Source organism: Schistocerca piceifrons, chromosome 3 (genome assembly GCF_021461385.2).
Source record: "Schistocerca piceifrons isolate TAMUIC-IGC-003096 chromosome 3, iqSchPice1.1, whole genome shotgun sequence".
Lineage (NCBI taxonomy): Eukaryota > Metazoa > Arthropoda > Insecta > Orthoptera > Acrididae > Schistocerca > Schistocerca piceifrons.
The window spans coordinates 676,075,090-676,147,178 of NC_060140.1; positions in this window are offsets into that span (position 1 = coordinate 676,075,090).

Genomic DNA, 72,089 nt, shown 5'->3' on the forward strand with positions numbered 1-72,089 from the left:
AAGAAAAAGAAAATATGTGAATACTGGAAAAATATCATTATAGAATAGAAGATACAGAGTATAAAAATCTCAAACAGTTCAATAATCTGTAGAACAAAGTGATATTATTTTTAATGATGATAAAATTGTCTCAATCACAAAATAAAACAATATAGGGAACTTAATTTCATTAGATTTTTAAAACAAAAATTATATACTATTGAATTCAATAAATGTATTTTTAGGTTAATGATAATAAATGATTCATATTAAAAATGGAAAATATATTTTACCACATTGCCATTATTTAATTAAAGAATTAACATCCTGAGTAATTCATTCGAAGTTGGATCAGTTTTAAAATACATATTTTTAAAATATGTTCCCAAACTAATTTTCTGCGAAATATTCAATTTTTGCATAATATTTATGTTTTTCATAATAACCGTCTGTGAACTCTTTATCAGCATAATTTAAACATTTTCTATCTTTTTTCCAAGAACAATGTTGACTTAATTTAAAACGATTTGTAAGTTCTTTTTTACAAATTATGAGAGTTTGTTTTATTATTCCAACTAAGGATTATTTTTTTTAAACATAATAAATCATTTTAACTATTGTTTGGTTTCTGTTTTATGCAGCCAAATCATCCTGTTTTTGATAGGATAAATCTTTTTGTTCTGTTTATCTCAATATTAATTTTAGCTTTCCATTTATATAAAAACCTTTCACATTAAAAATCCTTCTAATAAATGACATCATATTTAGATCTTAAAAACATCAACTTAAATATAATGCTGAAGAAATTATACTCATATTCGATGAATAGAAAAATCATTGGTTTCATGTAAATCAAGTTCTTGTTCTTAGGAAAGCATTTACTGATGATACTAGACTAAAAAAATTTTAACAGATATGGAAACATCAACACAACCAAGAAGTCTGTCTAAAAGATATCATCATCATAACAAATTCATCTGTGAACATGCAATTTATTCATCAACAATGAGATCAATGATGGCTTTTGTTGAAAATTTCCAGGATTGAGCTTATGAAGAAATTTTACCATCAACTGGTGGATGTGGTGAAGATGAAATTAGAAACAATTTAATGAATCCTTACAGAAACCAAATACAAAAGAAAAATTGTTGTATAGAACAACTTAAGAAAACAAATAAAAGTAAGACATCATTAAAACTGAGGAGAAACGAATAGACAATTTAAGAGATACAGTTAATTTTCCTGCAGAGAAACAATGTAATAAATTCTTCATTACTTCATTTCGTCCTCAAACAACTAAGGAAAATATATAACCAAAATTTGTATTTTTAAAATTATAGTAATGAATGTAAATATATGTAGTATGTTATTAGAACTCAAAGATTGATTAACAAAACCAATTAAACATCATTGTAAACAGATATTCTTATAGTACAGGAATTTTAAGTCTGATTAGTTTGTATCAAAGAATGGAGGAAATTTTTAATGTTGCTAATAATGAGAATAATTTTTATATTTTGAATGATTACACACTAGAACCATTTATTAAAGTTGTAATTCCCTTTCCTCAGCAAAAGACAAAAATCTAACTCCTTTTTTCATATTTAAATTCTAAATAACATTCATATGGATTTTTATTTACGTGTAATAAATGCAACTCTTAAAGCTATCTGATTCAAATGACACGGATTTAAAATTCTCAATAAATACCGATTGTAAATCTTTCTTATTATGCTTTTTTCGAATACAAAATAAACTCTACCATCTGTAATAAACAAATTAGCAGAATGAACATTATATTCAATACTGAACATGTTAAATTTTAGTTAATAAATGTTATTTATAGGAAAGAATTTCTATTAGATAATTTGATTTTATTTATTCAATTATTGTGTCAATTATCGAATTCTTACCATATAATATAGAGTTTATTATATTTGTTCCAAAAGACTCTTTCAGCAAGACATGCATTGGGATACTTCGTTTTGAACAATTTTTGTACATCAAAATTTTCTTTCACTTCTCCATTAACGATACAGGTTACTTTTCTGGCTCAATATTATGAAAAAATCAGCACAGACTTCTGTCAGTCACTTTTTATAATTTATTTGTTTTGCAGATTTTTTTGTTGGTGCCACGTAATCAGCACGCTTTTTAAACAAATCAGAAGTACTTTGAATATTTTTGAACCTGCTTAGGGTTATTAAAAATTTTAGAAACTGATCCAATTTTTTTTCCCTAAATGCTTCCTCAAATTACGGCACCATTTAATCCAATGTTGTAAATTTGGTGGCGAACAAATTTTTTCGAGATATGCATGACATAATGGCTGAGGTATTGGACCTATTTAATTCTACCTACTATGTATATTACAAAGTTAAAAAATATCACATGTTACATTTCAATTTTTGTAATGTTTTCCTAGTAAAACTGTTATTTTTCTGTAATTTAGTTGATTCTGCACTAAAGCTTAGGTCTGCTACATAAGTATGGACTATTGCAAGTTACAGAAAAAAGTTAGAGCAATGCTTTATAAACTTTAGTATTTATTTGTACCTGAATTCTGAAAAATACAACTTGCTGGAAATGGTGAATGAAGATATGAGTTCAATTAAACTGTACCTCAGAACATTCCTGGATCATAGTATTTATCCTGCAGCATTGCTTCATCTTCCAGCTTCCTCTTGGCATTCCTTTTAGCACTTCGTGCATCTTTGGCAACTTGAAGAGTGAATCTTTCAGCTTCATGCACCTATTGTCCGTGACATGCAAGCAACTTATCTTCCATATTAGTGCAACGTTTTATGTCTAAATTTCTCATAACTTCCAACCTTCCTATCACTCCGTCATTGAAACAACTACTGCATCTAGTTCATAAACTTTCAATATATTCAGACTTACGAAAATGTTTTTGGGTAATCTTTCCCATATGCAATGGTTGAAACTTTCACATGTATTCTGAGTGCCCCCATACAGACATTTACTAATCAAAACAGGGTCACTCAGATTTCTAAAACTTGGTTTCATTTCATTTCTAACATTCTCAGGAAGAGAACACTTAAGATAGTATATTTGACCACATCGTAAACACGCTCGTTTAGGGCAAAGTCCGTGAACAAGGTGGTCATCTGTGCACAGCATGAAACTAGGTGGTCCATACAGCTTTCCACATTACTGTAACATTATTCGAAGGTGCAATTCGTCTAATAACCAGTCCATATCAACACTGAAGAAGGTCCAAGTCAGTTTCTGTCAATCTGCCTAAAACCAGACAGATTTTCCATCAGATAGCCACTTTCCTTTCATTTCTCCTCGTAGCTTCTTCAATCTAGCACCCATCCTCTTTTGTACATGTCAATAACACTCCAGTTTTGTTACCATGGTATCACCATAAACATTGAACTCATTAATTTTATTGAAAACTTTAGACTCCCCATCGTCTAGGCACTTCATATATAATGCTATAAATGGGCACTGACCTCTGAAATATATTTAAAGTTCCATTGCATTCCACTTCTCCACTGCAACCATAATAATTCTTAGAACACTAATGTTCAGTATGTCCTTCAGTATTACCATAGCAGGTGCAGCAGTACATAGATAAGCACATCAACAATTATCCATCATCCAGAGAAGTAGCACTTACAACACCATTCGAGGAACGATGTCCTCTATGTTGCTATGTCCATTCAAGTGCAACTGCAATGTCAATGGTTCCACTAATATTTACACCCTGTTCTACAGCACATTTCATAGGTACTTTAGACACAACCATCAAGGCACCTAAAAATATTTTAATGCACTTGCTGAACCCATTGGGAGGAGGAGGAGGAAGAGCCATCAAACTACAAAACTTTTGAGCAGCCTGTACTGCATACACTAACTTCAAATTCACTTCATGCGAGTTATACACAATGTTTGAAGTCATTTTTGAGGTAGATTTATTGCAGGATCTACACAGAATAACTAATTTTCACGCTAAACCCTTCCTGCTAGTTCATTGTTCAGTTATTTGCTGACAGCCCACACAATCACATTGTTTACATTCCGCCACTTCTTTTATCAAAGACGATTAGATGCCACATCAAGAACAATAAATCCACTACAAACAGTGTCATTGTTAACACAAAAATTTGAATCACCAGGATGTTTGCAATGTGGGAGTTTCTTCCCTGAAGAACTGATACATAGGTTACTTTCTACAGTTTGGCTTGCTTTCTTTGTGAACTGTTTACCACAGAATTTCCTTCTATTGAATTTCTTGAAGCGTGGCATAATTCATATTTATTGCACATTATAGGACATGTACTTCCACAAATATATGTCGCACTTAGGAAAAAGATACAGTAACATGTGAACAAAGTTCTTCAGCGAAACAAATGTAAATGCAAACAAAGATAATTATTTACACATAGTAAAAACCGGCACTGTTACCAACATATGTCATGCATCATATGTCTGGAACCAAAAAGTTGACAGTTCTTTTCGAAATTATACTGGTTTCTGTAACAGAAATAAAGGGGAGTATACTTGCAATAAACGACTGTATCTTTACAATATTATATATATGTGGTTTTTCGTTTATAACTCTATAATGTATATATCAATGTAACCAAGAGAAACCATATGATTTAATAAAGTCATAAAAAAATCGATTTTTCATCCATTTATATACCCTGTATCTTTACATAAAAATAGTAGGATTAGAAAAAATAACATCTTGAATGTCATGTATTTTTGGTGACAAATTAGCTGTATATGAGCTCTCAAATATTCCTTTAAAGTTAGGTATTCTTATTTGGTGACCTATTTTATATTTACTGTTAGTATCTGGCAAAATTGCTAGATAAACAGTTTTCAGTAACACATTTTTCATTTTCTTCACTCACATCTTTTGGTTTCATTTTTAACTTTCTACGTTTTGTGTTATTCTATTCATCAATTAGACTTTTAACCATATCATCCTATTTATAATTGTCCTTAAGAGAAAATTTTTAGACGTTTTTTCTTTCAGTGTTCTATTAACACCAGAACAGTGGAGTTTTTGACATTTTTAAAATGGCAGAAAGGGGTTATTTTGACCACACATAAAATATTTTCGTATTTGACTTTAAAAAGTACTTTTTAGTGTTTGTTAATCCGTATTTTATTTCTAGTACTCAAAACAATTATTTACAATTAGAAATAATGATTACTAATTTACTTAGAAAACAGATTAGCATACAAATTCATTATTGCTACTGCTAACAAGTTCCTTAATAATAGATTTTTGTTAACTGTTCATAGAACCTTCTAAACACATTTAATATATTTGGCCACTTTTACTCTCACATGTGTTCTACAAACAGCTCTGTATTTTTTTCACTCAAGTCATCTGAAGCTGCTAGTTGCACTTCGGACAGGTTATTTCTGTTTTATGCGCAAATTTCCTGAACACAGCTTTGTAGCACTTTATACAGTTTTAACTGGTCTACTTCTCTTTGCAAAGCCTGATTTGTTACTTCCTCCGCTTTCTAGCTGATTTCAGTCCCATATGCTCTTCCTTTGTCTGATGTTCTTGCTCTTTTTTTCCCTTGAGTTCAATTGTGAGTAGAAATGTGGACTTCTTCCTTTCCATTTACTTGTTTGTTACTTTGTTATAGATGGCCCATGCATTTATTGCTGTCATGTCCAGTATGTTGTTGAAGACATGTATTGGCCTACTCCTAAATGCTAGCTTTGTAGTATTTTTACAGGTCATTTAGTCAACCATGTCCAGGCCGTACTTTGTTGCATTGTAGAAAGTTATGGTTTCAGGTTTTTTTCTTTCTTTCCTTGCTTATTGCTACTTCAGCATGAAGTGAACTCAGAAAATTGACATATTTGTCCTTTCCTTGGCATACAGTGAAAGTGCAGTCTGCGTGGTGGATTGTATTTCTTCGTTCAGCTTCTTTATTTCACCAGGGATTTCATGGCGGATTTAGTTCAGTTTACCAAGTAAAGAAGTTTACTTTTCTTTCAGTTTTTAGCAAGTTGGACAGGTGTAAAGATGTTGTCTGTGGTCACAGTTCTTCCGTTACTAATGGCTCCATGAGATGCAGAATGGCTTACTGTCCAAGTGGTTGTTTCTCCCCATGCAAGTGCTATTTGCCAAGGTAAGGAAAAGCATTACATACATACTTTGTCGTTACATCAACAGGCAACCAGAATTTGAGACCATATTTGTCTGGTTTGTTGGACATAAACTGAATAACCCTCCATATTGATTTGCCTGGTAGCAGTTGCTTATCAATAGTTATATTTTCTCCCGGGTGGTAAGTACAAATACTGTTTCACTGAACTTTCCCCAAATTTAAGATAAAACAGCAAGTTTGTTGGCTGCCAGGTGTTTAGCCTCATTTATTTTTTCATCAAAACAGAGAAATCTGAGAAGCTCCTGAAATCTGTACCTGGCATAATGTCCTTGATAAAAGCAGGCCCCCAAGAGTGTGACCAGAGATCATCCAGACAAACCTCTTGTGCACAATACGCCCTGAACATACATGATGACTTTCAGTTTCTCCAGTTTCTCAAGTGACACATTCTGGTCTTTGCTTTTCATTCCTTTTTGAGCATTTGATTCTGTGTATTTCTTCATAAGATGTAGCATTGCTTTATCAAAAATAAGATGGAAGGCACTTATGACAGAACTGTCGACTCATTGGCAAGCATAACCGGTGGGACCTCCTCCCTACTGCAGATTATTCATGGCTGACCGATTCCAGAAGATGAATAATTTCCAATCTCCCACACAGTTCCATCCCTTGCAACCATCTTCATAGTTTCTTCTAACTGTATCTGCTGTGGTGAAAGAGGTGGTGATTGATGCATATCATCATCTGAATCCTGTTCCACTAATCACCCCTCATTCACAGTCTCTTCATCCTCACTTGTGTCAGGTACATAATCATCATCATCTTTATCAAAGAAGTCAAATTCCAGTTCAACTTCGGAATTCTCTAAGAAATATAATACTTCTTCATCAGAAACCCCACACTCATGATACATGTTCGAAAACGTGTTTCAAGGGCAAAGACTGTCCGAGTGACACAACGTAAGCTATGGTGGACTGGAATGTACCATTGCAAGGTACAACAATGAGGAGCACCTGCTCTGCATTACTGCTCACTGTTGCCACTGTATTACTGGATCCTTTACTTACATTCAGAAGAGAAATAACAGTGGGGTCAAATTGACCCCTGCCACTATTCTAGGTATAATGAATTAAATGGTAAAGAACATTAAAATATTTGGTAAACACTAAAGTATCTTCAGAAAGAAGAGAAAATATTATAAAAAGGCATTTAATTTCATTAACAAAGGAAATAAATGGGGAATGACAATGAATGAAAAATGTATGACAAGGATAACTTTGACACCTTCCCCCAATCTAGTGTTTAATATTTCTACAATGGTGGCCTTCAATCCAGAGAGAATTGAATAGTGATTAATACTGCATATATTCTCAAGTTTTTGAAAATTTTATTATAGAATTCGTTAATGTATCTCTCTGCAACATATTTTTAATATTTTTGAATATATTTTAAATGCTTTAATTACGTTCTTATCTCTTTTATCTTTAACTGGAAAGATCCAATAAAATTTTGAAAACATGTCAATAATGATTAGTAAATAATTATATTTCTTATCTATATTTGAAACTGTTTTGGAATTATCTGAACCCATTTCGAAAATCTGATTGCCATAAACTGACAATACCTAGAGAAATTAACGTCCTCCATTCGAAATTTCATATTGAATAATTAGGTCATTATCTACAAAACATTTTGTCAACTTACACTGTTTACTTTTGCCAGTTAAAGAGGCTCTTTCAATTCTTCGTCTTTCATTTTTAGTTGTTACTCTATAAAGTTTATTACTTTCAATAAATTTTCTTTAATTTAAATAGTATATGCGATAGTCATAAGGGATGGAGTAATTCTCCATTTTATAGATTCAAAATTAAATAATTATTTTACTATTCTATCATCATACCTTGAATGTAACAACAGTCCATTAAATAAAATTAGTTTTGTGTCTACTGACAGAGCTCAATTAACAGTTATGTTTCAAGTAACCCATTTCTTTGTTATCAACAAATAATGACGATTATTTATTTTGTTTAAGTTATAATTCCTTATTATGATATCGAAATCATTAATGACAATTTTTACCTCCCTTTTCACGAGTAAAAACGATTTTTTTATTCTTAAAATCATACTCATACCATCAAATTTTAGTTCAGCACACTTTTTGAAGAAAAATTCATTTATTTGTCCACCACCTAATTTATTTTGAAGATTAGTTTGTTGGATTATGAACAGAGTTAAGTATGTATTTTAGAATTAATCTAAAAATGATATTTCGGTCTAATTTTTGGTATAGAAATTAGTTGGTCCACGTTTACAAAGTTGACTGACCTTTTCATTAAAATGAGTTGAAGTTATAATATTACTGCAGTGTGTTAGAATACTGCAGTATTCAGGTTTAGTAACAGGACTGGAAAGCTTTCCAAATAAGTCAGTTTCAGGTTCCACTAACCAGTTGTCTAACTGAATTTCTCACTTCTATTAATCTTCTACCCTTCAAGGAACTGCAAATCTTAGTGGCTTTAAAAAGCTTACCTAAATTTTCAGGAAACTTTGTAATCATATTTTCTATTTTTGTACCTATTCTTACTAATACTTGATTCTAATAAATTTAATTGTGTACCAACATTTGAATCTCATTGTTCAGTAAGATGGGATTTAATGAATTTAATCATTTATGAACATTTTATTTTACTTGTTTATTAATACTTGACTCCAATTATTTTAATTCTTTATGAACATTTGATTCCACTCTCCAAATCACCGATTTAGATCGGTAGTGTTCAGTGTTTATCCTTCATATCTTATTTTATTCTCAAATATTTATTTAAAATTTAAAATTTGATTAAAGGTGTAGTCATTTGGTAATAGTTTAAACACAAATAAAAACAAATGATGGCAAATAAATTCATTAAAATTTAATATTCTTATAACATTATGATATAAGTCACTTTAATACAAATGATTTACTGATTATATTGGTGTATTTCCGCCAAATAAATCAAGAATGAATTTCGTAGTTTCCGATTGATAATAAAAAATCCACTGTTTACCAAAATTGTTCGAAACATCTAAGTTAAATATTACACACTCATATTCTCTAGGATGAAAAGGAAATTAATCAAACAAAAATATACTGTGAAAGTGTTTAATTTTTAATCCCTTTACAAGATTAACCACAGCTGGACTATGTCTTTGAAGTATAATTTTTTTTCAGTCCTATTCGTTTCCGTTTCTAAATTATGTCTTCTTCATTCTAATTCTTTACCAATTTTCTGTTTATCCTGAACAAATCAAAGAATAGGAAATAAACCACCCGTTAATGAACTGATATCTCTTAAAGTGGATAATGAAATTGGTAAAAAATCCTCATTAATCTATTTTTAATCTTGAACCATGCTTCTTTTTCATTACATATTTGACAGATTTTTCATAATAGGAGTAGCTAATGTTATAGTTATATTTCCAACAGTTCTTTTTATCTCTCTTTTTTTATAATCATTTAAAAATTATAAATATATTAATTGTTCGCCAAGTTTATGTAATTTATCTGGTTCAGATTTGCCACTTGGAAGCAAAGTATAACCAATGGTAAAGTTTTTTCCTTCAAATAGATTTAAAGCATTTACACAGAATTTTATATTCCCTATCCATTGTTATGAAATACAATAACCATTCCTAATTTCGTATACCATTCATTGTTTCTGTAACTCATGTTCAAGCTAATGTTTCACCAAATGGAGAATATTTAGAAGATATTTTTTCTTTTGCAGTTAATTAAAGTTCCTTATCGGCTTCATGAGACTTTTGCAAAACTTAATTGTCTCTATTAGCAACATTGTGTTTTTTGCAAGTTTTGTCAAATGGACAAATTCCTTTATTACCTGTAGATATTCTTTTTTCTTATTTTATTCTAACACCAAAATAATTATAACAAAGATGATATTTTTCAAAAGTAACTTATTTATTAAAAGATTAACTGATCCTTTTTGATATTTTTCTGGTTCTCAAAATGTATGAAGAAGATTACTGAAAAATCTTATAAATTTATTTTAGATCACTAATAATGAAATTATTAATTTATTTTTAACATTTTTGTTATTCCAACTCATTCACTATAATATGTTTTATCTCCAGCTAAGTCTTCTTCATGAATTATTCCTAATGTTTGAATTAAGAGACTAACATTGTTCATCCAAACATGTTCCTCTTGGTTTCCCTGTACACTCTCTCAATTAATCCTCCTATAATATTTTGTGGTTCATTATCATATGAATCAGCTGGATTTTTCTACAAGAAATCGAAAATATCTGTCAAAAATTACTTTTATCAAATAATTATATTTCCGTTATTTGATTTTATTTCGTTTGGATTATTTTCGTTGTATCCTACATTTTATTTCAATAAAAATGTTGTATAATTTATTAAATGATACTGATTACATTCTTTACTCCATTCTTCCAGAGAAATTTGTTTTCTTATTAACAGAGTCATTACATCATTGGTTCCTTTATATTATATTCCATCTGTTATTAATTTATCTGAATCTAAATTTTATTGGTAAATTCCTACTCAACATGTCTTCAAAATTTTTATCCTCACTGTGATCGATATGGTACAGCATTTTATCATGCAAATTTATTTTTTCTCTCTTTAATCTCTTTTCTGTAATTCCTTAACAAATCTTGTAATACAGTTTTAAACATGGCTACTTCTCAGCATTTCTATAGTTGTTTGAACCAGGTATCACACTCCTAACCAGTTATAAATAGCCATCAGATATATTGACACAGGTTTCAACACCCTCTAGGTTTCAACACCTTAGATGTGTCAAAACCGATGTCACTGTACCAAACAGTTACATGCAACCAGTTGGCTGTGTGATCCTTATGTTGGAATCTTGTATTACAGATTCATTTAATGTATAGTGTCATTATGGTCATCCTATTGTGTCATTAGTGGTATGTTATTAAATTCTTTATAATTCATTTGTATGGTAAAGACACACTTGTTATCCAACTTATCGTTTTTCTTCAGTTTTTCCTTTAACACATTATCAACTAATCCCTCAATTCCATGTTTAACTTGTTTAGTCTCTTCAATAATGTGTTAATTTGGTTCTTTATGTTTTTATATTGCATTCTTCACTGTTTTTACTAATTTTTAAATTCTTCCTGTAATTGTTCAATTGCCCTTATGTGTCATTCTGCATTTTTAGCAACCACTGGATCATACAACTACGTTGAACTTAGTCCTTTTGTATGATCATATTTCACTAACATTTGTTAAAGAATGAAATCAATAAATATTTGCATTTGCATTCTTGTTTAATGTACAACATTTATGTTTCCAAAAATTTCTTAATCCTATCTCTGTACTTACGGTTATTAATTTTTCTTGTTACATATATCACAGTGAAACCGAATTCAGCATTATTCCATTTACTATAAATTTCTTTAGAATTATCTAATTAAACTCATCTCCTGCAAACACATGATTAATCTGTAATAAGTTTCTGAAGTCCTGTCTAAAAATTTTTTAAAAATTGAGATTATCTCCACCTAAATGTTTTGCAGTTTTTTAATATGTTTTAACTAAATAAAAAATAATTATTTTCGTATGTCTTCCTCTAGTAAAATATTCTCTAAAGACATTATGAATTTCAATGACTAAATCAGCAAATAAAGAATTAGACTGAATTAGACTGACATTCATATAAGAGAAAAATTTTATCGTTATTTTCAATAAAAGTTGCAAACTTCTCATTACATTTATGTTCAACTTTTTCACACTTTTTCATAAATTGTTGATTTTTCGGTTCATCTAATCTTCCAGAATAGATGTACAAATGATTACTTTTATTCCAGTTCAACAATCCAAGAGCTAAAATATAAGTAGTGATCATTAACATCCGTTTTCTACAAGCATATGGACCAGTGATAATACATTGAATAGAATCCCCAGATTTTTACCATGTTAACCTTTTGGTCCTCAATCAGTCATTTATTTATATAGTTTATTATTGGTCATAAATATGTGGATTATTTCCTATAAAAGATACTTGTAAAAAGGATTTGGTTTTTATACATCTTCTTTAACTCTGAATACTATGTCAGAAAATAATAATTTATATATCTTCAGAGAAACGATAGATATTCCTGTCGATGAATTTAGTACGAAAATTTTCAAAAAATATATTCATACGGGAAAGCCTGATATACAAATTATAGAAGATAAAATCTTAAATTGAGCTATAATTAAGAGTGACATTAAATATTTCATTGATAGGAAAGATAGCATTAAAAGTGTGTTACAATGTATTAACCAAACTATGGTTCCCAATTTAAAAAAAGTGGGCCAAAATGTTCATAAAATTATTCCATTCTTATTAGTAAATATAAATTATAATGTGGCTGACAGAATGTATTTTAAACATACTAATCAATTTCTTGAGAAACTAATACTATTTGCTTCATTTAGATAAAATGCACTATTCACAGGACCAATAATTTTTGAACCACATTATGCTATAAATGATCCAGTTTAGTATACTTGATAAGAATTAAAAATTACTATAACCAATGGTAATGATAATTTCATTGACTTTAATGTTCAACTCTATCAGTTATTTTAAAAATGTCACAGTAAATTTTACCCCTTATAAATGAATAAGATTGAAAGATACGAATTTTACTATTTTCCTGTTAATTGGGAAATTAAAAGCAATTTAAAACCTCCTACCAAAGAAACTGGATTTAATATAAATACTAGAGACAGATGGGTACATCATAATAATTCACAATTTTATATCAATAATAGTATTATTGGAAATGATGGTATCGATGAACCTATATGTTATGGAAAATCTAGTAAAAATTAATCTATAATTCTGTAAAATAGTTACTCTAAGATATTATTACAAAACCTAAGGAAACAATAGTCAGTGTAGGATAAAATGTCCATTTATTTCTTAGTTGACTCTCATTTGGTTAACTTTAGAAGTAACTATGGAAAGTGATAGTCGTAGTAATTCAAAAATAAAAAGTAGGGAAAGTGAATTGTGTTATACACTAGAATTACTTTTTGGATTGTTTAATGATATTAAAGAGGTAATTTGAGCTGGAGATTTAACAGTAATTTTTACTTGGATTTCAAGTTAAGGAGAATCTATTATTTGGTAGTTCGACAAAGATCTATCTTGTGCTGAAATAAACACACTTCCGAAAGGAGGTAGAGTCGATGGAAATTCCTGTTCTAGTGGTTAATTATGAAGCACAATATTCACTTCAACTAGAATGAGAAAGACTACAATTTCCGGAAGTTCCATAAACCATAGAAACTGCAGGATTGAGTAGAAAGATAAATTCAGAACTAGATATCACTAATTATTACAATTCTGCAGAATCTGAAATACCTTACTTTATTTTTGTTGTTTTCCAAATGAACCGAAAAACAACCAGCTGATTGGTTCACTCTTATTCCATCATGTTAAATTACATAATATCTGTCTAAGGAATGAAAGAAATTAAATTTGTCCTCAAAAATCATGGAATCTATATCCATCAAATAACTTTTTAAAAGCTTATGATGCTTTTCGGTTATAAATATGATGTGAAGAAAGAATGTTTTAACTAGACTAAAAATGATGAAGTATATACTATTTTAATGATATGCATATGTAATGCATATGTAATTATGGATGGTAAAAGGATTATAACTTATGATTGACTGGGAAATTTTAAGCCAAATAAATTTAAATTGTTTTAACTGAACAAATTTATTCGGTTAAAATATAAAATTTTAATCAATTGTTTTCAAAAACAGTAGTCTTTTATGTAGAAAAAATATTGACTATTTGCTTTTTTTGTGCAAAAGTGTTTACAGCATCAGAAAATTCATTGTATATATACAAACCCACTACATTATGTCTGGCTTTCAAAAGCCACATGCTATATTTTCGTATTCTCTCACTCACTGAGTGCAAACTATTTGTTCTACAGAATAGATGAGCAGGACGTTTTATTGAAAATTTAATGAAGGCAAGTTTTTCATTGACATACTGCTTTGTTGCAGGCCGCAGATTTCGAGTTATTGAAGGAAAACCATGTGAAAATTATCTTCAATGGCACCTCTACCCACCACACTCACCTGTAGCCCCTCAGCACTTCCAGTTCATTGTTCATGGCAATCCCTCATACCTCTGTATACAAAGTTACAACAACACAAACTATTCCTGATGTACGAAAATTTTTCAGTCTCTGTTGATTGGACTATTACACCACCAGCATACTTGACTATTTTGCTAACATTATTAACTGAAATATACACTTCATGGTAATCACAGGAAAACTAATTACTAAGATACTCTGATCCAAACTTAAACCTTAGAAGAACAGTTGTGTCATATTAGGAAAGACAGTTGAATCCTACACTGTAACTGTTTATTCTATGGTGTTAACACATACCAAACCGTTGTGTAAAATACACACAAACCTCAGCTTTTACATTTTTAAGTGCTTCAGTTAGCCGGTAGCGTGATAAAACTATCCAGTGAGAACAGTTAAGGTGAAATGAGGAAAAAGAATTCGTGCAGTCGTAAATTTTTGTACAGTGGTAGGTGGGAGTGGCATGAACAACATACTAGGAGTCCTAAATGGGGGAGGCTGAGTGTTTGCATGGGATGCTTCTGAAAGCCACTTTTCTAAGTTTCTCTTCAATAACTCGAAAACTACTCCTTCTAGCGAAAATTAATCCCAGCACAAAATTTTTATTACATTACATTACCTGAGAAAAGGTCCTGTCTATTGTTTACATACCACTAACACTTTTGTGTGTAGAGAGCGATGGAGTTAGGAAATCTCCTGCATGACATATGAAGACCAAGATTAACATTGCAGGTTTATAAAAGAAAGTCTCAGGGCAGTTGAATCACCCTGATTGATATATTTAGTGACTACCTCTCTTCAAAACTGTTTTATTTATAGTTCAGTTAGATGAATAATTTCATGTCAAGAATAATATGTTTTGCACATCCATATTATTATGTAACTTAGTAAACTATTTTCTTTATAGAATAATGACTATTAATAAAAGAAAAATACAGGGAAGTGAGCATAACTGAATAGTAACCAACATCACACAATGAAGCAATATTGGAATACAAATATTAATTGAGAAACATGAAATATACAAGTGCATCATGTTCTGTATTAGTCATTGTACTGTATTGTTGAATAAGGAAGTCTTGGTCTGTTACATAATTGTATGTGAGAGAATATTTGTGAAGTTTGGAAATGGGAGGTAGATACTGGCAAAAGTGATGCTGTGAGAGTAGGTCATTAGTCACACCTGCATTGTTCAGTCAATAGCAGCTTTGCTTGCAAAAGGCTAAGGTTTGGGTTTCAACTCCCAGATCAGGAAACAGGTTTAATCTGCCAGGGAATTTATAAACATTTGTCTAGAATAGATTGCTATTTAATACTATTACACAGCGTAAATCAGAATCTCCACTTCACCACACTTGCTACTTTTACTACTGGCTTTCAGTAACAGTGTTTTGCTCTGCTGCTTTTATCAATGACCCAAGTTATAATGTACTTATAATGTATAATGGTTCTTAATTGCTCTTTACAGACATACAAAAGAGTATATTCACTTATACATTGATATCTTTGGTAACATGCATACAAAATTCTGACACAACTAGGATAGACTACTCATATTACCAATTAACTCAGATTTATTAAAGACAACTCAATAATGTGGAAGGAAATATTACCCAGCTCAATTTTCTGTTATAAATATTTAATGTAGGTTCCATCTGCATTACTAGGTAACTATACCTACCACACATAATGCAGTTTGTCTACATCTACATCTACATTCATACTCCGCAAGCCACCCAACGGTGTGTGGCGGAGAGCACTTTACGTGCCACTGTCATTACATCCCTTTTCTGTTCCATCCGCGTATGGTTCGCAGGAAGAACGACTGTCTGAAAGCCTCCGTGCGCGCTCAAATCTCTCTAATTTTACATTCGTGATCTCCTCAGGAGGCATAAGTAAGGGGAAGCAATATATTCGATAATGAAATTTTCACTCTGCAGCGGAGTGTGCGCTAATATGAAACTTCCTGGCAGATTAAAACTGTGTGCCCGACCGAGACTCGAAGTCGGGACCTTTGCCTTTCGCGGGCAGGTGCTCTACCATCTGAGCTACCGAAGCACGACTCACGCCCGGTACTCACAGCTTTACTTCTGCCAGTATCTCGTCTCCTACCTTCCAAACTTTACAGAAGCTCTCCTGCGAAACTTGCAGAACTAGCACTCCTGAAAGAAAGGATATTGCGGAGACATTGCTGAGCCACAGCCTGGGGGATGTTTCCAGAATGAGATTTTCACTCTGCTGCAGAGTGAAAATCTCATTCTGGAAACATCCCCCAGGCTGTGGCTAAGCAGCCAACCAGTTTCACCATTTCCGAGATAGTCTTTGCAAGCCGGCAGACCATAACAACCTGCCTCTGTCGAAGTCAGGGGTGTTCAATAAGTAATGCAACACATTTACTCTTGGTCAGTTTCCGCCAAAAACTGCGAAATTTGTTGTGACACATCGTAGAATATTCCCACTTCAGACTAGTGTCATGAAGTTCTCGTAATAGCCTTCAAAATGGCATTTTTAATGGAAGTGTGGTCAAAGCAGAGAGCAGTCGCTGAGGTTTAATTTGGCGGAAAACCAGGGATTTGCATTTATTCATATGGGCATGCAAAATGTCTACAGAGACATGACAGTGAACAAAAGCATGATGAGTTACTGGGCGAGGCATGTGTCGCCATCACTACAAGATCGCATGTCCAATCTCCCGCGCATCGGCCAGCAGCACAGATATGACTGCTGCAATGCTCTAACATGTGGACAATCATTCGGGGTGACTGACGGATTACAATAAAACACCTCGCTACTCAACTCGACGTCTCTGTTGGTAGAGCTGACACACTCGACCACCAGCTGGGGTACTAAAAATTGTGTGCCTGATGGGGCTTTTATCAAACATCGTCACAGGGGATAAAACAAGGGTTCATCACTTCGAACTGGAAACAAAGCAGGAACCCACATAGTGGCGCTACACCATCTTTACTCCAAGTGAAACGTTCAACACCGCACCCTCAGCCGGTAAAGCCTGGGCGACGGTCTGTGGAACTTGAAAAGATTATTCGATGTCCTTCCTCATTGGGCAACGATCAAATCGATCAACTCTGAAGTGAATGAGATTTTAACTCTGCAGCGGAGTGTGCGTTGATACGAAACTTCCTTGCAGGTTAAAACTGTGTGCCGGACCGAGACTCGAACTCGGGACCTTTGCCTTTCGCAGGCAAGTGCTCTTGCCCGCGAACACATTGACACCGGTGTGTCAGACCCACCATACTTGCTCCGGACACTGCGAGAGTGCTGTACAAGCAATGATCACACGCATGGCACAGCGGACACACCAGGAACCGCGGTGTTGGCCGTCGAATGGCGCTAGCTGCGCAGCATTTGTGCACCGCCGCCGTCAGTGTCAGCCAGTTTGCCGTGGCATACGGAGCTCCATCGCAGTCTTTAACACTGGTAGCATGCCGCGACAGCGTGGACGTGAACCGTATGTGCAGTTGACGGACTTTGAGCGAGGGCGTATAGTGGGCATGCGGGAGGCCGGGTGGACGTACCGCCGAATTGCTCAACACGTGGGGCGTGAGGTCTCCACAGTACATCGATGTTGTCGCCAGTGGTCGGCGGAAGGTGCACGTGCCCGTCGACCTGGGACCGGACCGCAGCGACGCACAGATGCACGCCAAGACCGTAGGATCCTACGCAGTGCCGTAGGGGACCGCACCGCCACTTCCCAGCAAATTAGGGACAGTGTTGCTCCTGGGGTATCGGCGAGGACCATTCGCAACCGTCTCCATGAAGCTGGGCTACGGTCCCGCTCACCGTTAGGCCGTCTTCCGCTCAAGCCCCAACATCGTGCAGCCGGCCTCCAGTGGTGTCGCGACAGGCGTGAATGGAGGGACGAATGGAGACGTGTCGTTTTCAGCGATGAGAGTCGCTTCTGCCTTGGTGCCAATGATGGTCGTATGCGTGTTTGGCGCCGTGCAGGTGAGCGCCACAATCAGGACTGCATACGACCGAGGCACACAGGGCCAACACCCGGCATCATGGTGTGGGGAGCGATTTCCTACACTGGCCGTACACCACTGGTGATCGTCGAGGGGACACTGAATAGTGCACGGTACATCCAAACCGTCATCGAACCCATCGTTCTACCATTCCTAGACCGGCAAGGGAACTTGCTGTTCCAACAGGACAATGCACGTCCGCATGTATCCCGTGCCACCCAACGTGCTCTAGAAGATGTAAGTCAACTACCCTGGCCAGCAAGATCTCCGGATCTGTCCCCCATTGAGCATGTTTGGGACTGGATGAAGCGTCGTCTCACGCGGTCTGCACGTCCAGCACGAACGCTGGTCCAACTGAGGCGCCAGGTGGAAATGGCATGGCAAGCCGTTCCACAGGACTACATCCAGCATCTCTACGATCGTCTCCATGGGAGAATAGCAGCCTGCATTGCTGCGAAAGGTGGATATACACTGTACTAGTGCTGACATTGTGCATGCTCTGTTGCCTGTGTCTGTGTGCCTGTGGTTCTGTCAGTGTGATCATGTGATGTATCTGACCCCAGGAATGTGTCAATAAAGTTTCCCCTTCCTGGGACAATGAATTCACGGTGTTCTTATTTCAATTTCCAGGAGTGTAGAAAGAATTTTTATCCAATGTTGTTCACGCACAAATGCTCTTCAGAAATATGCGAAGGAATCTACTGCACATTGATCCTCGAGTAATGTCTCTGTCCGTGTGTAAAGTGGGTAGCAGATCGCTCTACGATGCATTTGGCACTGGACAATAACCTTAAGTACATTTGTTATTGTTTGCAAAATTTTTTGATTTAGAAGCAGCGATTGTATAAATATCGACACAACGTATTCAGTTTGCAGCCACAGGTACGATTACTCTGCCTCCAAAGCACAAAAATATTTTAAAATTGAGTCACAGTGATAATCTGTCGCCGGCCGGTGTGGCCTAGCGGTTCTAGGCGCTTTAGTTTGGAACCGCGCGACCGCTACGGTCGCAGGTTCGAATCCTGCCTCGGGCATGGATGTGTGTGATGTCCTTAGGTTAGTTAGGTTTAAGTAGTTCTAAGTTCTAGGGGACTGGTGACCTCAGATGTTAAGTCCCATAGTGCTCAGAACCATTTGAACCATTTGATAATCTGTCATGATTGGCGAAATTCTTTTCGCAGGTCCTTGATGGGCATAGTGCAATGCAGCGTGCTGGACTTTGGAAGCAACGCAGAGAACAATGCTATACAACCAAAGTGCGATTAGTGCCTTTGAGCATATCCGATATGCTGGCTCAGTCTCTCATCTTTCTGTGACATGCCTCGTGATGCACATTCCGTCTCCAGAGCAATGACTGGGCTGCAGGCCGTAAGTACCTACGAGCATGCATCGTCGGCCTGTTCTGGTACGTCATTCCACTTATATCCATTACGCTCGCCATTTTAAGGCGTTTTAATGACGTCTTAGGAATTTCTGAGGAAAACGAAGGGAAATAGCTGATATCAATTGTAAATGATCATCTACAAATGTTTGCAGATCGGAACTCATCTAGTTGTTTAGAAAGGACTACTGTCTGGTTTCTGTACTGATACTATGATCTATATTGCCTAATCAGGCCTTTTTAAAGCATGTTTAGTCTCTAGAAGAAGTACAGAACTCTGTGTTACAAAAATAGCGATATTTTTATACGCTTTTACTAGGTCGTTTTCTTTCCGTTAGTTCGGAACAAATTTGGCAACTGATTTTAAACTAACTTCCTGATGAGCTAGAAACCTAAAACATTCAACATAACACAGAGATGGATGACAATGCAATATTAACTCGCTTTCTTGTCTGGCGTGAGGTGAAGGGTACTTTGTGTTATGATGACGACGAACGAATCGTCGCCAGTGTGAATGACCACTGCTAAACGGAAACATACAGATCTCTTATTTGCATATACTACAGGTTTGTTAGTGAAGTCAAAAGGAGCTGGCTGCATGGTCAGGATCAACAACGGCTAAAATAATTAGAAGCCGTTGGTAAAAAATTGTACTTAACGGGTGGTACAGGAGTCTTCATAATCAGGAGGAATATAATTACAGAGAGTGAGCTGTAGAGGCATCTAATAGGCCATAATTTAACTAAACGGGTTGTTGGAGGTTGCTTCCTATCGGCTGAAGGCTATTCTACTTTCCCACTTGACGTTCCGAGCAAGAATGGCCGAGCGCACGCTAGAGACTTATTGCAAGCCGCGGAGAGGCGCTAGCGGCGCTAGTCTCGACTCGCGGGCCCGGCGATACTATTACGGACCGCGGTCGATAACTGCAACCCCTAACAAGTGTCGTATCGAACGCTGATACCACACTTTGTTTACCATTATCATTTCCCGATGATTTAAAGATTTGAAACTGTCAACAAAGCTCATAATTCGATGGCACTGCAGTATTAAACCACTTTCGTGTCTCGTGTGTAGCGGAGGGTACTTCGTGTACCACTGCTGTTTTCTCCATTTCTTTTTGACTTGTGAATGTTTGATGGTACGAAGGACTGATGGTAAGTCCCCATGTGAGCTCGACTCTATCCAGTTTTTACTTTCAAGGTCTTTTCGTAAGATAACCGTAGGAGAAAGTAATGTACTGGTTGACTCACTTGAAGAGAAACTGAAATTAACTTGAAATTTTCCACATATATTTGTTGTAATTTTATCAAAATATTTGAAGTCATTTCAAAACTTGACACTTAAAAGAAAAAATATAAATATTTAAGTAAAATAGTTTTTTAAGACCGACTACAAAGTACAAAAAGCTTCTCCTAGCCTCACACAAACACCTAATACCATACACAGGATTTTTACAGAAGGATATGATCCCCAGTTTACCGTATGATAAGCTATGTTACACGATCAAGATTTCAGCCTTAGGCCATTTTCAAGTGTTACAAATGTCAGAAATCATACACACATGCCTAAAGCTAAAATTTAGACCGTGTAATATAGCACCTCATACATTCAAAAAGCGGTTATAGCTTTTCGTATCATATGATTGTGTCTCCACACCAAGGAAAAACCACCACACAGAGTGTACCGAAAGTTTTGCTTGTGAATTTTTTATAGCTATGAGCATACTCTGTAGAATTTAAAGCGAATCATGGGGGCACATGCTGTACATAATTAATACATGGATATTTCACCTTCTTATTGCTATCTACAATTATTTCCACAGCTATTAAAAATTCACAAGCACCTATTTTCAAGACTACCTGCTTAGCGTTACGAATCTTCATGGGACTAGGAAAAATAGTTTTATTATTTTTACTCCGCTTCGAAAACATGTATTACTATAAAGATTTTTACTTAAATAATTGTACCGGTCAGATTCCACAAACGCCTCGAAACCGACATACACTCACCACCGACAAATATACCACAATGTTATTTCTAGGCTTTGTGCCATAGGATATGTTCGTTGTAGACCAGTACAAAGTCGCCATAAATGGAATAGGAACAGTATCGGTTTCAGTCTTCACGGCAAAAACTAATTGGCAAGATATAGTGATGAGCCAAAACACTACGATCACTGACCACCGCGACGTTGGATGCGGCCTGGTAGCATAGGGGGCACGTGTTATGTTGACAAAAGTGTGTAAGCGTAGCAGACAAAGACGGGGGATCACCCTGGCGAAGACATGGGCTGCAAATGGGGAAATCCTCTGAAGTGAGTGACTTCGACGAAGGGCTGATTATTATTGCGCAGAGCCTGTGAATGAATATCTCTAAAACAACGAAGGTAGTTGAATATTCACGTGTTAGTGTTGTGAGCATCTATGGCAATTGATATAAGGACAGTGAAATTACCATTAAGCGCTAAATGGTCGGACGTCCACCACTCTTTACAGAACCTGGGGTTAAGAGGTTTGTGTGCTGTATAAAGTCTGGCAAATATTCATGTACCGCTTGATAACAGTGGCAATGGTCGAGCATGACTCATACTGAGAAAGGGAGGGAACAGTACAGCTGTACCTAAATTATGGCTGACCACAGACTCAATTAATCTGATAGTTCGTAGAGACCCCTGAGTACATTTCCAAGAAGGCTCACAGTTTCAACTGGTTAGAAAGCACTGAAATGTGTGGCAGTTGTGCTGTTATTGGAGAGTATAACGGTTAATGGCGACAGGCTGCGCTTGGTCAATAAAAACGAGGATCACGTAACAATAAGAACATGGAATCTGAATACTGAAAATTCAGTTCCGGCCGGAGAGATTGTGTCTAGTGGCGGTACGTATCAGTATAACGTCGACGATGCGTTATCGTCGGCGTAGAGGTCGATGGTCCTCAGGTGAACTGAAGATGCATCTCTTAGATGAAGTCGTTTTTGCAGAATAGGAAGTCGTGGCGGGCTGCATCAAAATCAGAAGACAGTTGACAAAAAAGGGAAAACTGGCAGGTCCATGTGGCCGATGGCTTACTGTACCGTAGAAGATCATCCACGAAACTGAGAGCGAAAGCTAGAGGTGAGTGGGATTTGAAACCTTGGGCCCAACGAAAACGGTAAACTGTTCGGATAGTGAGTAGTTCTTTATGTTCAACCTGAGTTCTTTCACAGCTTGTGTGAAGTTCTATACCCCTTTTCTTGCAAGACACTAGGCCCTTCTAACTGTCTAAGCCTCCGCTCTTATGTACCCACGCACAACGCTTGCAACCCCCGTCTCCAGTTATTTCATTGGATGTATTCTAATCTCTATCTTCCTACACAGGTTTTACATTCTACATTTTCCCTTAGTACCACGGAAATTCTTCCGTGATGTCTTAACAGATTTCCTATCAAAATGGTTCAAATGGCTCTGAGCACTATGGGACTTAACATCTGTGGTCATCAGTCCCCTAGAACTTAGAACTACTTAAACCTAACTAACCTAAGGACATCACGCACATCCATGCCCGAGGCAGGATTCGAACCTGCGACCGTAGCGGTCACGCGGTTCCAGACTGAAGTGCCTAGAACCGTACGGCCACACCGGCCGGCGATTTCCTATCATCTTGACCCCTTTTCCTGTTGGTGATTTTCGTACATATCCTCACTGATTCCGTGGAGGAGGTCCTCGGTCCCTACCTTATCAGTCCACCGACTTTTCAACATTCTTCTGCAGCAAGACATCTCAAGTGCTTCGACTCTCTTCTGTTCTGGTTTTCACACAGCTCATGTTTCACTACCATACAACTTTGTGCTCCAATTGTACAATGTCAGAAATTTCTTCTTCAAACTAAGGCCTAAATCCGTTCCTAGTTGGCTTCTATTAACCGGGAACGCTCTTTCAGTCAGTGCTAGTCTGATTTTTATGTCCTCCTTGCTCCGTCCATAATGGGTTATTTCGCTGTCTAGGTAGCAGAATTCCTGAATTTCGTCTGCTTCGTGACCATCACTCCTGATGTTTAGTTTCCAGGTGCTATTTCTCCTGCTCCTCATTACTTTAGCCTTTCTTCGTAGTACTCTGAATCCATATCTTGTACTCATTTTACTGCAATTCTTATTCACTTTTACCGAGGATAACAAATGTCATCAGCGGATCTTATCAGTTGATGTCCTTTCACCCTGAATTTTAACTCCAGTCTTGAACATATCTTTTATTTACGTCATTGCTTCTTCACTATCTATACTGAATAGTAGGCGCGAAATCCTATATCCACATTATAAACTTTTTTAATGCGAGCACTTCTTTCTTGGTCCGCGACTCCTAGTGTTCGCTCTTTGTTCTTCTACACATTATGTATTACCCACCTTTTTCTGTACCTTACGACTATTCTTCTGAGAATTACGAACGTCTTGCGCCATTTTACACTATCGAATCCTTTTTACAGTCGAGAAATCCTATGAACGTGTTTTGATGTTTCTTCAGTCTTGCTTAAATTATCAGTCGCAACGTAGATACTGCCTCTTTGATTCCGTTATCTTCCCAAAGACCAAACTGATCGTCATCTGACAGATCCTCGATTTTGTTTTTCATTCTTCTTAACCGAATCTTGGCAGTAGTATGTTTGCATGAGCGGTTAAGCTGAGTGTACGACAATTCTCCCACTTGTCGGACGTTGCTACCTTCGGAATATTGTGGGTGGCATTTCTCCGACAGTCTGATGGTATATCACCGGTTTCATACGTTCTGCACGCCAATGAGACAGTCGTTTTGTTGTCACTTCCCACGAACGATTTTAGAAATTCCCGTGGAATGTTACCTTTCTGTTCTGTATTGTTTGATCATAACTCGTCAAAAGCTCTTTTAAACTTTGATTCCAACACTGGATACCCTATGCCTTTCCTATCGGCTTCTGTTTCTTCTTTCATCACGTCATCAGAAAAGTCTTCCTCCTCTTTTAGCCCTTAAATGTACTCTTTCCATCTACCCGCTCTTTCTTCTGAATTCAGCAGTAGAATACCCATTGCACTCTTAATGTTCCACCCTTAATTTTAATTTCACTAAAGGTAGCTTTTGCTCTTCTTCAGACTGAGCCAGACCTTCCGATTTCCATTTCTTTTATGATTTGTTCACATTTTTAAAGTAAGCTTCTTGCCTTAACTTTCCTGGACGTAATAGTTATTTTTTTCCTAAGGGACGTGTATACTGTATTCTTAAGTGTTTCTGAAAATTTTTGTAATTCCTTCTTTCGTCGATCAGGTGAAATAATTTTTCTATTCCCCATGGTTTTTTTTTTTTGCAGCTATCTTCCTTGTACCTATATTTTTGCCATTTTCGAGACGTCCATTCCTATTTAGCTGAAGTGCCTACTGAGCTATTCAATACCATAGTATCTATAGCCTCATTGAACGTCAAGCTCATCTCTTCATTAATTAGTACTTCCTCTTCTCACTTCTTTGTACACCTGTTCTTCCTGATTAGTCTCTCAAACTTTAGTACTAACAAATGGTTATCTCAGTCTGTATATGCTCCTTGGTACGCCTTACAATCCAAAATCTAATTTTGGTATCTCTGTCTGACCATGATGCAATCTAACTTGCATATTCTCATGTCTCCTGGCTTTGTTCAAGTTTACCTCATTCTCTTGAGATTCTTGCACGTAGAATTAGCTGTTACTAGCTGAAATTTAGTGCAGAACTCACTCTCTTCTCTCATTCCTACTACCAAGTATTTACTCTCCCCAAATTCTTTCTTCCTGTTCTTCATCTACAACCACATTCCCACACCCTATGACTATGTATGACTTTCATCTCCCCGTATGTGCTGACTGTCCCATTCAATATCGCCATGTTCTTTCTCCATGTCTTCATCAACAGCTTTCGACATGGACGTTTATACGTGAACTAGATTTGTCGATGTTGATTTGCTATCACCGCCGTTGACAACAACCATGTCACTGAACTGATGATTGGTTGGTTGATTCCTCGGAGGGGACCAAACAGCAAAGTCATCGGTCCCTTAGGCTTACAGGATGGCCGATCGCTGGTTTGAGCCGCCGTCCTCCAGAATGCTAATCAGTGCGCCACCCCGCTCAGGGAACTATTCACAGTAAGTAACTGTCTGTTCTAACTTCCTGCTCATAACGAATATTAGTCTCGTTACACCATTTTCTGCTGCTGTTGGTATTACCCTACACAAATCCTTGTCTTCGTTCCATTTCACTTCACTGTTACCCACTACAGCTCTTTTCAGATTATCTAACACCTCGACCATGTTCAGACTACTGGCTTCCAAGCCCTGACTCGTAAAACGTTACCCTTTCGTTGTTTCTTTAATGTTTTTCTCATGGTTGCCTCCCTTTTGGCTGTCCCCTCCCGTAGATCCAAAAGGGGATCTAGTCCGGTATCTTTTGGCAATGGAGAGATCATCGTGATTCTTTTTCAATTACAAGCCACGAGTCCTACCGATAAAAGTTACACTGAGGTGACGTAAGCCATGGGATACGTTCTAATATATTGTTGGACCACCTTCCACCCGCCATTGTGCAAAGTCTCGGAGTGGCATGGACTTAATAAGTCGTTGGAAGTCCCCTCCCTGCTGTCTCTATAGTTATCCATAATTACAAAAAAGTTGCCACCGCAAGATTTTGTGTACGAACTGATCTCTCGATTACGTCCTTTAAATGGTCGATGGGAGTCATATTGGGCGACCTGAGTGGCCAAATCATTTGCTCGAGTTATCCAGAATGTTCTTCACACCAATTGCGGACAAGTGTGGCCTAGTGATATGACTTTGTTGTTTGGTAACATGAAGCCATGAATGGCTGTAAACCGTCTCCAAGTAGCCAAATATAACCATTTCCAGTCACTCATGGGAACAGTTTGACCAGAGGACCCGGTCGATTACATTTAAACACAGCCCTCAGCTTTATGGTGTCACCCCCTTCTTGCACAACATTTTGTTAATGCTGCACTCTTCACGTAATATTGCTTGTCTATTAAAACTGAAAACCCTAGCAAAAGCCGCTGCTAGCTCGACCGTTAAGTGAAGACCGTCGGAAACTAGTACGTTGTTTGTAGTGAGAGGTAATGCCTGAAAATTCTGGGCCCACTTTTGATATTGTGGATTTCGGAATATTGAATTCCCTTGCTGAAATAGAATTTCCCATGCGTCTAGCTCCTACAACGATTCCGTGTTGAGAGTCAGTTAATTTCCGTCGTTGCGGCCATAACCACGTCTGAAGGTTTTCACATGGATCGCTTTAGTATAAATGACAGCTCCGCCACTGTACTTCCCTTTTTTAGCTTGTGTACGCGACACTACCGCCATCTGCATATGTGCATATCGCTATCCCACGACTTTTGTCACTTCCGTATATGCGTCTTTAATGCAATGGTTTTCGTTGCCTTCTCCAGTCTTATACCATTGCTCATTTCTGATTATTCAGCCGTCTAGTTGCAGTTTCCTACCGTGAAGCCTTTTCCACTCCAGTGTCGTCTTCCCAAGACGTAGACGATTTCTCAAGATTTTGGTTCAAAATTTAAGCAGAGGCGGAAGAGATGTCAAATTCAAATCCTAGACCCAGGAATTTTATATTGTCAGTCAAAAACGATGGGAGAAACCTGCATGTGTGATAGCTGGGGAAAAATATAATCGTTGTAACAGCATTGTAAGTGTGGGATAAATGGTTTTGTGTAAGTATTTATTCCATGTGCAGCTTTTGTTTGAGAACTTTTCTGACACTACTGTCTTTTAAAAACTTTGTGATTGTCCTTCACTCTTTTGAGCTCCTTTACAACGACAGAGGTGGCGGTTTACGAATGACGCTAACATGCTCTACGTTTAGACTGCTGTAAGATGTAAAATGGTTTGAGGCTTGAAACTACTCGTATTTACATATAAGGATGAGGCAGGAGAGAGAACCAGACATTATGAACGAAATTTGAAAGGAAAAACGTTCCTAGCAGCTATACTTACTATCTACTAAATTGATTATCTCATCTCTCAGAATGATCCAACGCTTACTCAAGTGTTTGGCATTCTAAGTTACTACAAAGTGTTCATTTTCATCTTGAGTAATGAAACACAAATTAAATACGAGTACCCTTCGTTACTTTCGCTACGTGCACCTTCCACAAAAATGAACGTTATATGCGCTCGGCATTGGCAAACATCAACGTTGTTCACTCAGAACCACAGTTCGGTACGAGGAAATGTGGTGTACAGAAAGTTATTCGTGTTTGTAAACAAGCTTGTGCTGTTGCGGAAGGGAAACGTTATGAGCGCAGCGGCGGGGTGGAACAGAGAGAAAAAGAGAGAGCGACACAGAGAGAGAGAGAGAGAGAGAGAGAGAGAGAGAGAGCGAGAGCGAGAGCGCACGCGCGCGAGAGAGAGATAGATACAAAGAGAGAGAGAGAGAGAGGCGCTGCCCGCGCCGCTGATGACGTCACGTCCCAGGTGACAGCCCAGCGGCTGCCTTCAAAGCGGCGCACGGGAGCGTGGCATCGCCGTCCCGCCTTCAGCCGCTGCCTGCGGGGGCAGCCACGGTAACGTCACGGCGGTGCCGTCCGCGGGACGAGTGCACAAAACTCATCGCAGTTCTTTCATGATCCCACAGAAATGCCACAAACGTACCGCTAATTGAATGGCTGACAATAAAGGGACGGTCAAACAAGCCTTGGAAGCTCGATGGCACAAGGCACTGTTTAGATGTGGATAATCATGCTCAGCTTTCTTGTTAAGGACATGAATTAATGTCGGTCATATGCACCTTATATGAATGAAATCTGCTCTATTAGAGGGAATGAGCAAAGCTCTAACAACGCTTTCGTAAAGGAACAAATCTTCATTTTGTTCCTCAGTCACGTCAATCTGGTTTTCTTGGTTCGTTTCAACAAAAAGCCAACGAGCTGGGAGCGGCGCGATGTGGTTCCCAGCTGGTAGGATTGTTACAACTTCAGCCGTTTGACGGTTACCATGGGACTTTGCCACCCCAACTCCCAGCGTGACGGCGTTTTGCGCACACTTGTTCACAGGGCACGATCGATCTGCGATAGGAGAGCCTTCCAGCAGAACTGCAGCACCTCGAGACAACATATACTCTATACTATATACTATAAAAAAACAAAAATACTCTGTCAGTCCTCCTACTTCTGAGACTGCGTTACTAAAGAGGCCATCGAAATCCGACTACAGGACGATCTAATTAATAAAGAGTGCAGCCTTCAAGTTAGTCAGTCTTGGAACCCTGCACTCAGCGTGGACAGAAAGATGCTGTCCCAGAGATCGAGGACCGCCCCCGACGGCGGCAGCAGGGAGACTGCAGACCCCAGTTCAGAACAAGGCGCATCTTCCCCCACCACTTCCAGTAGCTGCCACGCTGGCCGCACCAAAGACACCAGGAGAGGAACGGTGGAGGAGGTAACGGCTAGTCTATATAGGGCGCCGAGAGGAACGGCACAGCATTCGTCAGGAACCACCTGAAGATGGCAGCGTGTACATCTGCCGAAACATTGTGGAGAAATTACGACGCTACCCGGTCGGATACCCGAGAACTGTTCAAATTGGAAATACGCCGGGAAAACTTCAGATCGAATATTCACAATTAATTCTGCTACGATAGAGAGATGTGAGTTGTATGACGTGTGCACTTTGGACAGGATTTCAGCAATTTTATGTGATTTACATACTTGTGTAGCCTTCTGTGGCCAGAGTCAGTCGACACAGAAGTTTCCTGAGTATGGAACCCTGTCATAATATAAAGAACTGCTCTGTAGAAACCAACGTTTCGGTCTTCTTTGCAGTGAACTTCGTTTCTGTCTACTTTATTTGATTTGCTGGCAGTGGTACAGTGTTACTCTATCACGTGTTCATGCCATGGCGCAACTCAGTTGTCATAGCGACAAAGGAGGTGGTATACGCTACCAAGATCATAGGCATATTGCTGACACTTGACCCGTAGGGGAATGCGTGGGGATGGGGATCGAAAGGCTACGTAAAAATAATCGAAATTTCTTTAAATTTAATTTTCCATATGTATGTACACTCATTGGGGGCTGAAGACTTTCAGCATAAGAATTCACACTCAGTCTGCCAACTGCATTGTCAAAGAGGTCGGAGGAGCGGACAGAGGTTCAGGGCTCTTCCTTGCCCTTGGAGTGGGAAACTGCTCTTAAAGGTGGTAGAATCAGCAAATGATCAACGGCATGAGGATGCAGAAGACAATAGAAATCACTGCATTAAAGACACACAGCGTGAATCCACGGGATATGTGGCCTGAAATTGAAGAAGTGTCATGACGATCTTTCCATGGGCAAAAGATTACGGAATAGTCCTCCATTCGAACCTACAGGAGGGGTCTGCCAAGAGGGAGGTGACCATGAAAAGAAGATTGAAGAATCAACGAAAGGACAACGTTCTACGAGTCGGTGCGTGGAATGTCAGATGCTTGAATGTGGTAGGGAAGCTAGAAAATTTGAAAAGGGAAATGCAAAGACTCAATCCAGATAGAGTAGATTTCACTGAAGTGAAATGGAAAGACAACAAGATTTATTATCAGATGGGTAGCAGAAAATAGTATAACGGGAGTAGGATTCATTATGAATAGGAAAGTAGGGCAGAGAGTGTGTTACTGTGAACAGTTCAGTGATAGGGTTATTCTTATCAGAGTCGACAGCAAACCGACAGCAACATCGATAATTCAGGTATACTTGCCGACGTCGCAGGCTGTAGAGGAAGAGATAAAGTATATGAGGATAGTGAAAGGGTAACACAGTACTTACAAAAAGACGAAAATCTAATAGACATGGGAGACTGGGACGCAGTTGTTGGATTAGTAGTAGGAGAAAAGGTTACAGAAGAATATGGGCTTGTGACAAGGAATGAGAGAGGAGAAAGACTAATTGAGTTCTGTAATAAATTTCAGCTAGTAATAGCGAATACTCCGTTCATGAATCACAAGTGGAGGAGGTATACTTGGAAAAGGACAGATGATACGGGAAGATTTCAGGTAGATTGGTTGATGATCAGACAGAGATCCCGAAATCAGATACTGGATTGTTAGGCGTACCCAGGAGCAGATATAGACTCAGATCACAATGGAGCAGTGATGAAGATTAGACTGAAAATTAAGAGATTAGTCAGGAAGAATAAATACGCAAAGTATTGGGGCACGGAAGTGCTAAGGAATGACGAGATACGCTCGAAGTTCCCTAGGGCTGTAGATACAGCAATAAAGAATAGTCCAGCAGGCAGTACAGTTGTAGGGGAATGGGAAATTTCTAAAAGACCGTAACAGAAGCTGGAAAGAAAAAACATAGGTACAAAGAAGATAACTGCAAAATAGCAATGGGAAACAGGAGAAATACTTCAGCTGATTTACGAAAGAAGGTAGTATTGAAATACAAGTCTCTGAGGAATGAAATAAATAGGAAGTGCTTGGGAAGCTAAGACGAAATGGCTGCATGAAAACTGTTAAGATATCGAAAAACAAATGATTGTCGGAATGACTGACTCACCATATAAGAAAGTCAAAACAACCTTCGGTAAAATTAGAAGCAAGGGTGGTAACATTAACAGTGAAACCGTAATTCCATTGTTAAATGCAGAGGAGAGAGTGGATAGGTGGAAAGAGCACATTGAAGGTCACTAGGAGGGGGGAGATTTGTCTGATGTGATATAAGAAGAAACAGGAATCGATTCAGAAGAGATAGAGAATGCGGCAGTAGAATCGGGACTTAAGATCAAATAAGGTGGCAAAAAATGACTATTCATGTGTGAAATGGCTGTGGTGAGTAGCTGACTTTTGGAAAAATATCATCCACACAGTTCCAAGATCGCAAGAGCTGACAAGTTTGAGAATCATCGCACATTCAGTTTATGAGCTCATGCATCCAAGTTGCTGGCAAGAATAATATACAGATGAATGAAAATGAAAAATGAAGATGTGTTAGATGGCGATCTGTTTGGCTTTAGGAAAGGTAAAGGCACCAGGGAGGCAATTCTGACGTTGTGGTTGAAGCAAGATAAAAGAAAAATCAAGACACGTTCATAGGATTTGTCGACCTAGTAAAAGCGATCGACGATGTAAAATGGTGCAAGATGTTCGAAATTCTGAGAAGAACAGGTGTAAGCTATAGAGAGACACTGGTAATACACAAAATGTATAAAAACCAAGATGGAATAATAAGAGTAGACGACCAAGAACGAAATGCTCGGATTAAAAAGGTTATAAGACTCACATGTTCAATCTGTACATCGAAGAAACAATGATGGAAATAAAAGAAAGCTTCAGAAGTCGAATTAAAGTTCAAGGTCAAAGGATATAAATGAAATGATTTGCTGATGACATTACTATCCTGAGTGAAAGTGAAGAAGGATTACATGATCTGCTGAATGGAATGGAAAGTCTAATGAGTACAGATTAAGGACTGAGAGTAAATCGAAGAAAGACAAAGTAGTGAGAAGTAGCGGAAATGAGAGCAGCGAGAAACTTAACATCAAGATTGTTGGTAACTAAGTAGATGAAGTTAAGGAATTCTGCTACCTAGGCAGCAAAATAACCAGGACGGACGGAGCAAGGAGGACATCAGACTAGCAATGGCAAAAAGGGCATTCCCCGCCAACAAAAGTCTACTCGTATCAAACATAGGTCTTAATTTGAGGAATAAATTGCTGAGAATATACTTTTGAAGGCCAGCATTGTATGGCAGTGAATCATGGACTGAGGGAAAACCGGAAGAGAAGAGAATCGAAGCTTTTGAGATCTGGCGCTACAGACGAATGTTGAAAATTAGGTTGACTGATAAGGTAAGGAATGAGAAGGTTCTGCGCACTATCAGAGAGGAAATGAATAGGTGGAAAACACTGATGAGGAGAAGGGACAGGATAACAGGAAATCTATCAAGACATCAGGGACTGACTTCCGTGGCACTAGAGGGCAAAAACTGTAGAGGAAGTCAGAGAGTGGAATATATCCAACGCATAATCCGCATCAAACCAGTGAGAAGACTGACGTGTCAAAAAGAAGAAAAAAAGACTGCTTTAAGAGTACGGCGAAGATTACTTCGTTTACGAAGGCTATCACTTTTCCCCTTTGCTGTGTGAAGCGCGAACGGTACGCGGAGAGAAAAACTGTTAATAAGCCCCAGCGTGAGATTTCACATAGTATTTACGGGGGATATACATAGGAAGATGCATTACTGTGGTTGATTCTACTAGGAATGTATACCCTAGGAACGTTTCTGGAGAACGAAAATCTGCTCTACAAAACTCAACATGGTTTCTACAAACAGGAATCTTGAGAAAATCCACTCCCTCTTCCATCAGATCGTCAGCGCTGCAATACATCGGTGCTCAGCCAGAGCTGTATTCCTTGGCTTCGGCAACGCATTTGATACACACCCGCGCTGTCGTTTAGTGAAAACAAAAAATTAAATAAAGTAAAATAAAATACAACAAGGAAACGCAAGCTTACCGAGTATATTTATGTCTGGATTCAAGAATTCCTTGGATACCGAGCTCAATATGTGGGTCTTATCAGAACTAAGTTGACAGAGGCAAAGATCATTTCAGTAGTACACCAAGAAAGAGTGACAGGGACGTTTCTGTTCACAATATGTGTAAATGAACTAGCGGTCGTTGAAATTTCCATGAAGCTGTTGCCAGATAGAAGAAGGTAACAACGCCAGAAATCTGTAGCGAACTGCATGAAGGCCAGTAGAGGATTGATCAGTGGTGGAGGGACCGTTAGTTGATCTTGAACGTAAATAAATGTAAAATATTGTGCATACATAGGGTACAAATCCATTCTCTACAATGAAGGAGAGGCACTCAGAAGTCGAAATCAATTTGATTTTATTATTCTTGCGAAGGTATATTTCGGCTATTTTCACTATATTTCGACAGACTCGTGACAGTTCATGTCACAATACGTTCTTTCAGGTGTATAGGGAGAACACCGAAGCAGTTGATTCAACCAATACCTATGCACCTGTAAGAACCTATGGTGACATGAACTGCCGCGAGTCTGTTGGAATGTAACGAAAATGCATTGAGGATGACTATTTATATCCGAAATCTAGATTTGCAACAATAATAAAAGGTAATGGGATTGTGGCTGACTGCTATGTGCCTCTCCTTTATAATCTACGGTAGCGTGTACAACTGTTCCTGATGGAATCAAGTTGGTTAAATCTTTACAATTACATTATTGGTGACAAAACGCTGGAATCAGCGGCTACCGTAAAATATCTAGGAGGAACGACCTTTAGTGGTATGACCGCATAAAAGAAATAGTCGGAAAAGCATATGTCTGACGGTAAATATAATTTTTTCACGAAAAAAGTGATATACAGAACACTTGTTAGAGCGATTCTTATGTGTTGCTCTTCGGCCGGCGACTCTTACCAGCTTTGATTAATAGAAGATACAGAAAAGATCCAAACAAGAGGGATGCGTTTCGGTGTCACGGCATTGATAAGTCGGGGTGAACGTTATGGAGATTCTCGACGCATCAGCAGTCGCATTCTTTATCAGCGAGAGGTTTATTACTTACATTCCTAGAGAGTATCTTCCGCGAAGAGTCGGACCAGATATCAATTCCTCCCACGTACGTCTCGCGAAATGACGACAGCGACCTAATGGGAAGTCTACCGAGCAGGTGACGCAGTGGTTAGTGAAATCTGGTTTCGCAGGACAGAGCGCATCAGGTTCCGGAAAGAGGCCCAAATCAGTTCCTGCTAATTATACAAACATACTTTATTGCTAAAAACATTTACTCACACATGCCCTAAAAAGAATTCAGAAACATTACGGTCGTAGGCCAGAACACAAGTTATTAAAATTGCGTTAAGAAATACACACGACTGAAGGCCTTAGTTAGAAAATAGAAGAACTGAGAGCTTAAGGCCTGGATAACAAGAACTCCAGTAAGAAAATTTTAAAAGTTTTTAGACAAAGACCTTTCAAATTTTAATTTAAGTAGGCTGAAGGAATAATCTTAAAATATTTCACATAAAGTTTGGCTGAAGTCCACATACTGAACATTAAAACAAACTAAATTCGTACATGGCTGAAGGCCTCGCGCCGGCCGCGGTGGCCGTGCGGTTCTAGGCGCTCCAGTCCGGAGCCGCGCTGTTGATACGGTCGCAGGTTCGAATCCTGCCTCACGTATGGGTGTATGTGATGTCCTTAGGTTAGTTAGGTTTAAGTAGTTCTAAGTTCTAGGGGACTGATGACCACAGCAGTTGAGTCCCATAGTGCTCAGAGCCATTTGAACCATTTTTTGAACGCCTCGCAGAGTACTTTGAGACAAAAGAAAATTATAATTCCAATCAACAGAACAGTGGTGCTGTGAAGTGTTCCAAGGGTCGTCCTCGGGAGGAGACTAACAACAGGTTAGGTTGGACAGGCAGCCAAGCATAACACTAAATAATCGGGTGGCAGCATGACCTAGAGACGGCTGAAGAACCAACCAACAACCTAATCAATTCCCTTTCACCCAACCAACGGCATGACAACCGAAAATATCAGCGAGGTCGAAGATCGAAGCAGCACTATGTCTTGATAACTGGCATCTAAACACAGTCAAGGCACAATAACCATTCAAAGAAAAAGGAAAAAAGGAGAACAGCATCAAGCTGTCGAACTACACTCGATGCCGGACAGATGAACATGACGAGGAAAACACACTGCTGGAAAACTATTCAAACGACCATGGCAGGTGACCAGAACATTAACAACCACAAGGCAGAAGATACCACTGGTGCACTTCGCTAATAGGTTACAATCATTTCAATAGTCAAACACCATACAGGAAGCCGGCTGCAAAATTTGCCAACTCTAGCACACTATACATTGCTGCTTGCGGGAACGGCCCAGGAAGCAACAACCAGCAATGAACAAATGGATATCACAGCAGTTGACATTTCGTAACAGGTTAACTGATTACTCAACTCCAGTGTCCAAGTTCGGTGGTCGACGAACTTTACAGACCTCGCAGCTATTGCCTCATAACTCCGACCGCGCCTGCGCACCTCCAACGGCCCCTGCCTGACCACACGCCGCGTAGACTTCCTCGCTGCTCTGTCGCAACAGACCGGCTCCCCACACACACCACCACACGGAAAATATAGCGATGACACCAAAGACGGCACAGTGGTACTAGTATCAAAAACACTGCTGCTGACACTGACAGAGGCAATTGAACAACTTGTTCAGGTAGTAACTGAGGGAGCAACAAGGCGCGACTCGATGGTGAGAAAATGCTAAAAAGTAAAAACGGCATCAGCGCTAGCTGGCCATGGCTCATTTAGCACATGACGGTTCAATCTCACGTCCAGGTTTCCTGATTTAGGTTTTCTGCAATTTCCCTAAATCGCTTCAGGAAAATTCACGGTTGGTTCCTTTGAAAGGGCATGACTGTCTTCCTGCCCCATCCTTTACTAATCCGATGGGACCGTTGACCTCGCCGTTTGGTCCCCTTTCCCCACCAAAACCAACCAACCTACACGCCATTGGCGAGTGGAACTGGGAAATGGTGAGAAAGGGGACGAGAGAGAGAGCCAGAAACTGGTATCAGAAGTACCATCCTCTCTACGCCGTAGGATGTCGATGTAGATTTATGTCTTAGCGACTGCTTGTTTCCGATCGGTAACTATTTCCTTTTCTTTAGTATATTTCATTCCCCACGTCACTTATGGCCTGAGGGTGACTATGCATGTATTACCTTTCACATGAAAAGTGACCTAGACAGCTAGAACCGTTCCAAATAACCCTCTGGAAGCGTCATGTATCTCATGATGTCTACCATTTCCGAACAGTACAGTTCGTGCCATTTTTTGCAAAATAAGTGTCGCAGGTTGCCGAGACCCAGTGCTATTTTTTCCAGCAGCAGCAGATGTGGCTTTATACATTCACGAGATGGGTCGCGTTTAGCGCTAATGAGCCCAGCAGCCGGTGGAAAAATCTCGCCAGCCAACGACGTGCATGCCTAATGCCTCGCAATATCGCCAGCAACGCAGCCGGTTCTTTCAAGTGGAGCGCCATATTTCTGCTAGCGCCTCTTCCATCTCGTCGATTGCCAGGTGTACTATACACGGTACAGTTTGAATGCCACGTCCTAGGATCTGTACTTAGATTTTTGTTTAAATGATGCAAGGTGACAAAATGTACTTTATAATTGGCTATATCAGCACTGGTGCTTCATTCGGCATCATCCACGTACTAAATACCTATTTACGTTTGTACTCTGAAGCAATTCAGTGGTTTATTCTAAGGGTATAATCCATCTAATGAGACTTTGAAACTCAGTAGTGACTATGTTGAGGTTGTTCGATACTTGAGCGGCCTTTGACGGAATTAGAGTGACCAGTGCAGTTATTTCAAATGATGGCACTGACTGATGTACTAATGAATGAACGAAATGTTTATAAGTTGTTAGCACCTATGAGATTCAGTGTTATAGAACACTACAGTATAAAATTCTTCCGTGAATACTAATTCTCTATATTCATATCATTCATTTTATAACAATAATTTATTAGCTGTTGGATTATGCTCACAGGTCCTCATCTAGCAACAATTTCGTACGTTTATTTATGTATTTTGTATCTCTTAATGTCTGAAGGTAGCTACCAGTGACTTGAAACGCTTAACAAGAGAATTACAAAATCAATTGTACCTAACATTTGTTCGTAACAACAAACCCATGCAGAACAAATACTGATGTACGGCACATGACTAAATACTAACTGTATCGTAAGTAATGATTCTGTTGTACGAGTACCTTATCTAGGCTTGAAGCGTACGCAAAGAATTTACCGCTCTCAACACTTAACTGTCTATCACTGTCGCACACCGGGCAGACTGGACTTTTACTCGGTATGGCATTGTTTCAAATCTCTATCCAACTAATAGATTTAGTTGTGTCAGTGGTTTCCTTCAATCGTTTACAGACAATTTCGGGATGGTTCCTTTGAAAAGGACACGTCGTCTTTCCTCCCTCACCCTCCCCATCCAAGCCTGTGCTCCATCTCTACCCTCTCGTGTTTGGGACGGTAATATCATCCTTCCTTTCTTCCTTAGACTCACAGGTCGTAAACATGTGGTGCTCCTGCCACTGCCACCGGAAACTACACGTGAAACAACTTTTCAAATGTGACAACGAAATTTCCGTACTAAAGGAAATGTAATACTTCTTGGTGTAGCACTTTTCAACCTGGAAGTTCCAGATCAATGTTATGAAAGTAGAAGTGATCTGCTCATAAGAATTTTGTAGGCGAGTCGAAACATCACCTGATCAAATAATTTATTTCTGTAGCTGTGAAATGCATTTCATATCGCCCACGTGTACAATTTGTCTTTATGGCGAATCATTACTTATATTTGTATTTATGTAAGCCATCGCCGTCGGCTGTTCACTACTTTAGATTACTACAAATCCAAGTGTAGTAACGAGAATTTTTGTTTTTCTTAAAGAATCTTTATTCAGCAACACCAACTTCGCCCCCTAGAAAATAATTCCCCCTCCCCAAATGTAATACACTTTTGACAGCACTTTTTCCAATCTTGGAAGCACTTGTGGAATTCACTTTTCGTTGAAGTGCTCAGCTCTTCCTGCATTTCCGTTTCTATCTCATCAGTGGTGACAAAATGATAACCTTTCATGGTACTCTTCGGCCTCAAGAATAGAAAGAAATGGGGACCCTGAAACGTGTTATTTGTGTCCATTAATAAGACAGGAAGCGGCAGGGCTATAATTATCAACCATATACAGCTTGTGTCAAAGAAAGTTTATTACCTCGCACAGTTTAATACAATAAAACAGATAAATTTAACGACCTCAGTGGAGCACAATAAAAGTTGTTCTAAAATTCCTGTTACAATCTGTATAACGAATGCATAAAGCATAAGGAAACTTTCCGATGGTGTAAATACTTAATAAAATCAGAACTTGTCAAACTCTGCACCCGAAAGACCATCCTGTACAATAATTTCTATTTGCAATATAAATTCATACCAAGGTGTAACACTAACGCATAACGTCAGACACACAAGTAATAATAAAAGCGGCTTCTAAAAGTTCAGCGCTCGGCAATGAACTTCTGACTAAGGCATAATCCAGTTGATGCCGGTACAGGTAGGCACTAATTGAAACAACAAACAATTAATAAAAAACAGCGCCTCAGCATCTAAACATTCCCTGAGTACAAACGCACATGAAACCGTCCTTTATAAAAATTAAACTTTACAACCAGCACACAAGGTACAAATATAATAAGCAAATGGCTGATAAGGGAATACAGAATTAATGAGGCGGAGACTACAGAAATTTGATCGGGCACTAATTACAGAGTAAACCGCAGATTTACAGGTTTAAATTCATATTTTGAGCGAGAGGTGCATTCGCCAAAGTGGTGGAGGACCAAGCTTAACGACCTGACAGCGTAAAGAACAGAGAGACCAGCAACACTCAACTTAAAGACGAGATCGAGACAGAAGGCCAGCAACGTGGCGCCCGGTCTAACGAATCACAGTTCCACTGGCAACGGCCAAGTCGTCAAGCCCCGGTGCCACGCCCCACCGTATAGGACAAAACACAATGCGCTTAGCACAACTGAAACGTAAATCAACTACAACAGCACACTAGCAACTGCACATTCATAAGACATAAAAGAACAAAACATAACATTAAAACAGGAAAGCAAGCAAAAAAAAATTTTTTTTATCTCTATACTTAAGAATTCGTTGAAACACTACAATACACGTGTAGATAAGATCGTTCCTTGAAACGTGATAGTAACAGCTGCGTATTATTTTAAATGGGCAACAGCCCATCAGAGCTACATTTTCATGAAATATAATGTAGTTTTACGAGACAGCATAGTATTTCGATGCTCGTAAACTACGGTGCAAATTGTGGTACTTAGTCACCAAATATAGATCAGCACACAATTGCACCTGTTCAAACCAATCGCATTCCATATGCCCAGGCGAGCGGTTAATGCCAGGCGAAGCTCCGGCAAACTCTTCTCCTCAACATGCACTGTGTGGCGAGAAAAGCCACACACCACCCCTCGTGCCGGAGCCCAAACCTTCCTGCCGTCTCCGGCCGCAGCAGTCTAGTAATACCACGCGCAATGAGCATGCGCACCGAGTCAAGTTCCAACCTCCCGACCCCGTTGTAACCGCAACCGACAGACCACACAGTGAGGCCTGCTACCTCGACGCTGCCGAACCCGCGATGAAGAACTGACTCGCGGACGGCCAAAGCGAAATCGATGGCAAAGATGACAGTGCAAGACAGAGGTACCGGCGCCAGCCGCGCAACGTATCAGTAGTTATCTGGAGAATACAGTGGCTGATGCAAGATAACGGTTTTGTTTTTGACAAAAAATCACGAGCAAGCAACGAGATGTGAGTGGGAGCATTATCACGGGGTAATTTACACTAATGGTTTTGCCACAATTCTGATCGTTTTCTTCGATTTGCAAATGGCGTGTAACTTCCAGGCAGTATTCCTTACTGACTGTACGACCATAAGTCAAGAACTCATGATGTACTATCCCATTGTAATTGACGAAAACAGGAAAAGGGGGCCTTCTCGTGTGATCGAACAAGTCGACTTTTTTCGATCTTAGGTCTTCAGGCAGTTTCCATTGGGACGACTATGCCTTGGTTTCGACTTCATAACCGCGTACCCACATTTCGTCACCTGCTGTAACCTTCTTTAAAACTTCTTGATCGTTGTCGGCTTTATTCAACAATTCCCAAGCGACGCCTACGGGACGTCGTTTTCGGTCGAAATTCAACAGTTTTGAAACAAACTTCTCTGCTACCCATTTTATGCCTAAGAGTTTCGGTTAATTGCTTGGCATAGGCCAAAGGTTATGCCGATATCATCAGCAACCTCTCTGATGGTGATTCGGCGATTTTCCAGAAGCGTTTTCCTTATTTATTCCACATCGTCGTCAGTAAAGGTTTATACCACTCGTAAGCTCTTGTCTTATTCGTAATAGATTCGCCAAAAGCCACAGTCAAAATTTCCAATGTATTGCTGCATTTTATTGCCTTTCTCAAGCAAAACTTAAGTCAAATTTGCTGATCAACCTTTTTCGAAAGTAAAAATTCGCAGAGTACTCGAAAACACACATAACCTTTTCGATTGTCAACAATAAATTATACATTCAAAAAAATTGAAAATGCAAACGTTCATAAGGAACATGTGTACCAGCAAAACAAAAAAAAAAAATTAAAACCGGATGTATAAAGCACCGGAAATTTAAAAAATTCACGTTACTCTTTGATCAAACCTCGTATGCTAGAGCTGTGAGGAGCGCTAGTGAGTCGTGCTTGGGTAGCTCAGTCTGCGAAATGAAAAGATGCCGACTTTGAGTCTCGGTCCAGTACGCACTTTAATCTGCCAGAAAATCTATACGCTGATCAGCCAAAACATTAAGACCACCTACCTGACAGTACTGCCTTCGGCGCACAAAGCAGGGCGACGCGTATTGGCATGGAAACAATGAGGCCTTGGTAGGTCCCTGGAGGGAGTGTCACCACATCTGCATACACATGAAACCTAGTTCTCGTAAATTCGCAGAATGGTGGATACTAGCTCTGACACCACGTTCTATCACATCCCAGATGTGGTTCGATCGGGTTCAGAACTGGCGAGTTGAGGGGGCCAGCACATCAACTGGAACCCTGCACTGTGGTCCTCGAACTACTCCATCACACTTCTAGCCTCGTGAGATGGCGCATTATCTTGTTGAATAACGTCACTACCGTCGGGGAACATATCGTCATGAAGGCGTGTACGTGGTCGGCAACCAGGGTACGATTCTCCATGGCCGTCATGGTGCCTACCACGAGCTCCACTGGACCAATGGATGCCCAAGAGAATGTTCCACAGAGCATGAAATGGTTCAAATGGCTCTGAGCACTATGGGACTTAACAAATGAGGTCATCAGTCCCCCAGACCTTATAATTTCTTAAACTTAACTAACCTAAGGACATCACACACATCCATATCCGAGGCCGGATTCGAACCTGCGTCCGTAGCGGTCGCGCGGTTCCAGACTGAAGCGCCCAGAGCATAACGGAGGTTGTCTCCCTGCCGCAGTACAGGCGTCAAGGAGCTGTTCTCCTGGAAGACGACGAATTCGTATCCTCCATTTGAAAGACGCTTAAACCATGCAATAATGTGGCACTGCATCAACTTCCAGTGTCGAAGTTAACGAGCCCATTTCAGTCGTAGTTGCCGATGTAAATTGTGCTAACATTGGCTCATGCATGGGTCGTCGTCTGTGGAGGCCAATCGTAAGGAATGTTTGGTGCACTGTGTGTTCACACTTGTGCTCTGCCCGACATCAATGTCCGATGTTAGTTCCGCCAGAGGTCGCCGCCTGTCCTGTTTTACCAGTCTGCCCAGCCTACATTGTCTGACGTCTGTACCGAGAGATGGTGCCCAAAACCACGACGTCTGGAAGTGATTTCACCTCTGCCTCGCCAAGTGTTGAAGGCACTCTCCAGGTCACTCCTCGAACACCCGAGAAGTCGTGCAGTCTTCCCCATTCTACGCACCGACAACACGCCCATTACATGCAACGCGCATGCATCCGATTAGCAGTCATTCTTGGCAAGGAGTCGCTGCTATGGTGTGGACGGGTTTTTATCGATGGTAGGTCTGTTACGTCTGTGGTTATAATATTTTCGCTGATCAGTCTATCAGTGCACACTCCGCTACCGAGCGGAAATTTCAGTCTCGAGGCGTATGTATGGCAACTGAAGCTCATTCCCTTCAACCTCCGTCGTTGTGTACCTTAAAAATGCGATACATCTGCATTCAACCTGCCAATGGTTCCTTAATTTGTGAGTGATGTGTTGGGTACGTAAATTATACGCACTACTACCCCTATAATCTTATCGTCATTCTTATTATTTTCATTACTGTTTTATTCGATAAAAACTTTTCTTATGTATTCAGTAGATTTTACGCTTTGTTGTGTATTTAGTAATGTATTTCCATTTTTAAGATACACTGTGGGAAACATGTATTGAGGCACTAAGTGCGATGTAGTGTCAAGTCTGGTACTTCAATGTTACGCACTCCACCACCATCACTGCAAATACAGTTATCAGCAACTGCCAAATTTGTTTTTATTGTTTTCATGTTATTTCATGATATGTAGTTATGTCTATATTACAGCATTTCTTTTTAATCTTGCTTTGTACCGCTTTGAGTTGACCATCACGATGTACTGATTCATATGTAAACATCTGCTTTGTAGGGTCATCTATGTTTACGTCTCTCAGTTCTGTGCTGTAGAAGTACTGCGACACAAACCACGATATAATGGCCAACCCTATATTTTAGTTTCTTAGATTAATTGAAAATGTATTATATTGTTTATTTTTGTTAAAATCTGAAAAAATGGTTCTATAAGATATGGGTACAAAGTTATAACCCTAGGCCCAAAGTTCATTTAGGATAACAACTACTTTACGCTTATGTTCTATTATTCCCAAGATCACTGGCTATGTTCTCTTCCAACCAAATTTTCATAAATTTTTGCACGCCTGAGCAGCTATCATAAGGCTCTTGTTTCTTATGCTTACTAATAGCATCGTTATACTGCGTGGCTCTTATATTGGCTTCTTGTATATTTATCAAAATAGAAGAAATATACTTCTTGATTTTGTAATTACCGATACATATTATGTTTGACATATGTTCATCTATCGTATCCAATTGATGTTGTAGATATGTTGCATTGTTATTTATGTTTCCATCGTACTGTACTTGACATCGAACTTTGCCCGTGGAGACGCCACTTGGGCAAACTAGTGCCTACTATCGATAGTTCTGCCTCATGGCGATGTTACATTACTAGCACTACCGTTCTACCTCTGACAGTTAATTACTCAATATATACTTTCAGTACATCTGAACAACATGATGTATTTGATATGTATTCACTGATTCGTAACATATGTTTGTGGTTCTAAATACAGCATGTCACTGCTGTATTTTATTTATTTATTTGGGTTCATGACAGTGTATACTGAGTCGTAACATATGTTTGTGGTTCTAAATACAGCATGTCACTGCTGTATTTTATTTATTTATTTGGGTTCATGCCAGTGTATCCCATATTTTCAGTCTATCTTATGATTGGTAAATCCGAAACGTGTTATATTAAAGTCATTTGTTCACCCACTGATGATCTCATTCAGTAATCTATCCATCACTTGTGCAGCACTGTTTAACTTATGAATTATGGTAGCCTGCTTTCTTGATGACTTTTTGTTGCAGCTTGAGACTCATTAATTCCGGATACTGCTTTAAATCCCAGCACTTCACTAATGGTCTTCGATTCTTATTGTTCCCTTCTGGTTGTTGTTCACATTGTATGTTACCTGTTTTTCTCCGATGTATTGCTAACATTAAGCTTTGCTGGAGCTACCTTGTGAAAAGCGTATGTAGCCATCTAGATTCGGCGGAGACCAAAGATGTCGATAACAGCCTAATAAGACAGTTACGATGACGTGTTGATCATATCGTATTCCAAGATCTATTGGGTGGGCCAAAGGGTCATCTCACAAAAATGAAGATAACGCGTTCAGAAATAATTGTGCGTGAAACTGAGAAAAGGTTCATGCCCCACACGGGAAATGCTGCTGGAGATGATGGAGAGTCCGCTACATTCTGTATAGAATATTCAATGTAAACAGACCCATTTCTAGAAATAGTTTCTCGTAGGCTTCTACAACAACGAAACGTTGCATGTGAACGGACAAGGGAACACATAGTTCAGTACAATAAGATGGTTCACAGAATAGATGCGCTGTACTCTGGATTTACCTCACTGACGTCGAAACGTTACAGAATTGTGCAACTTATTTCGTACCTACGTGTGAAAGCTTTACAGGAGACCGTACCACTCATCTGTAATAATGAACAAGAGATTCTCAAGCACTGATCGTGTACCTCACGACTTATTAATTTCGTTCATGATTCCCAAGTGATAGTTGACAGCGAAGCTAAGGTTGTTTCTTCTGTTTTGGTAAGCGTTTCATACTATTTCGCACCAGTACTTATTAAAGAAGGTAATGCATACGGAATACACGAATAAATACGCAACTGAATACTTCCTAATAGAGGTCATAGCGTAACATTCAAATGGAAGGAACCCCATGAAGAAAATGAAGAGGTCAGAGTAGGTTGTATACATGGAAGAATCCCGGAGATACTAGAAGGTATCAGATTTAGGAACCAGGTTTTACATTGTAAGACATTTCCAGAGGCAGATGTGGACCCTGACCACAATCTATTGGTTATGAACTGTAGATTAAAACTGAAGAAACTGCAAAAAGGTGGGAATTTAAGAATATGGGACCTGGATAAACTGAAAGAACCAGAGGCTGTACAGAGTTTCAGGGAGAGCATAGGGGAACAATTGACAGGAATGGGGGAAAGAACTACAGTAGAAGAAGAATGGGTAGCTCTGCGGGGTGAAGTACTGAAGGCAGCAGAGGATCAAGTAGGTAAAAAGAAGAGGGCTAGTATAACTCCTTGGGTAACAGAAGAAATATTGAACTTAATTGACGAAAAGAGAAAATATAAAAATGCAGTAAATGAAGCAGGCAAAAAGGAATACAGACGTCTCAAAGATGAGATCGACAGGAAGTGCAAAATGGCTAAGCAGGGATGGCTGGAGGACAAATATAAGGATGTAGAGGCTTATCTCACTAGGGGGTAAGATAGATATTGCCTATAGGGAAATTAAAGAGATCTTTGTTGAAAAGAGAACCACTTGCATGAATATCAAGAGCTCAGATGGAAACCCAGTTCTAAGCAAAGAAGGGAAAGCAGAAAGGTGGAAGGAGTATATAGAGGGTCTACACAAGGGCGACGTACTTGAGGACAATTTTATGGAAATGGAAGAGGACGTAGATGAAGATGAAATGGGAGATACGATACTGCGTGAAGAGTTTGACAGAGCATTGAAAGACCTGAGTCGAAACAAGGCCCCGGGAGTAGACAACATTCCATTAGAACTACTGACGGCCTTGGGAGAGCCAGTCCTGACAAAACTCTGCCATCTGGTGAGCAAGATGTATGAGACAGGCGAAATACCCTCAGACTTCAAGAAGAATATAATAATTCCGATCCCAAAGAAAGCAGGTTCTGACAGATGTGAAAATTACCGAACAAGCAGTTTAATAAGTCACAGCTGCAATATACTAACGCGTATTCTCTACAGACGAATGGAAAAACTGGTAGAAGCTGACCTCGGGGAAGATCAGTTTGGATTCCGTAGAAATGTTGGAACACGTGAGGCAATACGGACCCTACAACTTATCTTAGAAACTAGATTAAGGAAAGGCAAACCTACGTTACTAGCATTTGTAGACTTAGAGAAAGCTTTTGACAATGTTGACTGGAATACTCTCTTTCAAATTCTGAAGGTGGCAGGGGTCAAATACAGGGAGCGAAAGGCTATTTACAATTTGTACAGACACCAGATGGCAGTTATACGAGTCGAGGGGCATGAAAGGGAAGCAGTGGTTGGGAAGGGAGTGAGACAGGGTTGTAGCCTCTCCCCAATGTTATTCAATCTATATATTGAGCAAGCAGTAAGGGAAACAAAAGAAAAATTCGGAGTATGTATTAAAATCGATGGAGAAGAAATAAAAACTTTGAGGTTCACCGATGACATTGTAATTCTATCAGAGACAGCAAATGACTTGGAAGAGCAGTTGAACGGAATGGACAGTGTCTTGAAAGGAGGATATAAGAAGAACATCAACAAAAGCAAAACGAGGATAATGGAATGTAGTCGAATTAAGTCGGGTGAAGCTGAGGGAATTAGATTAGGAAATGAGATACTTAAAGTAGTAAAGGAGTTTTACTATTTGGGGAGGAAAATAACTGATGATGGTCGAAGTAGAGAAGATATAAAATGTAGACTGGCAATGGCAAGGAAAGCGTTTCTGAAAAATAGAAATTTGTTAACATCGAGTATAGATGTAAGTGTCAGGAAGTCGTTTCTGATAGTATTTGTATGGAGTGTAGCCATGTATGGAAGTGAAACATGGACGATAAATAGTTTGGACAAGGAGAATAGAAGCTTTCGAAATGCGGTGCTACAGAAGAATGCTGAAGATCAAATGGGTAGATCACATAACTAATGATGAAGTATTGAATAGAATTGGAGAGAAGAGCAGTATGTGGCACAACTTGACAAAAAGAAGGGACCGGTTAGTAGGACATGTTCTGAGGCATCAAGGGATCACAAATTTAGCATTGGAGGGCAGCGTAGAGGGTAAAAATCGTAGAGGGAGACCAAGAGATGAATACATGAAGCAGATTCAGATGGATGTGGGTTGCAGTATGGACTGGGAGATGAAGAAGCTTGCACAGGATAGGGTAGCATGGAGAGCTACATCAAACCAGTCTCAGGACTGAAGACCACAACAACAACAACAGAGTATCTCAGGTAGACGCGATAGGAATGCCTCTATCCACGTACGTGTAGATAACAGGGAGAAACCCTCAGAGACAGTCAGAGATGAAACAGTCAGAAGAAGCTTTCTACAAAATGCAGAGAGATTTGAGAACGGAAAGACTGCGGCTAGCCCTCAACATAAATAAGTATGAAACCATTTGTGTAATCTAACGGTCCGATATCGTTTGACCAAGAGATTAGCAGTAAATCACTAGATTCAGTAAAAGCTGCCAAGTATCTAGGAGCAAAATTCAGAATAGATTTAAAGTGGAACGTACAAATCCATACTGCCGAGGGAAAGCTGGTTCCTGATTCATGTTTGTTGACAATAACCAAAGAATAATAAATAGCTCGACTACAAAACCCTCCTTAGACAAATTCATGATTAGCTTTGACGGTCAGGGGCTCTTACAAAGTTCGATTAATGGAGAAACTACATGCTTAATCACGTATTTCTTTAGTCAGTATGGATTTCCAAATAATTGTTCAATGAAGTAAGAGGTGGTACCTAAAAGCCATAGTACGTCACGGACCTTATTACAAAGGGTCCACCCTCCAAAACGCGACAAGTATCATACTACGTCCTCCAGCTCTCTTCCCAACTATTGATATCTACGGAAAATTCAAGAAAGTCGTGCTTATACGGAAGAGTATGGACAACGTACCTGCCAACGTACCATCAGAGAGCCAGTTGGGAAAAGTGGGAATTGAATGCTCGACACCAACACCTGGTGCGTAGTCTTGTCAATTCTCAATCGCTTCTACACTATGACGTTCACAAACCTCCACGCTAGGCGTAAATCTTTGACGGTACCGCACCACAGGTAAAGGTTCAGCAAGGATGCTGGAACATCACCTTATTAAGCTTGAATATACAAAACCTGCCACTTGAATACATAAAGCCCGCCAAATGTGAAAAATTTTGTAGTTATAGCTTAGAATGTGAATCGATAAAAACATACTTTTCGCATGTAAAGGCACACTATGTATTTACAATCAAATAGAAAAATAGAGACTATATATACCATGATAAGTTACAGACATTCCAAAGATACTACACTGGTGGGGACACTGTACAACACAATACAGCGGTAAATAACCTATTTCTCTCTATAGAAGAGTAGAAAGAGGAAACCTGCAGAAATAAATTAGCTGCCTTCCTCAAAAGTAGTCGTAGGTAATCTATGTCAGTTTAACGTACGTACAATCAAATTACTGGAAAACTAGTCATTTTACGATAGTAAAACACCGATACACAGTTTGTGTGTGTGTGTGTGTGTGTGTGTGTGTGTGTGTGTGTGTATGTGTGAGTGAGTGAGTGAGAGAGAGAGAGAGAGAGAAAGAAACGAAAAGTTTTCCCAAGCGAAAGAGAGAGAGAGAGAGAGAGAGAGAGAGAGAGACAAGCGTTCCCAGAGCAATCGTTGCCCTCTGTGGAAAAGCTCTTCCTTGGCTTCTTTGCAATTTCACTTCCGAGGTACTTTTACGGATGCTTCTCACAAATAGGCCCGACGGAAATGGCGACCATCGTCTCAAATCTCTATTTAGTGCTGAGGACTGAAGTAGAAATCTGACCTCGTGAACCAAATGCAATATTAAAAACGATATACGTTTTATTCAGATCTGACAATAATACTCACTTTCGTAGTTTTGGGCTGGTTGTCCCGAGCTCAAGAAATAAATCGACTTCAAACTAAGTATCATTATTGAAACAAATGAGCCCTCTGTCACAATTTTTTAGTCTCTAGTCCTGATGAAAAATATCCGGAAAGCACTTTTAACAAAAGCAGTAATGTTTTTTATAAAAGAATTTTATACAGAATGAAACTGTCTTGCTGGAAGATGGGCTGAATTACAATGTCATACCTAACTCGTCTGACAAAAAGGTGATTGAAAAAATGCTTGTAGATCTAAAATTTGGTCTTGATTGTAAAAAAATAGATAATGAATATCAAACTAGAATTGCTTATGATGTAGCTAACTTTCTTAGCAAATATGCAGCCTCTCTTCATAATGTTACGCATAACGATAGAAAATTGGTTAATTCCATTAATAACAAACTTAAATAAGAAGATGCTGTAATAACTCTGACGAAGACTGTTGTTAAGTTGTTGCTTATAATTCTGAATGTATTTCCATAACCTTGGATTTTTTTAGCGAAAATAACGTTTCGAAACTGTATGAGGATCCAACTCCTGAATTACAAAAAGAAGTCAGGTCAGCTATCAATAACGCAAAATTTCTAATCAAAACTTTTCTGAAGAAAATGCTTAGTAACGTAAAGCTTTCGCCCCCAAAACTTCGCTCTCAATTTAAAATTTATAAACCTTACCATCCGATACGCCCTATATGTAACAGTATGAACAGCGTGTACCATGATTTGGCCAAATTTCTACATGAAAGTCTGAAAACATCATTCGTTTTCGAGACCAATTACTCCGTTTCCATTAGTCACGCCTTAGTCCATAAAATAAAAGATTTAGAATACAGTTGAGACACCAAGTTGTTTTCATTAGACCGCAAATATCTTTATACTAATTTCCCTGTACAGGAAACGCTTACAATCATAGAAAAAAATTACGTAATTTCAAAAAAGGTTTGTCAGACGAACAGATCACTGACTTCATGAATCTCATCACAGTCGTAGTGAAATACAACTATTTTGAATTAAATGAACAATTGTACCAGCAAACTGGCGGTCTTGCTATGGGAAATCCCTTAGCTGGTATTCTTGCCGATATTTTCATCAATTCTCTAGAAGAAAAAGTTTTTTTTTACTGTTTTTCAGCTACATCACTAGGCATTCTCTCCTACCTCAGATACATTAATGATAATTTGGTCATCTACAAGGGACCTGCTGATAGCACTGACCATATTTATAACTTCATGAGAAAATATCTTTCACCATCGAACTTGAAAACGAGGCCCGCCAATTAAACTTTCTTGACTTGAAGCTTACAACAGAACAAAATAAAATCTCATTCATTATTTTTTGTAAAGAAACATACACCGATCAGATCGTTCCTGCGTCTTCTATGCATCTACAGTCTCATAAAAACGCCTTCTTTCACTCTGATATTCACCGGGCTACTTCCATTCCATTTTCGAAAGAAAAGTTCAACTACGAAATCAGTTTACTCAAAACGATAGCAGGTAATAACGAGTATAAACCTGGCATAGTAGATGACATCCTCAGAAAGAAAACTGTTAAAAGAGTTACTACCCTCGGCACCTCTATCATTGAATCTAACGCAAAAAAATATTTTTCTACTCCTTTTTTTGGGGCCCATCTCCTATCAGATCCAACGTCTTCTGCGTAATAAATACAACTGCAACATTGCCTTTTCTACCAACAATAACTTGAAACGAAACTTCATTCATAATTTAAAATCGATTCGTTCCCCTTTAGAAAGTTCTGGTGTCTATAAGATTTTCTGCGGTACCTGCTCTTCTTACTACATAGGACAAACAGGACGTGTCTTTACAACCAGGTATAAAGAACACCTTTTAAGAAAAAAATTGCACTAACCCCCAAAATTCGTCTTTTACCGACCATCTTCTGATTACAGGTCACGCGCCTAAAGCTATTTCCGATGTCATCATCTTGCACACCGAGAAGAAAGGGCGTAGATTAGATAATCTTCAAGGATTAGAGATTTTTAAACAGATTTCTCGAAATGATAACCTCATTCTCAATGAGCAGCTGCAGTTGCGCAACAAAGATTTCTTCAACGGTATAAAGCCGTTACTTGACATTTAATTTCTTGTCTCCTCTTACAGTTCACCGAAATGTTTTTTTTTCCATCTACGTCATCTCATAACTTTCCAATTATTAAAAGGTTTATTCGCTGTATTTCATGTTATATCGTTTTCTACAGGCTGTGTCATTCGGCCCTTTCTGTATTTTCTATAATGACGTTTTTATGCTTCAAACTTTACTTCTAAGATCTGATGTTGACGAAATGCTACTTTATCTGTCAGTGTTAAACAATATATGGCTTTTTACATTATGTACTGAACAATATTAATTATAATTTTCGTCTGTCTACATTTGAATGTTAAGCAGGCAAGTTGTACCTGTTGCTACTAGATGGCGCTCTCGTTGCAATGTCATGGCTAGCTGGGGTGGCCGAGCGCTTCTAGGCGCTACATTCTGGAACCGCGCGACCACTACGGTCGCAGGTTCGAATCCTGCCTCGGGCATGGATGTGTGTGATGTCCTTAGGTTAGTTAGGTTTAAGTAGTTCTACGTTCGAGGTGACTGATGACCTTCCATAGTTCAAATGGCTCTGAGCACTATGGGACTTAACATCTGAGGTCATCAGTCCCCTAGAACTTAGAACTACTTAAACCTAACTAACCTAAGGCCATCACATACATCCATGCCCGAGGCAGAATTCGAACCTGCGACCGTAGCGGTCACGCGGTTCCAGACTGAAGCGCCTAGAACTGCTTGGCCACCAGCGGCCGGTTAATTCCCATAGTGCTCAGAACCATTTGAACCATTTTGCAATGTCATGTTCACCTGCAGCACTTGTTAGCGCGGGCGCGTCAGTTCGTTGCAACCTGTGCTGTACAGGTATGAGCAGCCCTCAGAGGCTCACCTTCACACGTTCCTTTTCAATATTTTGTGACTAAAGACCTTCTGACCTGTTATTTATTTTATACGTGACATGTAAGTACTGTCTCTGTCTTGTGTTGTCAGACAGTACTTACAATTTTTATATATAAAAAATTTTCCCATATATTTGTGATTATGTTATAGACCACTTTAAATGTCTAAGTTCTGATGAAGGCACTCTTAGAAGTGTTGAAACCTGGTTAATAAGACTAAAAAATTGTGACCGATAGCTGATTTGTTACAATTGTAATTTATAAACGGTAACTGAACCAAGCAGCCATGTTCATAGTTTATCATTATGTTGAAATCACTGTTATGTCCTGTTGGTTAAACATTCAAAAGCTGTTAAGAGCAAGACATCAAAATTTCCTCAAAATCAGTAAATTCATTCTTCATCGCCCTTTGTGTAACGAAACACTTTTTCCGTGGATTGTATGAATGTACTACTTGATACTAGATGTAACTGCCTTTTGTAATCGTCCGTCATAGTCTCTGTCCCCTTTCAAGGATATGATAGGTAGAACATTTCATTAAGGAGAGCTAGAACGAATTTACGTTGTTGGTTATCGGGGTCTGGAACCTCATTGGCTAGAAACGTAGAAATGTCTGGAGTGATGAGTCAGGTTTCGAAGTGATCCCCGATAACGCAAGAAGACGTTTCTGTATAAGCAACGGTCAGCGGTGGAATACATCTACATCTACATCCATACTCCGCAAGCGACCTGACGGTGTGTGGTGGAGGGTACCCTGAGTACCTCTATCTGTTCTTTCTATTCCAGTCGCTTATTGTTCGTGGAAAGATGGATTGTCGGTATGCTTCTGTGTGGGCTCTAATCTCTCTGATTTTATCCTCATGGTCTCTTCGCGAGATATACGTAGGAGGGAGCAATATACTGCTTGACTCTTCGATGCAGGCATGTTCTCGAAACTTTAACAAAAGCCCGTACCGAGCTACTGAGCGTCTCTCCTGCAGAGTCTTCCACTGGAGTTTATCTATCATCTCCGTAACGCTTTCGCGCTTACTGTATGATCCTGTAACGAAGCGCGCTGCTCTCCGTTGGATCTTCTCTATCTCTTCAATCAACCCTATCTGGTACGGATCCCACACTGCTGAGCAGTATTCAAGCAGTGGGAGAACAAGCGTACTGTAACCTACTTCCTTTGTTTTCGGTTGCATTTCCTTAGAATTCTTCCAATGAATCTCAGTCTGGCATCTGCTTTACCGACGATCAACTTTATGTGGGCATTCCATTTTAAATCACTCCTAGTGCCTACTCCCAGATAATTTATGGAATTAACTGCTTCCAGTTGCTGACCTGCTATTTTGTAGCTAAATGATAAGGGATCTATCTTTCTGTGTATTCGCAGCGCATTACACTTCTCTGCATTGAGATTGAATTGCCATTCCCTGCACCATGCGTCAATTCGCTGCAGATCCTCCTGCATTTCAGTACAATTTTCCATTGTTAAAACCTTTCGATACACTATAGCATCATCTGCAAAAAGCCTCAGTGAACTTACGATGTCATCCACAAGGTCATTTATGTATATTGTGAACAGCAACGGTCCTACGACAACCCCCTGCTGCACCCCTGAAATCCCTCTTACTTCGGATGACTTCTCTCCATTGAGAATGACATGCTGCATTCTGTTATCTAGGAACTCTTCAATCCAATCACACAATTGGTCTGATAGTCCATATGCTCTGACTTTGTTCATTAAACGACTGTGGGTAGCTGTATCGAACGCCTTGCGGAAGTCAAGAAACACGGCATCTACCTGTCAACCCGTGTCTATGGCCCTCTGAGTCTCGTGGACGAATAGCGCGAGCTGGGTTTCACACGACCGTCTTTTTCGAAACCCATGCTGATTCCTACGGAGTAGATTTCTAGTCTCCAGGAAAGTCATAATACTCGAACATAATACGTGTTCCAAAATTCTACAACTGATCGACGTTAGAGTTATAGGTCTATAGTTCTGCACATCTGTTCGACGTCCCTTCTTGAAAACAGGGATGACCTGTGCCCTTTTCCAATCCTTTGGAACGCTACGCTCTTCTAGAGACCTACGGTACACCGCTGCAAGAAAGTGGCAAGTTCCCTCGCGTACTCTGTGTAAAATCGAATTGGTATCCCATCAGGTCCAGCGGCCTTTCCTCTTTTGAGCGATTGTAATTGTTTCTCTATCCCTCTGTCGTCCATTTCGGTATCTACCATTTTGTCATCTGTACGACAATCTAGAGAAGGAACTACAGTGCAGTCTTCCTCTGTGAATCAGCTTTGGAAAAAGATATTTAGTATTTCGGCCTTTAGTCTGTCATCCTCTGTTTCAGTACCATTTTGGTCACAGAGTGTCTGGACATTTTGTTTTGATCCACCTACCGCTTTGACATAAGACCAAAATTTCTTAGGATTTTCAGCCAAGTCAGTAGATAGAACTTTACTTTCGAATTCATTGAACGCCTCTCGCATAGCCCTCCTCACACTACATTTCGCTTCGCGTAATTTTTGTTTGTCTGCAAGGCTTTGGCTATGTTTATGTTTGTTGTGAAGTTCCCTTTGCTTCCGCAGCAGTTTTCTAACTCGGTTGTTGTACTACGGTGGCTCTTTTCCATCTCTTACGATCTTGCTTGGCACATACTCAGCTAACGCATATTGTACGATGGTTTTGAACTTTGTCCACTGATCCTCAACACTATCTGTACTTGAGACAAAACGACTGTCATCCGCCATGCGGACCGACAACTACGAGTGACGACGGTCTCGGGTGCTGTTTCTTTCCGGATCAGGACCCCTTTGGTTGTCATCCGCGACACTCTTACAGCACAGCGGTACATCGACGATATTCTAAGCCACGTTTTATTGCCCCTCATGGCAAGCCTTCTTGGGCTTACATTTCAGCAAGATAACGCCCACCCGCACATGGTGAGAGTTTCTACTCCTAGTCTTCGTGCTTGCCAAACCCTACCCTGACTGGCGAGGCTGCCATGTTACTGAGAAAGTTTGGAGATTTAAGAGCACAGTCGGCCAACCAGGTCAGGATTTTGACTATCGAACGCTCCACTTAGGGAGAATTTAGCACGATATCCCTCTGTAGGACATCCAATAACTCTCTCCATCAATGCCAAGCCGAAAAACTGCTTGCATAAGTGCCAGACGTGGGCCAACGCATTATTCACTTGCCCAATATGCGAAGCTCTTTATCTTGAATACATTGTCAGATTTTTCTGAAACTTTAATCATTTGTTTTTCTGAACATGTGGGTCACACCTACCAACTTTCGTCCTATTCTGATAATTCCTTCGTGGTAAGCCTATGTTTTTTGTTTGTATCTCAGAGTCTACGTCTGCCATAATGCACAGCAAAGAAATATTAAAAAGTTTAAGTCTTATTTGACAACCAATACATTGCTCTGACCTACGATCACTTCTGTTTATGAAAGTTATGGAATCAAAAGATATCGTTTACGGGTGTAACTAAAATTCAGAGCAAAATAACATTATTACACTACTGGCCATTAATCGTGCTACACAACGAAGATGACGTGCTACAGACGTGAAATTTAACGGACGGGAAGAAGATGCTGTGATATGCAAATGATTAGCTTTTCAGAGGATTCACACGGGTTGGCGCCGGTGGCGACACCTACAACGTGCTGACATGAGGAAAGTTTCCAACCGATTTCTCATACACAAACAGCAGTTGGCCGGCGTTTCCTGGTGAAACGTTGTTGTGATGCCTCGTGTAAGGAGGAGAAATGCGTACCATCACGTTTCCGACTTTGATAAAGGTCGGATTGTAGCCTATCGCGATTGCGGTTTATCGTATCGCGAAATTGCTGCTCGCGTTGGTCGAGATCCAATGACTTTTAGCAGAATGTGGAATCGGTGTGTGGGGTGGCGGGTGGGATAATTGTTATCGTTCCCATTATTTATTTAATGCTGTTGTTTGCCGTTCTCAACACTGGCCCTATAACTACAATATTGGCAACCAGGAAGTGATTAGCAAAACGTGAAGCCTGTAATTAGAATTCCTAGTGCCCACTTCATGTGAGAAATTCATTTATAGCTACAGCTTATAGCTCTGAGGAATTAGGAGATTGTCTGGGATTCATAATCAAAAACCATTCTCTTTAAAATGTTCACTATATTCTGAAAGTCACAGACCAAAAAGAATCCACACAATCCAACTACCAGAGCAGTTCAGAGTCTAATGCACTGATGCTGCTATAACTGTTCAAATTAAATGTTTAAGTGAATGCTCGCCATAATTTGATGATAATGTTCATCAAACGCCATGCTAATAATGGTACAATGTTTGTCCTGCGCCGGCACGTGAAAATACGACATACGCAAACTAAAGATAGATCATTGTCATCCCAAAATCAACACTTCACTCGAAAACGATTTCATGGTTACGCGTATCCTGATTAACTTATTACTGCATCCGAGACTGTTTATATCAACGATACCGACGCGACGCAACTCCTGGCACAGGTGGTGCGCTAATCAGCATCTGGAGAGAACTGGGGCCTTTCTTCTTCTCGCGCAGTGTTCCTACATATAAAGCCGCGGTGCGGACGGCTAAGGGAACGCCTGATCAAATCTGCTCTCCCGACTAGCCGCTGGGCTAGTAATGCACCACTTTAAGTTATCGAATAAATCATTGCTTCCTTTGCTGATGGCCGATGAAGCTCTCCATTCAAATGTGCAATCAGCACACAGGTAAGTAATCATAAAAAAAGTCTGACGTGGCTAAGTCAAATATTTTGGGCGAGAGAATTAATTTAATTAAAGCACACGCAGTAGACGAGCTCTGAACTTGCCCTTTGGAGATACGCTATCGCTATAGTTTTATAGTTATACAGTTGAAACTTCTCACATCTTTATGATGATAGCGGATCTCCCTTTTACTTAAATTTAAACATCCCAGCTTTATTTATTCGCCTAGTTAATCTATCTTGCTTCCTTAATTTTTAATGTAAAAACCAGAAAATCATGAATTTCAACTAAAATTTTAAATTGTGCGATCGAGAATATTGTTTCTACTAAATTATTATGCAAAAGGAATCTAAATATAAATTTTTAAGTTTCTAGCTCTTTTCTGTTGCACCAATGATTTTTACAGAAAAACATCCAAATTTCGAAAATGGTTAAAGTTATTGAACTGATATCCAACACATATTGATTTTGTATTACTTCTGACATGCTAGAAACGTTTCAAGTTATTTACTTCATTTTAAAGTGTTGCGCAATATTTATGGCGTCAGAGCTAGTTGCAGTGGACTGGCTGGCACACAATGCAAAGACTGATGTCAATTTTATAAGGCGTGAGTATGCTGCTGCCCTACAGGTGGGTTTAGGAGGGTAATACGGAACGCCGTGCTCGATCGCAACGGCCTCGTATCACTAGCAGTCGAGATGACAGGCATTTTATCCGCATGGCTGTAACGGATCGTGCAGCCACGTCTCGATCCCTGAGTCAACAGATGGGGACGCTTGCAAGACAACAACCATCTGCACGAACAGGTCAACGACATTTGCAAAATGGCTCTGAGCACTATGGGACTTATCTGCTGAAGTCATCAGTCCCCTAGAACTTAGAATTACTTAAACCTAACTAACCTAAGGACATCATACACATCCATGGCCAAGGCAGGATTCGAACCTGCGACCATAGCGGTCACGCGGTTCCAGTTCAACGACGTTGGCAGCAGCATGGACTATCAGCTCGCAGGCCATGGCTGCGGTTACCCTTCACGCTGCGTCACAGACAGGAGAGCCTGTGATGGTGTACTCAACGACGAACCTGGGTGCACGAATGGCAAAACGTAATTTTTTCAGATGAATCCAGGATCTGTTTACAGCATCATGATGGTCGCATCCGTGTTTGGCGACATCGCGGTGAACGCACATTGGAAGCGTGTATTCGTCATCGCCATCCTGGCGTATCACCCAGTGTGATGGTATGGGGTGCCATTGGTCACACGTCTCGGTCACCTCTCGTTCGCATTGACGGCACTTTGAACAGTGGACGTTACATTTCAGATAAGTTACGACCCGTGGCTGTACCCTTCATTCGATCCCTGCGAAACCCCACATTTCAGCAGGATAATGCAAGACCGTAAGTTGCACCTCCTGTACGGGCCTTTCTGGATACAGAAAATGTTCGACTGCTGCCATGTCCAGCACATTCTCCAGATCTCTCACCAACTGAAAACGTCAGGTCAATGGTGGCCGAGCAACTGGCTCGTCACAATACGCCAGTCACTACTCTTGATGAACTGTGGTATCGTGTTGGAGCTGCATTGGCAGCTGTACCTGTACACGCCATCCAAGCTCTGTTTGACTCAATGCCCAGGCGTGTCAAGGCCGTTATTACGGCCAGAGGTGGTTGTTCTGGGTACTGATTTCTGAGAATCTATGTAGCCAAATTGGGTGAAAATGTAATCACATGTCAGTTCTAGTATAATATATTTGTACAATGAATAACCGTTTATCATCTGCATTTCTTCTTGGTGTAGCAATTATAATAGCCAGTATGTATTTGCAGATGACATTGCTATATTCAGTGAAAGTGGAGAAGTATTACGTGAGCTGCTGAATGGAATGGTTCAACGATCACACACAATGGGTTGGCAGTGATCTGAAGAGAAATGAAATTAATGAGGAGTTGCAGAAACGAGATTACCGATAAGAGTATCAGGATTGGGATGCATGAAAAAGACGAAATGAAGCAATTTTACTGTCTGAGAAGAAAAATAACAAATGGTAATTACAGTAAGGAAGATATATAAAGCAGCACTGCACGGGCACAGCGCATGCAAGAGGTGTCTGGTAGCAGAAATTCCTGACAGATTAAAACTGTGTACCGGACCGAAACTCGAACAGTGGAATTTTGCATTTCGCAGGCAAGTGCTCTACCGTCTGAGCTACCCAAGCACGATACAGGACCCCTTCTGAAAGTTTTACTTCCGCCAGTACCTCGGCTCCTACATTCCAAATTTCACAGAAGCTCTCCTGCGAAACTTGCAAGACTAGCACGCCTGGAAGAAAGGATATATGGGAGACACGGCTTAGTCACTGCCTGGGGGATGTTCCTAGAATAGAATTCCAATCTACAGCGGAGTGTGCGGGATATGAAACTTCCTATCAGATTGAAACTGTGTACCGGACCGACACTCGAACTCGGGACGTCTGTCGTTCACGAGTAGGTTCTCTAGCAATTGAACTACCCAACCATAAGCTGCGACCCCTCCTCACAGCCGTACTTCTGTCAATACCTCGTGTGCCACCTTTCATATCAGCGTACACTCCGCTGCAGAGTGAAATTTTATTCTGTAAGCGTCCCCCCAGGCTTTGGTTAAGCCGACAACATCTTTATTCCAAGAGTGCTAGACTTGCAAGTTTCTCAGGAGAGCTTCTGTGAAGTTTGGAAGGTAGGAGGCGAGGTACTGGCTGAAATAAAGCTGTGAGTAGAGGTTGTGAGTCGATTTTGGGTAGCTCAGCAGCCGGCACGGAAGCTCAGCGTGTTCGGTCAGAGGAATAGCTGCCCTCAGTAATAAGAAGTACTGAGTGAATGGATCAACGATGAACTTGTACATGTGTCACGGGACGTCTGCCCAAGACAAATTCAACGAACATTAACGAACAAAGTGAGATCAGAGAAAAAAAGTAAGTATAGCACGTGTCCCCGACAAGCAAAGGTCAGCTCCCGAGATCGACTCTTGTGCTGCAAACAGTTTTAGTCAGTCAGGAATTTTCATATAAGCGTACATTCCGTTACAGAGTGAAATTTCATTATATCGTGTAGGATCAAATACGAAATTCCGAAGAAAGCACGTTTCGAGTGCAGCATTGTATCAAAAAATTAGTTCAAATGGCTCTGAGCACTATGGGACTTAACATCTGAGGTCATCAGTCCCCTAGAACGTAGAACTACTTAAACCTAACTAACCTATGGACATCACACACATCCATGCCCAAGGCAGGATTTGAACCTGCGACCGTAGCGGTCGCGCGGTTCCAGACTCAAGTGCCTCGAACCGCTCGGCCACACCAGCCGGCCTGCAGCATTGTATCGATGTGAATCACAGGGGGAGAACTCAACAAGAAGAGCATTTAAGCGTTCGAGATGTGATGCTATTGAAGGACTGATGTAGCAGGATTAGCAGCAGTAGAGATGGAGAAGTAGAAGTGATTGGGGCTACATTTTCTTATCATTACTCACAATTAACTGGTAGAGCATATACAGCACAGATAACTGTAAATAAGCAAATGTATTAAAAATGGTGGACGTTACAGATATCCTACTAGGTAATTATTCAATGAAGAAGAACGTCAATGAGAGCAAGTTTATCTATGATTCAAGGAAATATAAAAGCTTCCCCAGTTATAGACTAAAACACCCCGATTACTCATTGGGATACGATGTCAGGTTGCTGGGTTGTAATACCTCCCTTGTAATTCCCTTTCAAATATTCTATGACCTGCCTTGGAGAGATAGTAGCCACGCTTTCTTATACTGAGGTGACAAAAGTCGTACTATGTCTCCTAACATCGGGCATAGTGTACCAACTAGGCGCTGCATGGACTTAACAAGTCGTTGGAACTCCATTGCCAAATATTGAGCAATGCTGCCTCTATAGCCGTCCATAAATGTCAAAGGGTTGCCAGTGTAGGATTTTGTGCACGAACTGACGTCTAGATTATGTCCCACAAATTTTCCCTGGGTGGCCAAATCCTTCACTCGAATTATGCGGAATAATCCTCCTACCAGTTTCGAGCAGGTGACAACTCTATCGTTGTTTGCGATCGGGAAGTCCATGAATAGCTGCAGATTATCTCCAAGAAGCCAAATATAACCATTTCCTGTCAATGATGGCAACAGTTGGATCAGAGGATCTAGTCCATTCCACGTAAACAGAGTCCATGCCATTATGGAGCCACCACCAGCTTGCAAAGTGCTTTGTTGACAACTTCAGTCCATTGGATCGTGAGTCCACGCCACACTCGAACCCTACCATCAGCTCTTACCAAGTGAAACCGGGACTGATCCGGACAGACCACGGTTTTATAGTTGTCTGGGGCAAGGTCGATATGGTCACGAGGGTAGGAGTGGCGCTGCAGGTGACGTCGTGCTGCCATCGATCGCACTCGCGTCGGTCATCTACTGCTATAGCCCATTAACGTCAGATTTTGCCGCACTAACGGATACGCTCGTCAAACGTTCCACATTGATGTCTGCGATTGTTTCAAACAGTGTTGTTTATCTGTTAACACTGACAACTACACACAAAAGCCGCTGCTCTTGGCTGTTACGAGAAGGGCGCTGGTCACTGCGTTGCTGAGAGGTAATGCCTGAAATGTGGTACTCTCCACATAATATTGAAACTGTCGATGTTGGAATATTGAATCCCCTAACGATTGCCGAAATAGAGTGTCCCGTGAGTCTAGCACCAACTACCATTCCGCATTCATCCTCTGTAAGTTCCTGTCGTGCACCCATAACCACGTCTTAGACCTCTTCACATGAATTACCTGAGTACAAAGAACAACTCCGCCAATGCACTGCCTTTTAATACATTGCGTACGCGATACTACCGTCATTTGTAATTGGGAATATCGCTATTCCGTGATTTATGTCTCCTCAGTGTGTAGCAGAGAAACACTTCTCTGTCCTGGTGGCCACATATAATTATAGTGGTAAAACAGGCCCACGGATATACGGAAATACGGATATACGCACAGATAATCTATATCTATATCTACAAGATTACTCTGCAATTCACACTTAAGTGCTTGGCAGAGGGTTCATCGAACCACAAACATACTATCTCTCTACCATTCCACTACCGAACAGCGCGCGGGAAAGACGAACACCTAAACCTTTCTGTTCGAGCTCTGATTTCTCTTATTTTATTTTGATGATCATTCCTACCTATGTAGGTTGGGCTCAACAATATATTTTGGCATTCGGAAGAGAAAGTTGGTAACTGAAATTTCGTAAATAGGTCTCGCCGCGACGAAAAACGTCTTTGCTTTAATGACTTCCATCCCAACTCGCGTATCATATCTGCCACACTCTCTTCTCTATTACGTGATAATACAAAACGAGCTGTCCTTTTTTGCACCCTTTCGATGTCCTCCGTCAATATCACCTGGTAAGGATCCCACACGACGCAGCATTATTCTAACAGAGGACGAACGAGTGTAGTGTAAACTGTCTCTTTAGTGGACTTGCTGCATCTTCTAAGTGTCCTGCCAATGAAACACAACCTTTGGCTCGCCTTCCCCACAATATTATCTATGTGGTCTTTCCAACTGAAGTTGTTCGTAATTTTAACACCCAGGTACTTAGTTCAATTGACAGCCTTGAGAATTGTACTATTTATCGAGTAATCGAATTCCAACGGATTTCTTTTGGAACTCATGTGGATCACCTCACACTTTTCATTATTTAGCGTCAAATGCCACCTGCCACACCATATAGCAATCTTTTCTAAATCGCTTTGCAACTGATACTGGTCTTCGGATGACCTTACTAGACGGTAAATTACAGCATCATCTGCGAACAACCTAAGAGAACTGTTCAGATTGTCACCCAGGTCATTTATATAGATCAGAAACAGCAGAAGTCCCAGGACGCTTCCCTGGGGAACACCTGATATCACTTCAATTTTACTCGATGATTTGCCGTCTATTACTGCGAACTGCGACCTTCCTGACAGGAAATCACGAATCAAATGGCACAACTGAGACGATACCCCATAGGCCCGCAGCTTGATTAGAAGTCGCTTGTGAGGAACGGTGTCAAAAGCTTTCCGGAAATCTAGGAAAACGGAATCGAGATCCCCTGTCGATAGCGGCCATTACTTCGTGCGAATAAAGAGCTAGCTGCGTTGCTCAAGAACGATGTTTTCTGAAACCATGCTGATTACGTATCAATAGATTGTTCCCTTCGAGGTGGTTCATAATGTTTGAATACAATATATGCTCCAAAACCCTACTGCAAGCCGACGTCAATGATATGGGTCTGCAGTTCGAAGGATTACTCCTACTACCCATCTTAAACACTGGTGCGACCTGCGCAATTTTCCAATCTGTAGGTACAGATCTATTGGTGAGCGAGCGGTTGTATATGATTGCTAAGTAGGGAGCTGTTGTATCAGCGTACTTGGCGTAGTGGAAACACTGGTTCCCGTCACATCACCGAAGTGAAGCGCTGTGGGGCTCGGCTAGCACTTGGGCGGATGACCGTTGGCGTCTGCCGAGCGATGTTGGAAAGCGGGGTACACTTAACCCTTGTAAGGCCAACTGAGAAGCTACATGACTGAGCAATAGCGGCTGTGGTCAGGAAAAGTTACTACGGGTAAGAGACCGGTGTGCTGACCACACGCCCCCCTCCCATTTCTGCATCCAGTGATGGCCACAGGTTGAGGATAACACGACGGTCTATCGGTAACGTTGGGCTTCCCGAGGCCTATTCGGTCGGAGTTTTAGTCTACAACAAACTAATTTAATAGTAAGTACCAAACATTACTGACTGAGATTTTAAACATGAAACGGGTAACGAAAAAGACGGTGAGATCGTCGGAGAAACGGACATGATAATTTAACTGATTAGTACTTGTCATTTGGTCTTGGACATCACTCAGTTAGTGTACGTTCTGGTGCTTGTGTACGCTAGTGATCTCTATTGTTTAGATGCTTTTAATGGTTACTCAAGGATTTTCTTTCAGGCATGTTGCGGTTGGATTGACTATACAATAAGATTTGATTAGAAAGACAACCAAATTTATTTAACTAGGAAACAGACAACTGACATTGAATGAGTAAACCTTTCTGGCGGCTTACAATATGTTCGCGTATTTTACGCTGTTACAATTCACAGAATTTAAACACTCTACTGGCGACACGTTGATTGGGAAACAAGTAGAAAGTTGGAAGCAGTACTGATCTGTCTGCTAGGAGAAAATGCGAATTAGACTAATAACTTACCTAGAAACAACTACATTAGAAACATAGGTAGTTAAGGCAATGAACAGGTCACAGCGGCTGTTATATCCGCAAATTGTTTCAAACGGGTGATTGACGTGATTATGGCTTCTGTTTTCGTGTTCTATCTCATGCGAGGGAGTGAAACCAGTACACTATGTTAACACTTCAAAGGGCTGAGAGGATATACACCTATGGGTAAAGCCCAAGCTACAGACACACGTGAACCGAAACGAAGATTTACGATTTACAAAGATGTTCAGTAAACACTTTTCATGTCTATTAAATTAATCAGACGCTGGAAGAATTTAGTAGTAACTATTCGTGGTTACCCTATACTTAATCCAAACTCGGAAGCATTTTCCTTCTTTCGTCCGGTTCCCGCTGTGTGAGCAGGTACAGCACAAAATCTCACACATCGCACCAAAATTTCGGACAGGGATTTACCGTGAGACGAGTTTATTAAGTGACTACTGACTGTGGTGGAAGTAGGTGTAAATGTGTGAAGAATAAGTACAGTCACAGTAACGCACGAAGTAAGCCATGTTCTGTATAATGAAAAGTTCATCAGGTCTTCACAGTAAGATTTCGAAATCCGGCAGACGGCAACTACCATGAACTGCAACCGAGATAATAGAAAAAAAGCCCCAAAGAATGAATTTACAGAGGAGAAAGTACCGCAATTAAACACCACTTGGTCTCGCATAACGGAAGCCACATCACTTCAGGTGCAAAGTTTCTGATACTAAAACCTGATAAAATTACGACTTCTGTCCTATTTCATCGGCGATAATGAATCTGTGAAGGGAAGAAGTTGATATTAACTCAGCCACTAAATACACCGTTCTAATATCTCTTTGCCGATTATTCGACACAGGTGTTCTGAGTGAACGTCCCGTCGCACACACGTCTTCTGGAACAGTGCACACAATGGCAGGCCCAGAGGATCTCAATATCTACATCACACTCCGCAAGCCACCTAATGGTGTGTGGCGGAGGGTACATTTTTACCACTAACTGAGCTCTCCAACCCAGTTCCAGTCGCGAATAGTGCATGGGAAGGATTGTTGGCAAGCCTCTGTGTTGACTCTAATTCCTCGAATTTTCTCCTTGTGTTCATTGCGCAAGACGTATGTGGGAGGAAGTTATATGTTTTCCGACTCTTCCCAGAAAGTGCTCTCTCGAAATTTCAGTAATAAATCTATCCGTGACATGCAACTCCTTTCTTCTAACGTCTGCCAATGGAGTTTGTTGAGCATCTCCAAACCGTTAGCTTTTAGCTCATTTTTGGCTCGATCACCTTCTTCCTGTTCTTTGCCTTACTCCGACTGAAGTTAAGCTTGTACAAGACAGAGACTCCCATTGCACCTTTGGTTAATCTCCTAACATATTCAGAACCATTCGTTCTTGACCGTGCACTATAGAAAAAGCCAAGGGGAGGAAGAAAGGACACAGAAGATGAACAAAAAACGAAATATTTAACCATATTTATTCCACAGGCATGTCAGTGTGCCACGCATAGTGATCTGACGGAATGCCAAAGCGCAAGCACATTACTACCCGCAGAACTGGATTTATAGCCACAACAACAAGGAAAAGAATACACTGGTATTAAAATGCTGTTTCAAACTATGGAGTGGCACCGACTGTGTCGTTCCAGCGCAATGGATAACGATAATCAAAAGTTCGTTCATGAATGAAGAATATACAGAGAATACACAGCACACAACTACAATTACATCTATATCTACATTATACTCTGCAAGCAACCTAGTGATACGTGGATGAGGGTATTTCTGCTACCACTAACTAGTCACTACACTCGCGTATGGCGCATGGGAAGAATGACTGGCGGTAAGCCACTGTATTACCTTTGGTTTGCCGGCCGGGGTGACCGAACTGTTCTAGGCGCTACAGTCTGGAACCGCGTGGCCACTGCGGTCGTAGGTTCGAATCCTGCCTCGGGCATTGATGTGTGTGATGTCCTTATGTTAGTTAGGTTTAAGTAGTTCTAAGTTCTAGGGGACTGATGACATCAGCAGTTAAGTCCAATAGTGCTCGGAGCCATTTGAACCATTTTTGAACCTCTGGTTTCTCTAATTTTTTCGTCATGATCATTTCGCAAGGTGAATGTTAGAAGAAGTAATATGTTCCTGGGAAGTGCTCTCTGGAAACTTCAATAGCAAACCTCTCCGTGATTAACAACACCTCTCTTGTACCGTCTGCCACCACAGTTCGTTGGGCCTCTCTGTAACACGTTCGCGCTGATCAATGATCCCGTGACGAAATGCGCTGCTCTTCGTTGGATCTCTTCTAGAAATCCTACCTGGTAAGGCCCCAAGAGTGAGGAACAATAGTCAAAAACTGGTAGAAGAAGCACCTTATAAACCACACTCTTCGCGGATAGCTACATTTCCTTAAGATTCTTCTTATGAACCTCAGTCTAACATCTGCTTTTCCTACTATTTCATTCATGAAGTCTCTCCAGATAGTTACTCCTAGCTATTCTGCAATAGATACTGTTCCCAGCAAACTGTCATGAATAGTGTGATTGTGTAGTAGTGGACTTCTTTTTCTATGTATGCGCAATAGGTTACTGCCGGAGACAGCAATATTCACCAACCTTCGATAGGTCATGTAGCCAAATGATACAGTTTTCTGGCTTGCTACGTTCTTATAAACAACCGCATGATATGTGAACCGTCGTAAAGGGCATCAGAGTTTTGCTACTAGACCACTGATATAATTTGTAAACAATAACAGTCCTATCACACTTCCTTTGGGTACTACAGGAATTACCTCCACATCTACAGAGTTCGTTCGGTAAGAGCGACGTGTTGAGTTCTGTCCGAAACGAAGTCTTGACTCCAGTCGCAAATTTGGTCCGATACTCGTTAATCTTGTATTTTTTCACTAAAGGGCAGTGCTGGACGGTGTGAAATGCTTGCCTGAAGTCAAGGAACATGACGTCAACCTGAGCACTATGGATCCCATGCAGGAACAGAGCGAGCTGAGTTTCAAATGATTCAAATGGCTCTAAGCACTATGGGACTTAACATCTGATTTCATCAGTCCCTTAGACTTAGGACTACTTAAACCTACTAACCTAAGGACATCCCACACATCCATGCCATAGGCGGGATTCGAGGAGGAGGAGGATATTAGTGTTTAACGTCCCGTCGACAACGAGGTCATTAGAGACGGAGCGCAAGCTCGGGTGAGGGAAGGATGGGGAAGGAAATCGGCCGTGCCCTTTCAAAGGAACCATCCCGGCATTTGCCTGAAGCGATTTAGAGAAATCACGGAAAACCTAAATCAGTATGGCCGGAGACGGGATTGAACCGTCGTCCTCCCGAATGCGAGTCCAGTGTGCTAACCACTGCGCCACCTCGCTCGGTGCGGGATTCGAATCTGTGACCGTAACAGCAGCGCGGTTCCAGACTGAAGCGCCTAGAACCACTCGGCCACAGCGGCCGGCGAGATGAGTTTCCCAAAATCTCTAGCTGCAGAATCCATGTTAATTTTTATAAATGAGATTTTCGTTGTCAAAGAACGTCATAATCCTTGAGCGTTGGAGATGTTCCATAACCACAGATTGATAATAGATGTATGTAATTACCATACAGTATAGTAAGTATATCGCATGGCTCTGCAGCCTAGTGCAAGTCTTTCAACTGGACGCCATTTGTTTTGAGCCAACGGCAACCGGTTTCTCCAAGTGGGCGTCCATCCAACTGCTAACTGGGCACCATGTTGTTTACACGATCGGGAGAGGACCGGTATATCTAATGTGACAATACTGTGTGCATTCTGCGACTTTCCTTGAGCTAATGTCGAATCTTTTTGTTAAAATCTTGGTTCGTTGATGTCGCTAGCTCGATCCGCACACCGCTTTTTACTCTGATATCGTAGTGACCAGTTAATGCATTACACTGGTGATCGTCCCGCCAAATGTTTGATAGCATACAAGTGAAGAAACTTAGAGATTGATAAAAATAAAAGTTCAGGGACATCTCAGTAATAACGTTCGCTACAATCCAGATTTATATTTTATGTAACTGGTTTATTCAGTAAGCTACATGACCATATTTCTAAGCGCGTTTATGGACCAATTCTCTAACCCCACGCTCAGATGCGTAAAATGAATTCAGTTATAACGAAATACAGTCCCATGCTCTGACCGCAGGAATCCCAATCGCAAGTTTCTTTCAGAATTTGTCACTTGGCTGGAATACAGATCACGAAAAGCTCAAGTCTCCGATGGGCGTAACCGAATATCCACTCTCACAGGAAAATAGCAAAATCAGCCCTCTCCGTCCTATTGCCGTAATATAGTCCTCCTTGCCTTTCAGCAATTCCCGATCCCACCAACTACGTTCACCGACGCCACCGAACTTTATCTGGTGGGATCTCAAGTAACTCCACGTCACGTGACGCACTTCCAACACTTCTACAAATCGTGTGCAAATGAAATGGAATGAAAATGAACTGGAAATGTAACTGTAAATGCAACTACAGTAACAATTCTACAATTAATTCACGTATGTCACGTGAAAGATCAATACTGTATCTACTGACACAAATTCTTATTTCTTAAGACGTAGATGCGTGATGGAAAAACTGATAGAAGCCAACCTCGGGGAAGATCAGTTTGGATTCCGTAGAAATCTGGGAACACGTGAGCAATACTGACCCTACGACTTATCTTAGGGAATAGATTAAGGAAACGCAAGCCTACGTTTTTAGGATTTGTAGACTTAGAGAAAGCTTTTGACAATATTGATTGGAATACTCTCTTTCATATTCTGAAGGTGGCAGAGGTAAAATACAGGGAGCGAAAGGCTATTTACAATTTGTGCAGGAACCAGACGGCAGTTACAAGAGTCGAGGGGCATGAAAGGGAAGCAGTGGTCGGGAAGGGAGTGAGACAGGGTTATAGCGTATGCACGATGTTATTCAACCTGTATACTGAGCAAGCAGTAAAGGAAACAACAGAAAAATTAGGAGTAGGAATTAAAATTCATGGAGAAGAAATAAAAACTCTGAGGTTTCCCGATGACATTGTAATTCTGTCAGAGAAAGCAAAAGACCCGGAAGAGCAGCTCAACGGAATGGACTGTGTCTTGAAAGGAGGATACAAGATGAACATGAACAAAAGCAAAACGAGGATAACGGAATGTAGTCGAATTAAATTGGGTGATGCTGCGGGAATTAGATTAGGAAAAGAGACACTTAAAGTAGTAAATGAGTTTTGCTATTTGGGGAGCAAAATAACTCACGATGGTCGAAGTAGAGAGAATATAAAATGTAGACTGGCAATGGCAAGGAAAGCGTTTCTGAAAAAGAGAAATTTGTTAATATCGATTATAGATTTAAGGGTCAGGCAGTCGATTCTGTAAGTATTTGTATGGAATGTGGCCATGTATTGAAGTGAAACTTGGACGATAAATAGTTTAGACAAGAAGAGAATAGAAGCTTTCGAAATGTGGTGCTACAGAAGAATGCTGAACATTAGATTGGTATCTCGCGTTACTAATGTGGAGGTGTTGAATAGAATTGGGGAGAAGAGGAGCTTGTGGCACAACTTGACTAGAAGAAGGGATCGGTTGGTAGGACATGTTCTGAGACATCGAGGGACCACCAATTTAGTACTGGAGTGCAGCGTGGAGGGCAAAAATCGTAGAGGGGGACCAAGGGATGAATACATTAAACAGATTCATAAGCATGTAGGTTGCAGTAGGTACTGGGAGATGAAGAATCTTGCACAGGATAGAGTAGCATGGAGAGCTGCATCCAACCAGTCTCTGGACTGAAGACCACAACATGCTTGCCTCGGCCGAACCCATTACCATTCACACAAATGCCGTTCGTAAAGGCACAGTACAATGAACAGTTCTTTAATAAATCCGTTTCCCAAAAGAGAGCCATCCATGGCATTCCTAAACGTCTTAAACTAACAGGTACAGTCGTGCTCAAAAGTATCCGAACGACCTGATTTGCATTTCTCCTGATTCGCATGCAATTCGCATATCGCAGCTGCCTAGCAGGTCCTCTAATCGCTCCTTGGTACAGTCGTCTGACTAATGAAAACTGTTCCAACAAGTCACCGCTAGAAGTCTCTGCTCTGTATCGCAAGAACTCGAGATGTAAAGTAATACCACGATACTACAAATAATAGGGAACACTTTATCACAGATAAGACTGTCCTTAAGGCTTTTAAGGAGGAGGAGGAGGAGGAGGATATTGGTGTTTAACGTCCCGTCGACAACGAGGTCATTAGAGACTGAGCATAAGCTCGGATTAGGGAAGGATGGAGAAGGAAGTCGGCCGTGCACTTTGAAAGGAACCATCCCGGCATTTGCCTGGAGTGATCTAGGGAAATCACGGAAAACCTAAATCAGGATGGCCGGCCGCGTGATTGAACCGTCGACCTCCCGAATGCGAGTCCAGTGTGCTAACCACTGCGCCACCTCGCTCGGTTAAGGCTTTTAAGCTCAAATTTATTGCAATAAATGACATACCTGACATTTTACCACTCTCATTATTACGTCAGATAGGTAATGCACGTAGTAAGTTCCTCGTATTCATTATTTCCTCTTCAAAGTAAAATAGCGTATTTGTTATTTAACACAAGATCAAATAAAAAATTTAAGATATTCACGAGCAGATAGTTGAGAATATGTATGAATTCAAATGTCACGACGAACCGTCTCGTTCTGCATGTGGATTCAAACCCAGGTCATGCAGACTAAGATATCATGACTGACGGAAACTAACAGTCATTCCTGACTAGGCGTACATAGAGAGATATAACTCGATTTTAGACAGTATCAGTTAGCGAATATCAACATTAAATTACATAACGTAAACATTTTTAACGGACGCGAATTCCTACCCAACAACTACTGTCCCTATTAACGAACTACGAGAGATGTTAAGTATTGCTTATTCACAAGTAACTTACTTGAAATACCGTGAGGTAAAGCTATGTGTTGGACAGGGATTCGAACCCAGAACCTCATCGGATTGTTATCGAAGCATGATCAGCTGTGACATAATGGATTTTATCGGCAGTAGCTAGATGTTTTAACTGAAATGACGAGACGAAACATTACTTTTTTCCTTCACACGTCTCAAACCCAGCAACTATCGCTGTTATATTCTGGAGAAAACGAACGTTAAATATGGGTTTGTTACACCAGGAGCGACATGTGAGCATGTTTGAACTAGAAATAATATGGCGAAGAGTTCAGTGATGACTGGGAATCGAACCCCCCACATACCGTTGTTCACTACACACAAAAGAGACGTCAGCTACCGAATTTTTCTCCACCAGCAGCTCGGACTAACATCCTTGAACTTACAATGATCTCTCAAATAGTTCTGTGTCTCACTGCCGGCCGCTGGTGGCCGAGCGGTTCTGGCGCTACAGTCTGGAACCGCGCGACCGCTACGGTCGTAGGTTCGAATCCTGACTCGGGCATGGATGTGTGTGTTGTCCTTAGGTTAGTTAGGTTTAAGTACTTCTAAGTTCTAGGAGCTTATGACCTCAGCAGTTGAGTCCCATAGTGCTCAGAGCCATTTGACCATTTCTTTGTGTCTCACTGGAAGTCAAAAACGTCAGATATCGTTAGTGTTGACGACGAATAAAAATGCATTAAAGATCACAATCATTATCCACCAGCAGATAGGTACTCTCATGCTAAAGACTGATAATAAATAATGAAAACTTTAGTGCCGGGCCAGGATTCGAACCCATTCACGCGCAACATGTGGACATGTTGAGGAATCTGCAGTTTTGCAAGCAACAAATTGTAGTAGAGCTGGGGATCAAATTCCGCGTTAAGGGCGGTCTGAGTTGCATTCCAAGCTCAGAACCAATTTTATCGACATACAGAAGCTCAAATAAATGACGGATTAAGTGTCCTGTGTCCCTACATAGCGTTTGTTTCGTAACTAGAAATAAATAACTAGTATAAGAAAGGTTACTGGTGGCAGAGTGCCCACATTTCGCCACTCCTGACTTTATTGTGGTTCAGCGAAACGTCTACTTGGTAGAGAAGGAATATCATGTTTAATGTGAATTTCATACCACAATCCCATTATACTTTCTTCATTTGGCGTAGCCAGAAGAGAATAGAATCTGTCTCTCCGTATTAAAAACCGTCGGCAGAAACTGGAATCGAACCAAGACCACCATCATAGGAACGTATAATCAATCCAACAGACCACCAAATGTTCTTCTCTCAAATTCATTTTTCTATCATAACACTGTTGCGGCACACTCGGTAAGAATTCTGACACACAGGCTACCTGTGGTGGTTTGCAGCATGTT